General features: G+C 46.2%; 1 protein-coding gene across 2 annotated transcripts; it reads right to left on the bottom strand.

The window, feature by feature from the left end:
• Positions 1 to 15,300: 15,300 nt before the first annotated feature.
• LOC148515363 (RING finger protein B-like) lies at positions 15,301 to 52,472 on the bottom strand. Of its 2 annotated transcripts, none has more exons than XM_088480049.1 (11): positions 52,191 to 52,472; positions 51,624 to 51,809; positions 44,054 to 44,144; positions 42,722 to 42,908; positions 42,430 to 42,552; positions 42,022 to 42,209; positions 41,734 to 41,930; positions 40,767 to 40,858; positions 39,027 to 39,081; positions 38,441 to 38,538; positions 15,301 to 15,552 (listed from the first exon to the last, which is right to left on the bottom strand). In XM_088480049.1, exons 1-11 carry the CDS (start codon positions 52,253 to 52,255, stop codon positions 15,539 to 15,541), a joined length of 1,296 nt encoding a protein of 431 aa, XP_088336175.1. In that variant the 5' UTR covers positions 52,256 to 52,472; the 3' UTR covers positions 15,301 to 15,538. The 2 variants fall into 2 exon arrangements, with proteins under 2 accessions (XP_088336175.1, XP_088336174.1); XM_088480048.1 differs by lacking the exon at positions 15,301 to 15,552 and adding an exon at positions 36,304 to 36,695 and having other exon boundaries at positions 52,191 to 52,471.
• Positions 52,473 to 72,089: the final 19,617 nt, after the last annotated feature.

Below are 72,089 nucleotides of genomic sequence, written 5' to 3'. Positions count from 1 at the left end.
GGCTGTAGCTGTCGATAACGACAGCTAAAGCAGGCCGAACGGTCAGGCGATATGACCGTTCGTACATGGCCCAGGCTATCAGTGCAGCTATCTTGTAGATAGCAGTGCCGATAATGACAGGGGCGCATAGCGCCCAGTCCCCCGATCACTGGGCTTCATACATCTCCCTCCGTCTCAGCAGTCCCTTGTATACACCAGCCCCAATGTATGCCATCCTCATTCCCACAAGCCCCTGTGTGTTTCATCCCATGTACCCCAGCCTCAATCCCAGCAGCCACTGTGTGTCTCAGCAGCCCCTGTATACCCCAGCCCCAATGTCAGCCTCATTTCCACCAGCCCGTGTGTCTCAGCAGCCCCTGTGTACCCCAGTCCCAATGTCAGCCTCATTCCCACCAGCCGCTGTGTCTCAGCAGCCCCTGTATACATCAGCCTCTGTGTCTCAGCAGCCCCTGTATACACCAGCCCCTGTGTCTCAGCAGCCCCTGTGTCTCAGTAGCTCCTGTATACACCAGCCTGTGTCTCTGCAGCCCCTGTATACACCAGCCCCCCCAATGTATGCCAGACTCATTCCCACAGCAAGCCCTTGTGTCTCATCTCTTGTGTACCTCAATCCCACCAGCCACTGTGTGTCTCAACCTTGCACCACTCCTCCCCCCCATCGTGCCGCCACCATCACCACTAACCTGCATCTCCGCTGCTTGTCTCAGCTGCGGCTTCACTGCAGGCTGCTTTCTTGGAAGTAGGGACTGGGAGTTGAGCCGGGCCGCAGAGGGGCTGGACGGAGGCGGAGCCGTCAGTGGTGACTGACTGGCTCCGCAAAGGCTTGTGGGAGGAGCCAGCAGCTCCCCCGTCAGCCTTTATTTTTTTGGACAGCAGCTTGCGCATGCGCAGCTTAACTTGTAGAGATGCCCGATCAGAGCTCAGCTCCGATCGCGGCAGCGGGGGTTTGTAGGTGCAGGGTAGCTGCCAGCCACTGAGGGGATCGGCCCAGCGGGAACCAGCCCGGTGTCCCGGCGGCCCAATCCGCCCCTGGTGCACGCGATGTATCATTAAATCACATCGCACAGACGGCTGAGTCACACATCGTAAAGTGTGTTCCCAGACTCATACGACTGAGCCTGCATAAATTAGTATTTGCCATTCTTCCCTTTAACATGCACATTTTAAGTACTGTACAGTATATGGTCTTTTTTACATTACTATTGTCACTGGTTTTATATAGATTGTTGTATTTGCTAATTGAGTATAGGTCTTAGAACATAGGGTTTACTTGTCACTGCTTTTTATCTCTAATACACAAACCTGTTCTGGCAGTATGCTGCTCTTAGTTCTATAGTTACGACTGCAGGAAACTATAGTACTAAGAGCACTTTCACTGCAGGACACACCCCTGAGTGGCAGTAGATACGCCCATTGGGCGGAGCTGGACGCGGTCCCTTGGTGCCGCACTGCGCGCAGCACATTCTACTGCCATATCATACTTGCCAACTCTCCCTCATTGTCAGGGAGACTCCCTGAAATAGGATCAATCTCCCTATCTCCCTGAAGAGTCCAGCAGTCTCCCTGATTGCACCTTACCCCCAATATATATATGTTATATAAAAAAAACCAGATATATATACATTCAAATGGGATCATTAGTATAATTTTCCTGCATTGGTTACAAGGCACATTGGGGCAGATGTATGAAGCTGTGGAAAGTGATAAAGTGCAGAGTGATAAACGACCAACCAATCAGCTCACAACTGTCATGTTACAGGCTGTGTTTGAAAAATGACAGGTGGGAGCGGATTGGTTGGTCATTTATCACTCTGCACTTTATCACTTTCCACAGCTTCATACATCTGCTCCAATGTTCCCTATGGCTACATTCATGCTCTGAAAAGTTTAAATGTGTTTTCATCAATAAATAGATTTTGCTAACTGCTTTGGGGTTCATTTTAATTTGGATGTAAATCAATTTTATGGCAGATGTAGCAGTACACGCCCACTCTACTGCCACGCTCATAGGTGTTGCTATCACAATCTCCCTGAAACGCTTTTACAAAAGTAGGCAAGTATGTACCATATACTATCTCCCTGAAACTAGTTTTCAAAAGTAGGCAAGTATGCAACACAGGGGTGACGGGAGAAGCCAGAAGCTGTTACAAAAAAATGGGGGAAGTTGAATAAGAAATGGGGTGGTGAAGAGAAGTCATAAACTCGGGGGGAGGGTAGGACTAGAGACAAAAGGGGGAGGGAGCTCTGCTATCAGCAGGGATGAGCAGGGCCGCCATCAGGGGGGGACTGCCGGAACTATAGTCCCGGGCCCGGACAGAAAGGGGGCCCGGGTAGCAGCGGAGTGGACAAGTGCCGGCGGTATTTTCAATCTGGAGCCGGCCGCAAGCTGATCTGAGCTTGTGGACCGGCAGCCAATCAGGAGCGGCCGCAGTTGCGGCTCCTGATTGGTCTGCCGGTCTGCAAGCTCTGATTGGCTGGCGGCCAGTGCTATATTCAAAATGCGTTGCCTGCCCCCCGGGTCCCTCTCTCTGTTCGGGTAAATGTGAGCGCCGAGCAGGAGCAGCAGGGAGAGGCCGTGCAAGGAAGACAACAGCCGGGGATAGAGGGAGCAGCAGCTGCGGGCGGAGAAGCTACTTACAGCCGCCGCGTGTGGTGCAGAGGAAGGACGGCAGGAGCAGGAGAGGCTGGAGACTGATCAGGTACATAGACTCCAGCTCTCACACTCACACCCTCACCCTGCTCTCACACTCACACCCTGCTCTCACACTCACCCTGCTCTCACCCTCACCCTGCTCTCACACTCACCCTGCTCTCTCACTTACACCCTCACCCTGCTCTCTCACTCACACCCTCACCCTGCTCTCTCACTCACACCCTCACCCTGCTCTCACACCCTCACCCTGCTCTCACACCCTCACCCTGCTCTCTCACTCACACCCTCACCCTGCTCTTACACCCTCACCCTGCTCACACTCACACCCTCACCCTGCTCTCACACTCACACCCTCACCCTGCTCTCACACACCCACCCTCACCCTGCTCTCACACTCACACCATTACCCTGCTCTCACACTCACACCATTACCCTGCTCTCACACTCACACCCTCACCCTGCTCTCACACACCCACCCTCACCCTGCTCTCACACTCACACCATTACCCTGCTCTCACACTCACACCATTACCCTGCTCTCACACTCACACCCTCACCCTGCTCTCACACTCACACCATTACCCTGCTCTCACACTCTCACCCTGCTCTCACACTAACACCCACACCCTCACACATTCACCCTCACCCTGCTCTCACACTTTTACCCTCCCACGGCTCACACCCTAACCATCATGCTGTTCACCCACATTATCCACAGAGATGCCCACCTCTGACAAACTGCCCCCCCCTAAGAGGAGGGGCCCTGCCTATTTTGTCAGTCCCGGGCCCCATCATTTCTGATGGCAGCCCTGGGGATGAGGGTAGACACCGGCTGTTGCACACAAGGGATAGATGGGGAGAAAGCCTGTCACACACAGGGAAGGGTGAGGAGAGATACTGTAGGTTTAGCAGAGAGGCTGAGAGTTAGGGGAAATTAGATGTCACACATAAGGGGGAGTGGAGGGGACACGTGGTATGGGACTCAGAAAATATTAAAAGCAGGAGACCATGAAGTGGGGGAGAGGGGCTGTCACACTGGAATGGGAAACAATAGATATAACATGCTGCAAAGCGTAGGGGCACTGAAAGACTATAGTGCACCAGGGTAGATTATAGAATATAAAGGTTGCCATATACAGGGAATGGAGGAGGTTGTCACTTACAGCTCAGAGGGGGACAGTCCATCACACGCAGGGGAGGGAGACAGGCTGTGACTCAATTATAACAGGGGAAATAAGCTAGCACACCAGGAGAGAGAGGGGGAGACAGCCTGTTACTTGCAGGAGAGGTGTGTGTGTGTGGTGGGGGGTGTTTGTCCTGCTGTGATCATCTGCGGGGGGTGCTCTTGTGATCGTGGTGGAGGGGGGGAAGGCGCCTGCGGGGGGGCTGTTGTGAACGCGGGAGGCTGTTTTGATCGCGGGGGGGCAGGGCACCCGCAGGGGGGAGGCACCTGCGGGGGGCTGTTGTGTTCGCGGGGGGGTGTGCACCTGTGATGTGCAGCACCCAGGGAACCAATAGCTCGGGCATCTCCGCACTGCAGTCAAACCGGCCCATCTTGGCATCGGCCCTTCTGACATTTGCCAGATGGCCAGTCCGGCCCAGATCACCAGTTTCACTAAGAGGCATACTGCTGACAACCTTTTAGAAAAACTCAGGGAAGTCATTGCAAAATGGCTTAGCCTGCTTGGACTCTCCTCAGGATTCGTAATTTCTAACAACGCCACCAATATTGTAAGAGAATTACAGGTGGGTGAATTCCAACACATCCCATGTTTTTCTCACGCAATCAACTTGGTGGTGCAAATTTTTTTTTTAAATGACAGGGCCATGCAGGAGATGCTCCCTCTGGCCTGAAAAATTTCTGGACCTTTTCGCCATTCAGTAAGCACATGTAGAAGATTGTAGCACCTGCAGGAAATATAGAGTTTGCCCTGCCACCAACTGAAGCAAACTAAGGGGGTCATTCAGACCCACTCGCGAGCGGCAGTACGCTCGCTAGTGGGTCGATGTTCCCCACTGCGCATGCGCACGACGGAGTGAGCCGGGGAGCGACAGGCTTCCCATCGCTCCGGGTCTCGCAACAAAGGGGGCGTGCTGTCGATGTTGATTGATAGCACGCCCCCTTTGGTGGGCGTGCCGGGGACGTGCCTGCCAGACGGAGGCGTTCCCTACCGTCTGAAGCCGCCCCACTGACATCACTAGTGATGTCAGTGGGAGTGATTTTGGCTCTGATAGAGCCAAAATCACTCCAGGGCTTGCGGCAGGGAGACCCTACCGCAGGGTCTCCGTCGCAAGTCCGATGGTCGCGATGGTCAAATATTACACTGCTGTATCAGTGACCTACAGTGTCACAATATTTTTTCTGAAAAGAATAACACACTGCGCTACCACTTACAGTGTCACAAGATTTTTTTATGAATAAGAATAACACACTGCACTACGACTTATAGTGTCACAATACGTGGATGATAAACTGCAGTCTGGCCGGCAGTGTCACCGAACAATAATAGCGTAGCTAGCACATACAAAACATTTTTTTTTGTGGAACAATCATTTTATTTAACTTTTATTTATTTACTCAGAATGAAGCAGCAGCCCCTTGATGAACAACACACCACCACTTTATGGACAACAAAGCACCCATGCGGAGTGCGGATGGACCACCTGCAGAGCCACCAATACGTGGATGAAAAAACTGCGGTTTGGCCGGCAGTGTCACCGAACAATAATTTTTTTACACTGGGGAAGAGCACCTCTGGACAAGTCAGTAGCCCTTTGATGAACAACACAGCACCCCTTTATGGACAACAAAGCAACGCTGCGGACAGCGTATGGACCACCTGCAGAGTCAAAAATATGTGGATGATAAACTGCGTTCTGACCGAAAGTGTCACCGAACAATAATATCATAGCTAGCACACAAACAAAATAAAACATATTTTTCTTTTTATGGAATGATAATTATTAAATTTAATTAACTGGTTTTTTTTACACTGGGGAAGAGTGGATTGACAGAGCACCCCTGGACGACACAGCACACTGTTATGTACTACAGCCCTAGCCCCTTCATGGACAACACAACACAGCAGCCCCCCTTTATGTACTGCAGCCCCAGGCCCTTTATGGATAACACAGCAGCAGCCATTTATTTACTGTTGCCGCCCGAGCCCCTTGATTGACAGGACAACAGTGACACAGCTGTACCCCCCCTTTATGTACTGCAGCCCCAGCCCGACAACAGTGCACCCTTGAACAGACAGCAGCACAGAGCACATCGGTTCTCTGTACACTGGGCATGATTCAGACCCGCTCGCGAGCGCATAGCGCTTGCAAGCGGGTTGATGGCTGGGCAGTACACACGCATGGCGTGCACGACCCCCGGAGCGAGCGAAAAATCACTCGCTCCGGGGCTCACTACAAGACGGGGCGGCTGTCGATGTTGATCGACAGCTCGCCCTGTTTTGCAGGCGGGTCGGGGGGGTGGCTGAACAAACGGAGGCTTTCCCTTAGGAACGCCTGCCGTTTGTAGGCGGCCCTACTGACATCACACGTGATGTCAGTAGTGAACTTCCTGCTCTATTAGAGCAGGAAGTTCACTGGGGCTTGTGATGGACGAGACCCTACCACAAGGGTCTCGTCACAAGCCCGATAGTCGCCCACAGCTTAGCGAGCGGCCTGGAGGCCGGAGTTAAAAAAAAACGGCCCGCCCTGATTCAGAGCGAGCGCTCGCAAATAGCGAGCGGCGCTGAATCAGGGCCACTATCCACAGCCGGAGTGAAAATGGCGCCGATCACCGGGACCTTTATAGAATCCAAAAACCCGTGAGAATCCGAAAGCGGGATGATGACATTTTGCCTCGTTTTGGATTCCGAGTTAGGCGAGAAAACTTGAGCCGGACTCGGATCCTACTCGCATCCCCTATGTTTTAGTGGGTTCGGTTCTTGGAGAACTGGACGGCTCATCTCTAATATACACGTGTGTCTTGTTGCTATCCTGTAACATGTATAGAAATATATATAATTACATGAGTGTTCCTGGGGCACTGCTGTCTAGGTACAGTTGTAGCAGGCTGTTGTTAATATTAAAAAACGGAGCCAGAATGAACCTGAGATACGTCTTACATGCAGTATACAGACATTCCGCCTCACAACTCTTCGGTCTTGGGCTGCGCTTAGCAGCCTGAAATCTAGAGTAGACAGATCATATCTGATACGCCCTATGTTGGGGCCTATTATTATTAAACACTGCGATAATCTCGCTCTATAAAGCCTATGACAACTCCACACTGAGCTCACTAATCTTGTCTGATCTGGGAGCTTTGCATGGTCAGTACTTGGATGAAGGACCGCCTAGGAATATTAGGGGCTACGATCCATATATCAGGGATGAGCGGGTTCGGATTTCTGAAATCTGAATCCCCCCGATCTGAGCCGGGAACAGAGTCCGGCTCGGATTTTCCCGCCTGACTCAGAACTGAAATCGAGTCAAAACGTCATCATCCTGCCTTCCGGATCTCGCGGGTTTTGGATTCTATAAAAGGTCCCTGCGTCTGCGCCATTTCTCACTCCGGCTGTGGACAGTGAAGGAGAGTGGGAGCTAGGGCTGGCTGGGCTGTGTTGTGCTGCTGTTGTCCATAGGGGCTGTGTCCACTCAGTTCATAGGGCCTGACTGGGCTGTATTGTGTGCTGCTGTTGTCCATAGGGGCTGGCTGGGCTGTGTTGTGCTGCTGTCATAGGGGCTGGCTGGGCTGTGTTGTGCACTCAGTTGTCCATAGGGGCTGTGTCCACTCCAAAGTCTATAAGGGCTGGCTGGACAGTGTTGTGCAGTGTCCCATAAAGGCTGTAGTACTAAAGGGGTGCTGTAGTGTTGTCCAGGGGGTTAAAAGTTACTGTCAAGTTCAGAAACTTTGGCTAAGACCGTAAGCAGTCCAGGGCACCTAAATCCCTTTGTCCTGTTGTATCCAAGCGCCTGCAAACCACACCGTCAACTCCCTCCTCGTCAATTTCCTCCTTAGTCAGGATCAGAAGTAGTCCTGCAGGCCATGTCACTGGCATGACTGACTCTCCTATCCGGGATTCCTCCGGAGGATCCTGAATTGCCACGCCTACTGCTGCCACTGCTGCTGGGAGTCATTCATCATCCCAGAGAGGAAGTAGGAACACCACTACTTTTACTAAACAATTGACCCTCCAACAGTCCTTAGCGAGGAGGATGAAGTACGACAGCAGTCATCCTGAAGCAAAACATATAACTGAGGCTTTGACTGCTATGTTGGTGTTAGACGTGCATCCGGTATCCGCCATTAGTGCAGTAGGATTTACATAATTGATGGAGGTAGTGTGTCCTCGGTTCCAAATCCCGTCTAGATTCCACTTCACTAGGCAGGCAATATCGAGACTGTACAGAAACGTCAGAAAAAAGTGTCAGTGTCCTAAAAAATGCAGTTGTCCCCAAAGTCCACTTGACCACGGACATGTGGACAAGTGGAACAGGGCAGACTAAGGATTATATGACTGTGACAGACAACTGGGTAGATGTATCACCTTACGCAGCAACAACAGCAGCGTCACCAGTAGCAGTATCTCAGAAATGCCAGCTCGTTCCAAGGCAGGCTACGCTGTGTATCACCGGTTTCAGTAAGAGGCACAACGCCGACAACCTCTTAGAGAAACTGAGGGAAATCATCGCCCAGTGGCTTACCCCACTTAGACTCTCCTGGGGATTTGTGATATCTGACAACGCCACCAATATTGTGCGGGCATTACATCTGGGCAAATTCCAGTACGTCCCATGTTTTGCTCACACGATAAATTTGATGGTGCAGAATTTTCTGAAAAATGACAGGGGTGTGCAGGAGATGCTTTGGGTGGGCCAAAAAATTTCTGCCCACTTTCACCATTCAGCGACTGCGTGCAGAAGACTGGAGCGCCAGCAAACACTCTTGAACCTGCACCGCCATCACCAGAAGCAAGAGGTTGTGACGTGGTGGAACTCAACCCTCTATATGCTTCAGAGGATGGAGGAGCAGCAAAAGGCCATTCAAGCCTATACATCCACCTATGACATAGGCAAAGGAGGGGGTATGCACCTGACTCAAGCGCAGTGGAGGATGATTTCAGTGTTGTGCAAGGTTCTCCAGCCCTTCGAACTTGCCACACGTGAAGTCAGTTCAGACACTGCCAGCTTGTGTCAGGTCATTCCCCTCATCAGGCTTTTGCAGAAGCAGCTGGAGAAAGTGAAGGAAGAGCTAAGATGGAGCGATTCCGCTCGGCATGTGGGACTTGTGGATGCAGCCCTACATTCGCTTTGCCAGGATTCCAGGGTGGTCAATCTGTTGAAATCAGACCACTACATTTGTACACCGTGCTCGATCCTAGGTTTAAGCCTATGTGGTGTCTCTCTTTCTGGCCGACACAAGCCTGCAGAGGTGCAAAGACCTGCTGGTGAAAACACTGTCAGCTGAAGCGGAATGTGACATGTCAACAGCTCCTTCTTCAATTTCTCCAGCAACTGGGGCTGCCAGGAAAACACTTAGGTATCCTAAGCAACCCGCTGGCAGTGATGCAGGGCAGGCAGGACCAAGTTTGGACATCAGGTCCGGACTGAAGGACCTGGCAACAATTTCTGACATGTCTACTGTCACTGCATATGATACTGTCACCATTGACAGAATGGTGGAGGATTACATCGGTGACAGCATCCAAGTAGGCATGTCAGACAGTCCGTACCTGTACTGGCAGAAAAAGAGGCAATTTGGAGGCCCCTGTACAAACTGGCTCTATTTTACCTGAGTTGCCCCCCCTCCAGTGTGTACTCCGAAAGAGTGTTTAGTGCAGCCGGGAACCTTGTCAGCGAAAGGCGTAGGAGGTTGCTTCCACAAAATGTGGAGAAAATTATGTTCATAAAAATGAATTATCAACTCTTCCAGGGAGACCAGCCTCCAGAACGTACAGAGGGATGTGCGGTGGTGGATTCCAGCGGGGACAAATTAATAAATACTCTGTGAGGATGAGGATGTACACAACACTGAAGAGGGTGAGGAATCGGTGGATGAGGAAGATGAGGACGACATCTTGCCTCCGTAGAGCCAGTTTGTGCAGGGATAGATTTGCCAGCTTGTTTTGTGGGGGCCCAAACAAAACAATAATTTCAGCCACAGTCATGTGGCAGACCCTGGCGCTGAAATGATTGGTTTGTAAAAGTGTGCATGTCCTGTTTATACAACATAAGGGTGGGTGGGAGAGCCGAAGGACAATTCCATCTTGCACCTCTTTTTTTTCTTTGCATTATGTACTGTTTGGGGCCTAGTTTTTCAAACTGCCATCCTGTCTGCCACTGCAGTGTCACTCTTAGATGGGCCACGTGTTTGTGCCGCTTAGCATAGTCATCCAGCTACCTCGGTGCAACCTTTTGGACTAAAAACAATATTGTGAGGTGTTCAGAATAGACTGGAAATGAGTGGAAATTAATGTTATTGATGTTAATAATAGCATAGGAGCAGAAAACCCACAAATTCTGTGATTTTAGCTGTTTTTATGCTTATTTTCAAAAAAATACAGATCCAAAACACAAAACCCAGAACCCAAAACACGGAAGGGTGGTTTTGGCAAAACCAATCCAGATCCATACACGAAGAAAGATCCAGATCCAAAACACGAAAAGTGGCCAGTGCACACCCCTAATATATATATATATATATATATATATATATTATAAGAAGGTATAGACTTCTTACATAAGAATATATATTTCTAGTTATCTTTTGCCATTCTTCAGTGAGAAAATCTCTAACACTATATAGATACCCTCCTTTGGGTATATTCTGGAGCTCCATAAACTATGTCCCATAGCTTATCTAAAGAAGTCTTTAATACAGTAGCTCCAGGTAGAGTTTCCTATCAAAACATAAAGGTGTCGGGTTCTAATCCATCCTCAGGCTTTTATAGGTTAAATTAGAATAGTTTGCAGTTATAGCTTCTATTTCAACACAATTATATTGTTTGTTTTCTATATCCCTCTCGTTGGTATCCACTGTTTATTGTCATGGGTCACTATCTTGAGATCCAGTGTTATATTTTTGATATTTTAGCTATCTGCCTTCTGTAGCTATTATACAATTCACTATGTTCTTGTGAGTAAAGCCAGTGTGGGAGGTTCCTTAAGGATTGGCCTCTCTATCATCCTTAAGCACTTAGAGTTCAGACAGATCGTATATATTAGTAAAATCTTAGAATTCTTTTTCAGAATGTTTTTAATTTTATGTGCGCAACAATTATATTTAGAGACAAAGATATTTGATTTTTCTGAAACCTCTCTGTTGATTTTCTTTTTACTATTATCCCCTCTACCCACTAAACCTAGTAAATCAGTTCTATTTAATTTCGACACTGAATTAATTGCCTTATGTAGTATCGTTTCAGGATAATTTTTTCCTTTAAACACTTCTACCAAAGTAGCAGCTTGTTCCTCATAAGATTTATTATTAGAACAATTGCGACGAATACGTCACAATTGTCCTGATGGAATATTCTCCAACCATTTCTTATTATGATTACTATGGTAATCTATATAGTTATAAGAATCAACTTCCTTCCGATATGTACATGTGTGTATACAATTCTCTATTATATCTAGCCTAATGTCCAGAAAGGTGATAGTTTGGGAGTGACAAGTGCTGGTGAATTTAAGATTAAAATCATTAGAATTCAAATAACTAATAAACTCAGAAGCAGACTCCTCATCACCCTCCCAAATGAAAAATAAATCATCTATAAATCGTCGATAGAGGACCAGGTTCGCACCGAATCTGCCACCCCATATATATGCATCTTCAAATCGACCCATATAGAGGTTAGCAAAACTCGGTGCGAAGCGGGTCCACATCGCGGTGCCGGTGCTCTGTAAATAAAATAGGTGATTAAACAAAAAATAATTGTGTTTGAGAATAAATGAAATTGATGACAAAATAAAATCACGCTGCTTCTCTGAGACCACATCATCTCTCATCAAATAGAATCCTGTGGCCTCTATACCACCCTCATGTGGGATATTGGTATAGAGGGAACTTACATCACAGGTCAGGAGTAAATAACTAGATTTCCATTTTATATCTGATAGACAATTCAAAAAGTCAGTGGTATCTCTGAGATGTGATCTAAGAGAAGCAGCATGAGGTTGTAGAAAGTGATCAACATAAAATGATAAATTGGCTGTGAGTGACCCAACACCGGAAATTATAGGACGACCCGGTGGACAAGATAAATCTTTGTGTACTTTCGGAAGGTGATAATAAGTGGAAATGATTGGGTGAATGGGAAATAAAAAATCTAATTCCTTTCTGGAAATTATACCATCAGTCAATGCCTCATCCAACAAAATTTTTAATTTATTCTGAAAACAAATGGTTGGATTTTGGGGGAGGGTGTGATAATAGGTCTTATCAGAAAGGAGCCGCACAGCTTCCTTTAGATAATCCCCAACATCTTGTATCACTACCGCTCCCCCCTTGTCCGCTGACTTAATAATAATAGTAGAATCTGAAGAAAGTTCTTTCATTGCTGCTAATTCTTGATGGGAAAGATTCTGTTTGTACTTAAAAATCTCCTCTTCTCTCTCACACATCATCCTAAAGTCCTCCAAAGTCTTCCTATAGAATGTGTCTATACAGGAGTTCTTGTATTGTAAAGGAAAAAACTTAGATTTGTTCACAAATTTGGAAGTATTCCCAAGACAGTTAACATTATAGACAGGAATCTCTTCCAATGTAGAGTCCTGTTCCAACAGTAACTCTTCTCAAATAAAAATAGCCTCCTCATCCTCTTTGTCCAAAATAACTGGATCACATGCCACATCTGACTTTTTAAGTCTTTTATCGGCAAAATATCTTTTGCGACATAAACTTCGTACATATCGATTTAACTCTACAAATAATTCGAAAAAATTAGGTTTTGATGACGGGGCAAATTTGAGACCCCTACTCAATAAATTCATATGTTCCTCAGAAAGTACTTTAGAGGATAAATTAATTACAGCTCTTGAATAGCCTCTGTCTTTGGACCCCTGGAGTCTTTTCTTTCTTTTTGAAACCATTCGTCCTCCTCTGACTCCTCTAACCCTGAATTTCTTCTTCTTTTTGGTGTCGCGGCTTGAAGAGGATAATACCTGTTCCTCATTAATAGGTTGGATGCGGGTTTCTGGCTCTGATAATTCAGATCCCTTTCCTGATGTGGATGAAAAACCGAAGGCCAGTTTCTCTGAGAAAAACTGGTCTTGGGTCTTACTACTCTATTTTCTTCCCATATAGATACTCTGGGTTTGGTACTTTTCCAACCAGACCTAGCCTGAGCTTCTTTAAGAACAAGATTAGGAATACAGATAAGGATAAGAACAAAGTCACTAATAAAACATCCAATAATATTATTCAATTAGACGGTCATAATTTATTTAATTTATCTACTAGAATTATTGGGTGTTATAGGTGCGGTCATACTCGTTGTATTACCTGTAATCATATTAGACATAGGACTATTACCTTTATGGGCAAAGATTCTGATAGGTTTCCAATTAAGTCCTTTATAAATTGTAAGAGCACTTATATTATCTATTTATTAGAATGTTCGTGCAAATTACAATATATTGGCCGCACCATTAGGTCTCTCAAGACAAGGTTCTGTGAGCATAGGAGTAACATTATGAATGGTTATGAGAGACACAGTGTTCCTAGACATTTTAATGTAGTTCATGCTAAGGATCCAGGGTCTTTGACCATTGTTGGTATGGAATCTATAGCACCAAAACCAAGAGGGGGCGATAGATATCGCAGATTGTGTATGAGAGAGGCATTCTGGATACATACACTGCGCACCATGTGTCCAGATGGCCTAAATGAGACAATAGATATGGATTTTTGAACAGATATATAGTCCAGATTATTGGTGTCATACTCTATATATGTTATTCTACATTTGTGGGCTTTATTAATTGTAATTTTTAAATATATTTTTTATGATGTTTTTGTTGTTCATTTAAATGTACATTTATTTATTTTTATATATTTTTTTTGTGCAGGCTTATTTGTTTTGTATATGTACAATGTGTACTTCATATTTATAGTATTTGAAGTATATATTGAACTGAGAATTTATTATTTTATTATTTTTTAGAGCCAGCTATTTGTGTCCTTATAGATCCATCTCTTTTTGTGTCTGTATATAACTTTTAATTAAGGGGTTTCAGCTGTATATCTATGGTATTTAGCTTGAGAATGCTAGCCACACTGATGGACTGAATTATCACTAATTGATTAATTGGATTCCCTTTAAAGGCCCTCAGCTTGGGAGGGATTTTATCTTCTCTGCCTTTTGAAAAAAACCCTGGCAAGGGGGAGAAACGCGTCAAGGATTCAGCTGACTGCAGTCTTCAAACACCTATTGTGTGGTATTTCTGGATTTACACACATCAATTACTGGCGGCAGTTGCCGTATTATACAGCAGTATTTGTGCTTGGATACATCTGCGGCCACACACGTAGAGTCAGCAGTTGTCACTTTGTTTCATCTTTCCGGAGTCTGCATGCTGAGGTGAACTCTCCGCACATTGTTTCATCATCCCTGGTTCCCATAGTCCGGTCGGGAGCCACCGGAGCAGTGCAACACAGCCTTACAGTCCGGTCGGGAGCCACCGGAGCGGCGCGACCCAGCCTCTCAGGTCAGTCGGGAGTCGCCGGAGCGGCGCCACCCTGCCTCATAGTCTGGTCGGGAGCTGCCGCAGTGGCGCGACCTAGCCACACACATTGGCTGCACTACCATTTTGGGAAACCCTTACAGGGTAAGGATTTGTGGAGCTCGTTCCAGCCTACAAACCAGTGGGATTAAGGATTCAATTTGAGGTTGTTAGGAGTATCTCTGGCTCCAGAGTCTGCAACCTTATCAATTTTCATTTTATCATAGGATTTATTCATCCGTTTAAGACATCCCTTCAATGTGCTAGCAGGTTCTGTTTTTGGACACGTTTTTCATCTAGTATCAGAATCACTCACTATGCATTACAGGTGATAACGGATGCTGGGAATATAGATAATTGCCAAATTTCCAGCTTCATTTAATCAGATGTCCTATGTACTGTTACAGTGCAATATTGGTATGTCGATTTGGATGCAACAATATATTTAGTCATTTTTGTTTCTATATTGTACATTGACAGTATTCAGATATATTTGTTTGTTTTTTTCTTTTTATGTGTGTATATCTAATTGTAATATTGAACTGCAGTTCATTTATATATTCTTAATATATGTATAAATACATTTTTATGATATATTTATCCAGACATGTGTTTTATGTATTGACATCAGCGTAGACACCTACTGTGTTGTTTATTTAATTTTTGTGTGAGGTCATTCTGCAGGAATTCCTCTGGTGTCAGCTGCAGGTGTTTATACTAGATAGTATCTGAACAAAAAGCGCGCCATATTTTCTTTTATACACCCCATTCAAGGTCATGTATGTTTTTTTTACATATTTTTCCTGCTCCCTGATTTTGACTAAACCAGCAATCACTTATTTCTGTTCTAATTTAATTGGTTCTATATATATATATATATATATATATATATATGTTTATATGATGAAATAAAAAGATTTTTTTATTGCCTAAATTCAGTTCATTTGGGATATGTTTCATATATATGTACAAAATTGGTGGGCATAGACCCGTAATATCTGTGATTGGATTTTCTTCTTTTTCCACCGGTCTGCGCACCACAAGTTGCTTGCAAGTAGAGGGAGGACCATTAGTAAATGGTATAAAGAAACCTTTTGAAGAGTCACCTCACATTGGAAGCTGTAAGTTGGGGTACGCCCATTCTTCCCTTGTGTTTTGGTCACATCACTGGGTGAGATCTGAGAAATTAGAAGTATTATACTTGTGGGAAAATATAATCAAAAAGAAAAGATTATAGAAATCCTAAACACCATTACCACGTGAGTAGGGTACACCATCATTGCCATCACTGGCCCTACCCCTAGAGGTGTGTTACACTAAAGAAGTGTTTAAGAAACAAAGTACTGAACGTACTACACATATCGTTTTTTCTTTCATTTTCCAAAATGTATCCAATTACCACTGGAGAAATTATACACATCCAGAACGGGTGGTTATATCCTAGAAGGGACATTGACAGGATAAAAGAAAGAAACCTTTATGGGCAGAACTCGCATTTTTAGAGACGTGAGTACAGTACGCTAAATTCTATATCTGGAAGTGGAAATAATTAACAGATAAAAGCTGAACACTGGAAAGAACGTATTACATTATTGCACATTTCTCTTTCAAACTTTTTTTTACATATATACCGGAGAAACGTGCAAGGACTGAAGGCAGTAGGAACTATTTGGGAACGTCAAACACAAAATCAGGACCCCCACCGTGACAAGAAACCATAACAGAGGTTTATTATACTGACTTGAAATTATAGAGGTTTATTATATGGACTTGATATACATTGTTTTTTTGTGAGAGCATGTGAAGATCGTGTTTTTATTTTATTGTCTTATATCTGTCTTATGTAAGGTGGGTAACCTACATATAACACAGTCACATTTGCAGCCCACTGTGTGCGCACTGACATATTCATCTAGATTTTTGAAGTCTACTAATACAAATACAGTACAGTAGATGGCCCTGACTTAATGTAATATATGAGCCAAACTAATTATGTATATACTATCAGTGAGTAGGGTACAGACACAATCATCCAATCAGAACCATCTGTCCATCTTCATCCTCATCAGTGAGTTGAGCACCTGCAAGAGATATACTTCCTGATAGAATATGCTTTCGTGTCCAGGTCCAACTTGGTTACATTATGTGAACATGCTATTACTGTATTCTGCCAATACTTGCTCACCCCTCCCCACCCCCATGCCACTTGCCTGGCGTGGTCACATCAGATGCGACCACTACAGGCTGGGCTTTCCCTGACATGGTTATATCTGATGCGAGCAGTCAGAAACACCCACTGGGCGGTTGGCGCAAGATAAGTTTCCAGCAGCTGCCAATTTCAGAGGGACCTCCCAACCCCTCTACATACCTGCACCCTGTCCCACTATCTGCCATGCAGTCGATCACTGCTGATCAGGCAGCACGGCACAACCCCCCACCCAGCGGCTGCAAAGAGGAGCAGCCGCCAAGGAAATGTAAATCCAGCTGCCCTCAGCCCCCCAGTGTATGTATGTGTATAATATATATATTATATATATATTATATATATATACACACCACCCACGTATCTCTCTCACACATAGATACATTTTTGCAATGTATTGTGTAAGTATAGTTGTATTCCCAATTTGGACTGCCCCCCTCCTCCCCTCCCATACACTCACTTACACTGCACATTACACACAGACATTTACATTGCAGGTTACACACACATACTTACACTGCAGACTACACACAGGCATTTACACTGAACATTACACACACACATACACACAGTGCACATTACACACACATACACACAGTGCACATTACACACAGACACTTACACAGACACCTAGCACTGCACATTACACACAGACACCTAGCACTGCACATTACACACAGACACTTACACTGCACATTACACACAGACACCTAGCACTGGAGATTACACACACTCGGACTACAGACCATCTCCCCCCACACCCATGGTATACACAGAGCTAGCAGGTACCTGTGACGATGTTACTTTGTGGCTGTGCTAATTACATGCTGTGTCCGGACTTGAGCAGATGAGGACTCGGAGGAGAGCAGAAAGTGACATCACTGGCACATGGGAGCTGTGAGGGAGGAGCTGCAGCCGCAGCAGCTCCACTGTACTGCTCTGTCATCTCCGTAGCTACGCGGAAGCTGCCCATTCGGAACTCACAGGCCGGTCTGATGAGACAGAGACAAAGCTCTCTGTCTCACTTAAAAATAAACCAATAAATACTTGTGTGCTGCGGGGATGGATTGGCCTGGCAGGGGGGGGGGGGTTCTAGGTACTCAGAAACCCCCCCTGTGTGCGCTACTGAAACTTATGCATTTTCTGGTGTATCCGCAGTTTGCACCCAACTCAGAATCAGGTCCATTATGAACAGAAATACTACAACCTTGGAAATTAATTTTATCAATGCTTCAGGCACATGTTTGATTTCGGAGCCCCTGTCCCCGCATTTGACACATTCCGGCCTTATCATATACCTCAATGAGATTTTGGGTGACCACATCGTGCCCAGATCGCACTGAAAATGGTATTATTGATAAATGGGCCCCTTAGTACCCTTAATATATTTCTTTTATTTTTTCTGTATTTTTTTTCTATTACAAAGTGACTGAAAATTGTCTTTTGACCATATTATTAATACAAATATTTGGCCTGATGCTGATTGCACAGCTGCAAGGAAGCAATATCGTCCAAACAGGGGCATTTCAAGAGAGGATGGGGCCCCCTCCTCTCTCTCTCTCTCTGGCGGCTGGCTGTGCACTGAGCGCAGCGCAGCACCAGTAGACTCTGGGCTCCAGACAATAAAGACAGCACTGATACCGGCACCGACGTGGGACTCCGGCGGCGGAGTGGTATTAAAAATATGGGTGCAGGGGGTGCGTTGTGGACCCCCCTGAACCCAGGGGCCCGTGTGCCCCACACACCCTGCACCCATTATAGAAATGCCCCTGCGTCCAACTAAAATGCAAATTCAGCAGGAGGCGTCTGTAGGAAATAGACACCTCCTGCGTACATCTGCAATCCGAGTGCGTTGTAGCACCATTGCGACCATCGGCATGTGCAGACCCGCAAACATTGGATATTTACGTAAAACATATCAGGATCAAGACCATTATCAAAGAGGGTAGCTAAGTTAAAAAAAAACTAAATTTATCTCACCAAGGTTTAAGTTGAGAGTGGTAACCATTACATCTTGGAACCACCCTGTCCCCTTCATAACACCATGTTGGTCTACCACTAGCTAGTTTTTTTGTAACAAAAATGCATTTATTTATTTCCATTATATGTTATCTCTTTATAAAATTACTTGTTATAATAACATCTGTTTGGTCTGTAAGCCGGTGTTAGAGAGATAAAGAGTACTTTACTGTAACTAGTCCATAGAATTACACTTGTGCCTACTCGTACAACAAACACTAACAATAGTGGACAAGAAAGAGGTTTATATGTGGAGGGAGAGTAAAGAATATTCTATCTGGCGCAGGCAAGAGCTGACATGAAGATGAGTAAAGCAGGAAAGTGACTGGAGCTCTGAGAACAGTCACATCTCAGCAATATTTTGTTCTCACCTTGCCGATAGGCCTGTCTGTGCCCCCCTTAACACCCTCCTCACTACCTGACTCACCTTTTCAACCTACTTCTGTGATTGCTCAATTCCTAAACCCCCATTCCCTATCTCTGATTGCCTCACCACTTCATCCATTATATTCCTGTGATTGCTTCGCACCTTACCTCCTTATGGGGTATAATTACTAAGCCCTGAATGGAGATAAAGTGAACAGAGATAAACTACCAACCAACCAGCCCCTAACTGTCATGTCACAGGCTGTGTTTGAAATATGACAGGAGCTGGTTGGTTAGTTGGTACTTTATCTCCATCCAAGGCTTAGTAAATAGACTGTTCTTCTTATTGCCTTACCTTCTACCCCTCATCCCTATCTGTGATTGTCTCTCCTCCCCTACACTAATTCCCTTCCTGTGATTGTCTCCCCGCCTAACCACTCCTTCCCTGCCTGTGATTTTTTCCCCCACCACTCCTTCCCTACCTGTGATTGCTCCCCCCACCACTCATTCCGTACCTATGATTGATCCCCCCACCACTCATTCCCTACCTGTGATTGATCCCCCCACCACTCCTTCCCTACCTGTGATTGCTCCCCCCACCACTCATTCCGTACCTATGATTGATTCCCCCACCACTCATTCCCTACCTGTGATTGATCCCCCCACCACTCCTTCCCGACCTGTGATTGCTCCCCCCACCACTCATTCTCTACCTGTGGTTGCCTATTTTCTCATCATCACTTCCCTACCTGTGATGGTCTATTCTTCTCATCGCCACTTCCTTACCTGTGATTTCCCGCCCCCCCCCCCACCACTGATCCTTACCTATCTGTGGATGCCTGTTCTTCTTATCACTTTTCTACCTGTGATTGCTCCCCTCCCTCACCACTAAGTCCCTACCTATGATTGACTCCTCCCCCACCACTCCTTCCCTACCTCTGATTGTCTCCCTCTCCTTGTCAATCCATCCCCTCTTGTGATTGCTACCCCCCACCACTCATTATCTACCCATAATTGCTCCCCATCACACCTTCTCTTGTGATTATCTCCCCACCACTCATTCCCTAAACATGATTCCTCCCCCTCACCACTCCTTCCCTACCTGTGATTGCTCTCCCATCACTCATTCCCTACCTGTGATTGTCTCCTTCCCCTCGCCAATCCTTCCCCTCTTGTGATTGCTCCCCCACCACTCATTCCCTTCCCATAATTGCTCCCCCCACCACTCATTCCCTACTCACAATTGCACCTCCTCACCACTCCTTCCCTACCTGTGATTGTACCCCTTTAGGTGCTGATGTAGTGGCAACTCAAGGCACTATTCGGAAATACGGGCATTGCATAACAAAAAAAAATATATATATTTATAATCCACGGCACTCACCATTCCTAGTTTTGGGGTGCAACATGGTATATGACCACATATATATATAGCAGATTATGCTGGAGTAGTGTGGATTAACAGATAGACAGTAAAAAAGGTAGACAGTGTCTAAGATAGACACCAGATGTTAGACAGTCAATAGGTCGACTTGGACAAAATGCCGACACACTAAAGACTAAAGACCGAATCTTCACCCTAACCCTCCCTCCTGGTGCCTAACCCAGGGTAAATGCCTAACCTTAACTGTCGGGGAAGTGCCTAACCCTCCAGTATGTGCCTAACTTTAAACTTAACCCTAAAAAAAAAAAAAAAAAATATCATGTGTCACCATCTTTTTGGCGACCTTTTGAATATGACGACCATTTGTACCTGTTGACTTCCTTACATATCTACCTTTAGTGTGTCAATCTTTTGTCCCTGTCGACCCCTTTGTCTCAATTGACCTATTGACTGTCTAATTTCTGGTGTCTATCTAGGCATTGTCGACCTTTATACGATCTATCTATAGTCTGGAACCCATGCTGGAGGTGGGGTAGTTGAGGTGAAATGCACAGCAGCTGCCTGGCAACCAGTAGTATCCCAATTTTAATTATGTGCTTCATCGCACTGCAGCAGGATAAGCAGGGTTTAAAATGGATTTTGTTGGATTAAGAAAGGAAAATGGAATGTATTATTATATACAGTACACTAAAGAAAATATAGAGACAAATTACTTACTTATAATAACGGCTTAATATTTATTAAAATAAACTAAAAGGTAGCACAGATTATGTTTATTTACATACTAAAGGGGACATTATATTTTTTATTATAATAAAGGTTCCACGTATCATTATACTAAAGGTGGCACAATATTATCATTATGCTCAAGAGGGCACATATTAGATGTATTATACTTAAGGGGACACATTCACTTTTTTTCCTGGTACTCACACCCATTCCCGAGGACCAGGACAAATGCTAAGTAGCACAGCTCAGAATTAAAGGGGATGGAGGTTTTTTATTCTATTATATTTATTTTAACACGCTGTCTGGCAAGATGGCTGTGCTTTGAGCAATATTGCCTCTCACACCCACCTGTGTTTTTGTCATGGCATATTTTACAGCTGTATACAGTATGTAAAGGAGAGGGTGCCTACTATTGTGGTATTTATGGTCACATATATTAACCAATACCCAGTGTAAATATTATATGTATACCAACATTTGTGATAAAGTAAATCTGATGAATCTTTTGGTCTTTTTTTTTTAAATTATTTCTCCTCTCAATGTTTTTTTTGTTTATTTTCCCTGATGAATTTCTCAACCGCATTATTTTTGGACCCCGTTCTCTAACCTCTTATTAATTATGAACTTTAATGGTCCTAACTTTTCCTGACTATATAAAGGATCAAAGAGATAGCTATTTGGCAGAAGTTCCTTACATTCTATATGTCATGTCTTTAATAGCTACTAATCCCCACTGATGGATTCTCACTTTCCACCAGTCAACATGCTGAGCCATAATACACCTTGCCTTTTTATTCCTTGTGGTCATCATCCGCACCACTTTGACTCCTACTCTCCTCTGATCATCAGCACTGGCAACAGTGGGCCCCCCTGTCATCAGCGACTGAATAGGGGGTGGTAGTTGGAGTTAGATCTCATCTGAGGGGCCTCCAGACCAGCTGTACTTCCTTCCACCCCGTATGACCCCACCCCTAGCTCTCCTACTCCCACCGCTTCCATTGGCCAGACTTTGATTGTGCACTGTAAACCCCCAAGGACATAGTGTCTCTAGGCCCCTCTTACCAGCAGTGCTTCTGCCCCTTCCCCAGGTGTTCCTCTGCCCTTCCCCAGCTGTTCCTTTGCTCCTCTCCCTGGCTGTCACTTTGCCCTCTTCCACAGCTCTCCCTCTGCCATCCTCTTCAGCTGTCCCTCTGTTTGCCTACCCCTGCTGACCCTCTTCCCCCTTTGATGGCTATCCCTCTGCCCTCTTTCCCAGCTTTCCCTCTGCCTCCTTTCCAGACTATCCCGCTGCCCCCTTTCCCGACTATCCCGCTGCCCTTTCCCGACTGTCCCGCTGCCCCCTTTCCTAGCTGTCCCTCTGCCCCCTTTCCTAGCTGTCCCTCTGCCCCCTTTCCTGACTATCCCGCTGCCCCCTTTCTTAGCTGCCCCTCTGCCCCCTTTCCTAGCTGTCCCTATGCCTCCTTTCCTGGCTGTGCTTCTGCCACTTTCTTTTTTTTAAATTATCTTATTGCACAGCATGACACAAACAAGTAATGCCATTACAGAATTGAGAAAAATCAATAATGAACAGCCATAGTCAAACCTTTATCACAGTTCCAAAATAAAGATTATTCTACAAAAAATCAGCTGTATTTTAATATTTTTCTAGAAGTTTGAAAAAAATGTGGTCTCAGCTCACCCCATCTCAAATAGCGAATAATAACACTATTTAACGGAATCTAATTTTAATTCTACGGCTGTCCCTCTGTCACCTTCCCCCGTCTCTCTGCCACTTTCCCCACCTGTTCCACTGCACCTTACCCAGGTGACCATGTCCCTCTGCACCTTACCCAGCTGTCCATCTGCCCACTGTCATTTGTGCTTTTGCCCACTTTTCCATCTGCACCTTCTCCCCATGGCAAGTGGCTGCCAATCAGAGGTGGTGCAGATGAACAGATACACAATGATGTTCAACGTCACACCTAAGGATGGCAGGTATGCACAATTATTTTGAATAAAGCCATTGTGTGTTGTGTGAGTGTGTGTGTGAGTCAATTGGCAAGGTTTGATGGCATGTGGGTTAAGACCTGGTTAAAGCGCAACCCCTAAGGACTAGGAGGCAATGTGATTATGATGTGAGTAGCCTCAACTGCAGTGCACAGTATTATCATTAGACTAAAGGTGGCACAGATTATTATTATTATTCTACTAATAGTGCAACTGATTATTATTATTATTATACTAAAGGGGGCACAGATAAAATTTATTAGACTAAAGGGGGCACAGTGCTGTCTGAGAATGCATAATATTATACAGTTTCCTTTGATGGACGGTCGCACCCCTCCCGTTAATGATCACACTTACCCAATGGTTGGTGACACTCCTTCAGCAAGCCCCTGCCTCTGCATTTCCGTAGTAGGCCCTTCATGCCCCAGTCTGACACTGCCAGTGGGTGAGGTTCTTAGTTCAATATTGCAACAAGTAATGACTAACAAAGGTGAGGTAGGTCAGGTAAGAAAAATTATATACAACAGGACTGAGGGCCTGATTCAGAGCCGGACGCTCTGACAGAGCGCTCGCTCTGAATCAGGGCCGTCCTTCTTGTTTTTCAGAGCGGCCTCCTGGCAGCTCGCATAGCTGTAGGTGACCAGCTATAGCGAGCGGCCAGGAAGATGGTCACGATGGTCAAGACCATCGGGGCTTGTGACGAGACCCTTGTGGTAGGGTCTCGTTGCCGCAAGCCCCAGAGTGCTTTCGGTTCTAACAGAGCCGAAAGCACTCCCACTGACATCACTTGTGATGTCAGTGGGGCCGGCCCCAGACGGTAGGTGTTCCCATGGGAACGCCTCCATCTGGGCAGCCACTCCCCAGCCCGCCCACCAAAGGGGGCGTGCGGTCACTCAACATGACACCCCCTTTGGTACGAGACCTGGAGCGACGGATTGCCCGTCGCTATCCGGGTCTCGCGCATGCGCACGACGGAGCCGGCTCTGTCGTGCACATGCGCACTGGGCCACCATCGACCCGCTTGCGAGCGCATAGTGCTCGCGAGCGGGTCTGAATCAGGCCCATAGTCAGCAACAAAGAATCAAGGTTAAAAAAGGCACTAAAGTCAGGGCAGGCTGAAAGGAATAATGGTCGGGAACAAAGTGATGGTCAGCAAAAATTATTTAATAATTTCCCTTTCAGACCGATGACCCAGTAAATACGCAGGTTTATCAACCCATGAATTTCCCGGGTCTCAGTCCCCGACCCCCAGGTACAGAGCAGGGTCGTGGACCCGGACTTCGACCCAGGTCATTTGCATTCACACACCAAAAACCCGGATCCACGACCCAGGTGTGAAAGGGGTATAATACAACAGCAAACAGGTCAGGAAGCAAAAGTTACAAGTTACATCCAAGTGATGCCACACGTAGACTTATGTAGGTAGTGACACTTAGGCACAATACTTGATGCAGCCTGTAATAAATGTATAACAGTTTGCGAATGCTATTAAGAAGATGCCGGACTGATGTATATTGCAGTAAACTAACAGTGCCGATATATGCAACGATTCTGCCAAGCAAATTAGGTTATTGTGGACCTGAGCAGCTATCCCCAGCATGTATGGACCCTAGGTCACCAGTTCAGATTAACATCTAAATTAGATCGGTCAGACGTTAATTAGGACAGCTGAAAAATCAGGTTGAATGACGGCCACACCTACCCTCATTAACTGTGCCCCAGTGAAATCCAGTTGTTCAAGCTGGGCACCTGCCTGGCTGTGCGCACCTAAAGTTATCTCAATTGAATAAACCAAATGAGCTATATCACCAAGTGACAAGTTACTGCTTGGCAAGGCTCTTATTGAGAAGGAGTAGACATGCACACAATGATACGGTACCATGTCCATTAACTTTGCAATACTGGTTGCAGACCACTGACCTGTAGAACAGGGTATGAGTCTGTCTGGCTTAGGACAGTATGAAAGTGGTTGCGTACAGAGACGCTGAACCACTCACATAGAATGCCATAGTCAGACGGAGAAACTGCACCAAGCGGTGCACGTTGATATTGAGCATCTGAATGCTCATTCGGATGCATGGATGTATTCCAGGGAAGTGATTTATAGTTGCATGACTGCGGCAGAACATGCAGCTGCATCCGGCTCTGAACCAGGCCCAATGTGCCATCCTTTTGAAGGTTAGAGAGCCGCTAATTCTCAAGTGTGTCAGGCTGCCTATCACGTTTACACATTGGGATAATGTACTATAAATTGTTAAGAATTGAATGAACAATTTCAAATGGTTACACAAAGCTCACGTAACAAGGCCAGAGCAAACAGCACCACCTTCTGGTAAAATTATGTGCTGCACTGATAGCACAGGTCTTTCAGTCTATATTTTTAAAACATTAACAAACTTGCTATAATATCAATTACAGCGCAGTACTTAAAACTTCTACTGAAAATTGCAAAACTGAGCTAGGTGCAAATTCAGATGCGTAATTATCGGTGGGATAATTACGCATCTGAATCTGCACCTGCTTCCACAGACAGAAATCCCCAAAACATGACCTGTTGGGCATACTTGAGGGTATTGTTTGAGAACGACTGATTTAAATCTCAAAATGTAGCAGAAAAAACCCTTGCATGTATTTTCTTTCACACAGTCTGTATTTGCTGAGGTCAAAACACCTAACTTGATGTTTTTATGCAATTTATCCTAAGGGCTTGATCAGATAAGCAGTTTCTGAGAACTGATTCATGTTACATGAGAAGAGTACACTAATAATCTACTATTTAGATCAGTCGTTCTCAAACACTACCCTCAAGTATGGTTATGGATTGATAGATCTACAATAAAAAGGTAGACAATGTCTAGGTAGACACCAGATGTTAGACAAGCAATAGGTCGACAGGGAGAAAAGGTCAACAGGGACAACAGGTCAACACACTAAAGCTAAACATGTAAGAAGGTTGACATGAACAAATGGTTGACAGGGTCAAAAGGTCGACATGCATATTGTCGACATGAAAATGGTTGACATGTTTTTTTTCTAACCCTAATCTTCACCCTAACCCTCCCCTTGGCGCCTAACCCTATACAAAACAAAAAAAAAAAATCAAGTGTCGACCAATTTTATGTTGACAATGACCATGTCGACCTTCTTACATGTCTACCTTTAGTGAGACAACCTATTGTCCCTGTCGACCTATTGCCTGTCTAACATCTGGTGTCTATTTAGACATTGTCTACCTTTTTACTGTAGATCTATAGACCGGATACCGTACGTTCAACTAAAAAACAAACAGTAGAATTCCCACAGCTATTAAATGTGTTTTAGAAATTCAAACACAATTAAAAATGAAGGCATATTTAATAAATGGTTTTTTTTCTGTGAGTACTTTGTTACATATTGACTATTGTGACATTTGTTTCATATGTTATACAAATATTAATAAAATGGTAATATTTATATTTGTCAGATCACACTGCAGAGTGCAGCTAATTGATAACTCAAGCCAGTAGGTGGGACCTGCAGAAACTGACATACAGGGCTGTTCAACATGTAGCTCTCCAGCTGCTGCAAACCTACAAGTCCTAGCATGCTTTACCAGCTGATCGGTGGCAGGGTATGCTGGAACTTGAAGTTTCACAACAGCTAGAGAGACACAGGTTGCATAAGCCTGGTGTAGTAGATTCCTACCCTCAGGCTCGGACTGGGGTGCCGGGGATTCAGGTAATTCCCCGGTAGGCCCCAGTACATTGTGGCCACGTCCCTTTCAGTAAGGGAGCGGGGCTTAGCGGGCCACAAACGGGGGGTACGGTGCCATGAGAGCCTAACAATGGACAAGTGAAACTTCAGACCCTTGCCTATGCAGCCCCCGGCCGTTCGAAGCCCCTCCCACGGCCAATGAAGCTCCGCCTACCCACAGTGGCCAAAGCTCTGCCCACTTTGCAGGTAAACTAGGTACCGACAATTTACCCCCGTGATGTCACGCACAGCCAGTGGGGGGAGGACCCGAGGCTGCTGCAGGCGCTCAGCAGTCACTGCATACAAACAAAGAGCAGAGGAGCCAGGTCCATCCAATAGTGAGATATATAGGGGTAAATTTACTAAGATTCGTGTTGGTCCCGATTTGCATTTTCGGGTGATATCATCACTTTTTTGCAAATCAGGAATTTACTATCATTAAAGTCGTGTGATTTCTTCATTTTTTCAGGTTGAAATTGGGAGGTTTAATGCCGCAAATTCGTCCATTTTGAACAATAGAAATGATATCACCATTGGCTCAAATTGGAAGTACTTTTCACTGTTTTAATACAAATCGGGAATTTACCATTCGTTTTGCTAAAGTCGTCTGTTTTACACTGAAATTGGGGACTCAATAGTAGTTTTAAATGCACCACCTCCTGAGCTGCGAGTTGCCATCGAACATACACAAATCAGTGTGATTTGTATGTTTCTGAATGGCGAGGGTGTTCTAAGGGCTACTTTAAAAAAAAATTACGTGAGGTTTCCCCCCTCCCAAAAGGCTAACCAGCCCCGGACTTGCCAGCCAGTCCTGGTACCTAAAATTACAGGAACAAAACGTGTAGGGTTCCACCGTAAATTAGGTACCAGCACCAGGCTGCAGGGCCAGTCCTGGTTTTAATTATAGGGGGAAAAAATTGCGTAGGGGTCCCCCTATGATTAAAACCAGCACTGGACCCTTTCTAGCGGGGGTCTGATGCCACAGCCAGTGGAGCCCTTTCACCGGGCTCCCCAGCTGCAGCATCAGCACTGACCGCTAGTCAGCCCAGGCCAGTATTATATGCTGTATTATATGGTGGTCACTGTGACACTACATTATTTGGTGGGCACTGCAACATTCTCTTCATTTTATAGTGAGCAATACGACACTCTGCATTATATGGTGGGCACTGTGACACTCTCCATTATATGGAGGGCACTACGATACTCTCCATTATATGGGGGGCACTGTGACACTCTGTATTACATATATGGTGGGCACTGCGACAGTCTGCATTAATTAGTACACTGTGAAACTCATGGCGGGCACTGCGACACTTCATATTACATATATGGCGGGCACTGCGACATTCTGCATTATATGCTGGGCACTGCAGCACTCTGCATTATATAGTGAGCAATGTAACAACTCTTTGCACTATATGGTGGGCACTGAGGCATTCTCTGTATTATATGGCAGTCAGTGCGATTTTCTGTATTACATGGTGAACACTGACACTCTGCATTACGTATATAACGATGGGCACTGCGACACTGCATTACATATATAATGATGGGCATTGCGACACTCTGCATTATATGGTGGGCACTGTGACACTCTATATTACGTATATGGCGGGCACTGCAACACTCTGCATTATATAGTGAGTAATGCCACAACTCTCGGCATTATATAATGGGCACCCTAATGTAATGGGACTAACAATGGGTATTTCCCTCACCGTACATACATTTCAGACTTTACAATGCTGATAGCTGTATCCAAGCTAGCCCAAGGTGCCTGGAGCTACAGCTTCTAAACCCTATTCCTTCTGGAGACTGGACATAAAAATTATTACTTGCCTGGTTTTAAACTATAACTAGAATACCAGATTCAGCATTATTGTTATTTCTTTTTTTATTTGGCTCTGGAGTTGTGCATGTTTTAAAATTTTACTTATGCTCCTCTGCTAGCTGGCCCCACCCCTTTAGCTTTGCACCATCTCCCTTCAGTGGGCCCCTACCATTGCATTCCCCCTGTGGGCCCTTCATGTCCCAGTCCGACACTGCCTACCCTAAAGAGAAAGGGAGCAAGTGTGAAATAAGAAGCGTGATTCAGCATTAGGAGCAGGTAAAAAACAGAGCAATGTGCACCTTGACAAGACCATGTTGCACTGCAGGTGAGGCAGATTTAACATGCAGAAAGATTTATAGTGTGTTCTACTGTAGCTGTATTCTAAATTTCAATGTAAAAACAAGCTGCCCAGCATATGTTCTCCACATGCAAAAGCAGTCATTATTTTCCCTGCATGCAAATACATTAATGTATATACACCCTTTGCATTGCAACGTGCAGCTATAACGCTTCCTGTTTGCCTCTTTACCAATCAGATGTAAGAACATCTCATCGGCTGGAGAGGAGGAGCGTTAACGCCCCCCCTCCAGCGCTACCCGCTAGAGACTGCAGCGCATCAGCCTAGTGCGGATGCCCTGTGTCTCTGTCCCGGCCGGGTCCACTGAGCATGCGCGGGATCTCACAAGTATCACGAGATCCCCGCGTGGAGCCCTGGAGCCGGCAGCAGGGACAGCACTATCCCTGCTATGGAATGACAGCTACAGCCTGGCGCTGTCCTAACGACAGCTACAGCGGGCCGAACGGTCAGCCGATCTGACCGTTCATACATGGCCCAGGCTATCTTGTAGATAGTAGTGCCGATAATGACATACATCGGGGAGAAGCGGTATCAGCGCACCTAACGTGCGCTTATACCGCTTCTGGGCTTCATACATCTCCCCCAAGGTACTTTACAGATACCATAAGTATAATACAGAGTTTAGGTTTTCATAAAGTACAGACATTATAAACATACTACAGAAGTTTATATTTTCATAAAAGTACAGAAACCATGAATATAATGCAAGAATGAGGTAGCAAATTTGGGCATCACTTCCAAAGAGTATTCATCCTACCCACGAAGGATACAGGTAAGGCAGCCATTTTAGGCGCACTACCTAGGATGACAAGTGGCAGAATAGGCAATGTCTAGAAGTGGTGACACATAACAATGGATATAAAAACACTAGGAGAGATCAGCAATCGTCAGAACCATGCGTTATTTATTCTACACAAAACAGCGTGGAAGCCATCTGGGGCGCACTACGCAGGTTACAATGTGTGAGATAAGCAATACAAGGTTTAAAATTAACAGGATACACACTATAAATAGTTCCATGTGTGCTCATCCTGCCCTTGAAGGTACCAGGCAAAGCGGAGACTTAGGGAGCAGTACGTAGGCTACAACAGACAGGATGAGTAATTCATAGAAGTATAACATTCAGTGGGGAATGACAGAGTAAAATGGACTTGGTTATTCATTTGGCAAATGTCATCGAAAGTGGCTATTGGATATTATAGTATGGGGTAATGACTCTGATGGAAGATGATGATATGAGGGGTTGTGAAAATGAAGAAAAGACTTTATGATGTTAATGTATGAAAATGATAGATGGCAGTAAGTACGCCCCCTGGACAGCACTAGGCATGCCCACTCCGGTTTCTATAGGGCCCACAAACGCACCTGTTCCCAGGGATTAGAAGAAATGTCTACAGAAAAGGGACAGAGGGAACAAGGCTACATACACAACACTGCTCAGTGGCTGCTATACACTAAGTTAGAGCGGTGCTCAGCCATTTGCTTAGAGCAGTAGTTAAAAAAATAAAAAAAAAGGGCTATTTGTCATACTGAGAGGGACCCATACACCTTTTGAAGCATTTTATGTGGTTGTCTCGTTAGTGTTAAGTGCCTACCCCCTACACGACATGAAAGTCTGAATGGCCAGCGTTGAACGGCGTTAACTGAACGTCATACCGTGAAGAAGCCCAACCTCCTATCCCTCAACATGCTTGACGAGTGTCATGTTCAATAGACAGTCAGGGACGGCAAGGACCCAGCGCGCACGCGCATCGCTGGTCCTTGCTGGCTATCCATTACCCGACTTTGTGAACAATGCGACCAAAAACCTCCTGGATGTTAATGAGATAGAGAGCCAGTGCCTAAATTATGTTGGGATTATATAAATATAATAAATACCTATAGTGGGGCTGATTCTGCTCAGTTGGACGGACCTCAGTGCATGGGGGCAAATGTCGACCTTTAGCATACAGCACATTCACAGATGCAAATTTACATATTTTTGCATACATCCGCCCTATTCTGAGTCGGACAGAACTTGGCTGGACGTCTTTCCATGAAATTGAGCTATTTGGGGCGGGAACTGGGTAGTGACTATGTGAGCGCACGCAACTGTCCTGCTTGTGGGAGTGTCATTAGCATGTATTTAAAGCTTTGTGCAAGTCTAAGTTGTGTGTACAGGGAAGGGAAGCCGGTGTCTGACATCTCTTGCACCAAGCATGGTGCTGGCGCAAGTGTTGATTCTAGTGATGGAGGTTGGAGTAAATCATTAGCTGTACAGAATCTGTATTAGCATAAGGTAGGAAATCAGGCTTCCACAGCTGCCCACAAATACAGCCACTTTGTATGAGACTCAGAATCAGCCTCAGTGTCTGCAGACATTCTGCATATTATTTCTGAGATAAATAGTACCATCTGCATCGTTATCAATTCTGAGGGAGGTAAGTAGGTATAATACTATAAGTTGCAGCCTGTACAAAACTAACCATCTTCCTCTACTGGTGATGATTAAGCAAAAATGGAATGTATTACTGGCGCATACTTATAGAGAAATAAGCAAGGTAGAGGGAAATAACAATGAGGAAAAAAAAAAAAAAGGTAATAAGGAAAAGTAATAAGGAGAAATGGAAAGAAAGTAATCCACTTGGTGTAGTACAATATATTTAATATGTATATTAGTGGGGGCGTTCCTGGGTAGTAACAGTGGGGTGGCTAAGCGAATCGGGCATGTGGCTATAAGCAGTTGTATCCAAAGACGCACAGCCGCCCCCACACAAGCCATGGTCATAGGGCTGGTGCGTCTGATAGTGAATCTGCGCAGTGAGACGGAAAAGCATCGGCTCAAGATGCCACAAGTAGGCGTTTCAGTATTATGACCATGTCCAACTCAGAATCACCTCACACCGTCTCTTTTATCCCTGGACAAAACAAATGATAAAAACAAATCTGCACCCATGACGAGTCTTATCTGAACAACAAACTGCTAAATAAAATATAATTTCTTCAGTATAAACCAGGTAGCAGCAAACCACTGTTAACATATATTTGGCATTCTATGGATGTCATATAGCAGTGTGAGACCTTTTAAAAAAAAAAAAAAAACTGACATGTATGGGATTTGTAAAATGTGAGTTGCTGAATACGCAGATACAAAGAACCAACATCACTGTCAGGTTTTACAAGCAGTCTTATCCTTGTGGTGCTTCCTCCAATCCCTTCTTTCTCTGGCTCCTGGCACTGCATCCTTCCTCGCATAGGGTTCAGCCGACGTCCGCAAGCACGGCTGCCATAGCAAACCCCGACTTTACTGGATATGCAATCTTAGGATCTGTGCAGTGCAGGCTTTAACTAAAACGGTGTAAAAATTATTAAAAAAAAGAAGAAGGGGAAGGCATGGGATTCCCAAAGACTGATAAACAGCCCTAGGCACTCTACAGGTCCTAAGCTAGCTCTGTCACGCCAAATTTTAAGGGCTGCTAGAGTATGTTTGTACTTGAAGAACCACAAGTGCCAGCTTGCCCTGGCAGACAGTGCCCACTGGCACCTGTAACAAAAATACAAGAATGGAGAGTCTCACACTAAATGAGGTAATACTTTATTTTGTTTTAATAAGCAGTACCAGTCAAAAGTTTGGCCACACCTTCTCATTCAATTGTTTAATTTAAATAATTTTCAACAAAGATTAATACTGAAGACATCAAAACTATGAAAGAGCACATATGAAATTATGTTGTAAACAAAAGTGTTAAACAAATCAAAATATGTTTTATATTTTAGATTCCTCAAAGTAGCCCCCTTTTGCTTGGATGACAGCTTTGCACACTCTTGGCATTCTCTCAATCAGCTTCATGAGGTAGTCTCCTGGAATGGTTTTCCAACAGTCTTGAAGGAGTTTCCAGAGGTGCTGAGCACTTGTGGGCTGCTTTTCCTTCACTCTGCGGTCCAACTCATCCCAAACCAGCTCAATTGGGATTAGGCCGGGTGAGTGTGGAGGCCAGGTCTCTGACGCAGCACTCCATTTTCCTTCATGGTCAAGTAGCCCTTACATAGCCTGGAGGTGTGTTTGGGGTCATTGTCTTGTTGAAAAACAAAATGATGGTCCCAGTAAGCACAAACCAGATGGGATGGCATGACACTGCAGAACGCTCTGGTAGCCATGCTGGTTAAGTGCGGCTTGAATTTTGAATAAATCAACAGTATCACCAGCAAAGCACCATCACACCACCTCCTCCATGCTTCACAGTGGGAGCCACACATGCAGAAACCATTCGCTCACCTTCTCTGCGTCTCACAAAAACACTGCGGTTGGAACCAAAAATCTCAAATTTGGGCTCATCTGAACAAAGTACAGATTTCCACTGGTCTAATGTCCATTCCTTGTGTTTCTTGGCCCAAACAATTCTCCTCTTGTTGTTCATCCTCAGTAGTGGCTTCTTCACAGTAATACAACCACGAAGGCCTGATTCACAGTCTCTTCTGAACAGTTGATATTGTTATTTGTCTGCTACTTGAACTCTGTGAAGACTTTATGTGGTCTCTAATCTGAGGTGTGGTTAAGTAGCGGTTTCTGAGGCTAGTAACTCTAATGAACTTATCCTCTGCAGCAGAAGTAACGGTCTCCCTTTCCTGGGGCGGTCCTCATGAGAACCAGTTTCATCATAGCGTTTGATGGTTTTTTGCAACTGCACTTCAGGATACATTCAAAGTTCTTGAAATTTTCCTTATCAACTGACCATGTCTTAATGATGTACTGTCATTTCTCTTTACAGAGTTGAGTTGTTTGTGCCATAATATGGATTACAACAGTAGTCAAATAGTGGTGTCCACTGTGTACTAACCTGATGGTCTCAAACACATTAAGAAGGCAAGTAATTCCAGATTGACTCTTGACCAGGCACACCTGTTAATTCAAAACCATTCCAGAAGACATGACTTCATGAAGCTGATTGAGAGAATGCCAAGCAAAAAGGGGCTACTTTGAGGAATCTAAAATACGAGGGTTGTTCAAAAAGTAATGCCTAAATGCTCATAACTCTGAAATAATACGCAACATTCATTTGAAACTTTGTCGTCAGTTTGTACTTTAATATGTCTGCTAACTAAATATGAAGTTTTGTTTAAGTAGTCCAAGAAATGCCATGGAATCCAAGATGACACAAAGAACTGTCATTGAATTTCTGGAAAAGAAGTCTGCAGTGCTACAGAAATCCACAGAAGACTGAAAAAGTGTATGGTGAGCGTACAATTGACTATAGCAATGTCAGAAGGTGGATGAAGCGTTTTCAATCGGGAGAATCATCCGTGTGCGACAAACCTCGTGGTGGCAGACCATCAACTGCAGTGACAGCAGAGAACCGACACAAAGTCGATGCCATGATTCAGAAAGACCATTTGTGACCATCAGAGATATCAGTGATGAACTGGAATGTAGCCATGGCACTGTAAAAACACTAATCAATGATTTGGGATATCGTAAAGTGTGTGCTAAATGGGTTCCAAAGCAATTAACCAGGGATCATAAGGCCCAGAGGGTGGAAGTGTGCAATGACCTATTCACCAACTTTGAAGCCAAGCCCGAGATGTTTTTGGAAAATGTCATTACAGGAGATGAGACCTGGGTATTCCTTTATGACCCAGAAACAAAGGCCCAATCAAAGCAATGGAAACACCCAAGTTCACCTAGGCTAAGAGAGTTTAAATCACAGCGATCCGTAAACAACGTCATGGCCACATTCTTCTGGGATTGCCGAGGTGTTATTCTCATCGATTACTTGGTACAAAACCAAGAAACAGTGATCGATACACTTTAGAAGCCATCCGCAAAAAAAAGGTCAACAATTCCACTGTCAAATGTCATCTTACACCACGACAATGTCAGACCTCACACTTCGATGGCAACATCTGCAGCCATTGCCAAAATGGGGTGGGCAATAATGCCACAACCACCATACAGTCCTGATTTGGCCCCTTCTGACTTTCATCTGTTTGGCCCTCTCAAATACTGTCTCCGTGGTCACCATTATGAAGACATAAAAGTTGTTAAAAAACGCCATATGTTCCTGGGTCAAACACCAACCACTGGAATTTTTCCAAAGTGGATTCACAGCTTGGGTTGAGAGGTGGAGAAAAATGTTTGAGGGCAGATGGTGAATTTTTTGAGTAGAGTCATTCTGTTACTAAGACTTCAAAATATTTTACTGCAAATTTTCAAATCTGTATCTATAATAAAATTTGAGTGGTGAGTATTTAGGCATTACTTTTTGAACAACCCTCGTATAAAACATTTTGATTTAACTCTCTTTTGTGTTCTTTCCTAGTTTTGAGGTCTTCAGTATTAATCTACTATATTGAAAATAATTTAAATAAAACAAAAACCATTGAATGAGAAGGTTTGTCCAAACTTTTGATTGGTACAACTCTCTGTAAGAGCTAGCATGAATAATGCAACAAGAGTCATATAGGTTTTTAAGCAATATGTCTACAGCACAGTCTCAAACTGACGCAGGTAGGTTTGCAATCCTTGCAGCATTGAAAATTCGGTGGGAACATTGGCCAGCTAAGGTGACCCATGGGGTCACGCAAGCTGGCCGCCGCAGATGAGAGGAAGAGGCCAGGTAATCTCCATCAGCTGACTGAGAGCCTGGTCTCTTCCCTCCCCCACCTTCAACGGCAGCGACACGCCTCTGTTTTGGGAAACATAGGCCATCGCCTCCCCCAAACTACAGCAGACTGTCAATCACTGCCAGTCTGCATGCGGGATCGCAGAACAGGTCAGAAATCTGCGTTCAGCAGAAGGCCCTGTGTGGAATTCCTGAGGACAGAGTTGGAGAACCACTGGTCTACAGTGAGGTTGGGAAAGTGGTGCAGTCACTGGGTCAAACCAGTCTGGAGTTTGACACCTAAATTATTACATAAGAACAGATAACGACAAGAAATTGCCCCATACAATCGGTGGAGGATCAGAGAAACCTGTATCCAGAGTATTATCCCAACCATTGTCAGAAAAATTACAGTAACCCTTTTACACCAGATCAAACACCCAGGTTATAAAATAAATAAAAATAACCCGGGTCAGTCAACCCGGTAATCGAGCAGTGTTTGACACAGGTAGTTCCCGGGTAATGAGGCAGTGGGGAAACAATCATGATCTGGGTAATGCCAAAAGACTGATTGGTTTTCTGGGGCACTGGACGATGATTGTATCTGTCAGTTCCCCACAGAAAAGTACATGCAGCCATTGCAGCAGCAGACTGAGCACAGAGAGCCCTCACCAGCCAATGCTGCAGCCACTTATAGTACAAGAGCCCTGCAGAGTACAGACAGCCCAGAGAAAGAGGTGTTAAAATCCAAGTTGATTTAATTATTACCATAACAAATGTAGAGATCTGTGTATCACAAAATAAGGAGAAAATTCTGAATTTATTAAAACTATATACAAATTACCATATAGACCTTATATACAAAAAGTTAAAACAGAAATATGAAAGGTGCGTCATCACAAGATAAAAATCACACGTAACCCAAGCTACGGCTCAAGAATCTCTGAAATCTGCAGTCTGACTGTATCACAGTAGAAGTGCCCCTCATTATTCCCACCCCCAAAGATCATCAGTTCACGGGGAATGTCAGCCTCACTATCCTCTTTTACCCCAGGAAGGGGCAGCATGGAAAATCCAGCACGGGGAGAATGGGGCAATGAATTGTGAACTAAGGAAGTCCAAATCTTTGCCGCTGTCAAAATAAAAGGAACAAGAAAAAAAATAAATAAATAACCACCAAAATATATGTATACACACACAGATATGCAAGTTATATATGGCTAATATACAATTAGATTTCATATAAATATCCATGCCCTTCAGTAAGAATAAAGGCTTCCATGTAAAAATATTTGGTACTGTGTGGACATGTGCTTTAAAGTTACTGACCTCTTAATATTTATTTTAGGATCTCATTAATCCCATAGAATAGAACAACAAAACAATTAAGATTTTTTGCGAAAGCTTATCTAAATAAAAAGGGAGAAAGTTTTGGTTCTAGCTCCGCAAAATTTGGCATGGTGGTGTCATTTGACCAGGATTAGGTTTTTGCATAGGTGTAAACTTCGTCAGGGCCACACACTAACAGAATCCCTAAAGATGGTGACTCTTAAATTACACAAAAACCTGTAAGATAACGACAAAAGTATCATTTTAACCCCAGTCTGCAACTTTGTAGGCCCCCAGAGGTAAAAAAAACACCCCACACAAAGCCTATTCATGTTATGCCACAGAGCTCAGTTTATGTCACAATTGTACACATCATGCCACGCAGTAGTGCCCCTTACACATTTTGCCCCCCACCCCCCCTTCCCCAGCAACTCACCTCTCCATGTCCCTCCAGCAGCCTCTTGCCTCCCCTTGTGCCATCAGCAGGTGTGGATTTGGGGCCGGGCCGTCAGCCAATTACAGCTGGTGCACACAGCACAGACCAACAGCACTGGCACAATGATGGCCATGACTGAACCGGCCCACCTTGCATGCGTGACTGGGTGCAGGGGGAGCAACAGGCCACATAGGCAGCTTGGGGACCATAGCAGCCACAGTAGTTACGCCACAGTTTGCATTCATGTTTGCAAAGAGTGGGGTCCTTTTCAGGGTCAATGGAATGGGGTTATAGGAGAGAACTATGTAAACAAAGGCTGTAGGTGTACTTCAGGGTACAGTCTTCAACCCGGGCAACGCCGGGTATCCCAGCTAGTAATAAATAGGTTTTAAATGCATGGATGTCTTGGACTCTGTTTGTGTGAATGCAGCTTGAATTCACAGATCCCCAATTCCTGCGTGACTAGGTACAACAGTCAAATCCCAATGGAGAGGGATTGAGCAAGCATTAGGCACAATTCTTCTGTAATTAGCCCATTTCTTGTGAAAGGTTTTCATGGCATCAGGCACGATTTCTCATTGCTTGAAGTAGAAGCATTTGGACATCTCAACTTCAGTATTGCATAAATGTTTAAAGTGAAGAATGTAAACAGGCAGAATGTTAAAGATTCTGGGGCACATGAGCATCCACACTGCCTACATATTATACACACACACATATATATATATCTATCTCAGGGGAGACTGCCGTGAAGCAGTCTCTACACTCTTCCTGCCCTAATGTGTCGCACACAAAAACTCTGCTGCTAAAGCAGACAGCAGGCGGGAGGTGTTGCAGGGATAGTTATTGCTCAGATTGCACATTTCCCCCTGCCTCCCGTATCAGACCTGGATACGGTCACTAGAACTCCTACAACTCTGTCTCCCAGTCACAAAGTTGTTAGCAACTATAGAAGCAGCAGACGCTTAAATATAGTTTAGTGTGCACTAAAGTGATACGTAAAATTAGTCACAGTATGCATCATTTTATGAGGTAGCAGTAAAGAAGCATAAAGGGAGTAAGTTTATTCTAGTGCATGTAGAAGAAGCTCTCCAAATACCTAATTTCATTACCTGTGTTGAATATGTAAGTGTCACTGAGGGCCTGATTCCCATCGTATCCTCCATGCATTAAGAAACGAGAATCGGAGAGACAGGCAGCAGAGTGCCAGCTAAAGATAAGAGTGAAGTAGCAGTTATTGCATGGAATAGGTCATACACAAGTACTTTGTTAGTATTAATGGATAACCTCGCTACAGCTAAAATGTATATTTAGTGTGTGTTTGGGCAGCTATGAAAAGGTGGGCGAGGAGGAAGTTCTTGCATCCAGCAAAATGCTCTACTCCATAGTGAGCCTGTAACGGATTGCAGATTCAGCGATTGTTACATAGTCACAGCTACGTATATCCTAACAAATCAAACTTGTGACTGCTTCAAGCCTAAACAAGTGGAATGTCAGGGCAAGCTGGACTTTTGACTGGTTACTCTGCAGACACATGTCAGCCATGACAGGTTCACTTGAAGAGTAGAGAAGCCAAAAGTAAAAAGTTTAATTTAACACAGCTGCCCCCACACATGAAGCATTAAAAACAAAAGTTGAGTGGCTAATTGATTCAAGAGCTAATACAATAGATCCCAGTGACATTTACAGATCACTTACCAGCGAGGGCTGGGAGAGCTTCCAATAACTTCAACTGGGGAGAACTCCATGAGACCTGGCAGCATAGAGTAGTAGAAGAGCACAGAAGTAGGCAAAAACAAGAAATCAAATATATAGCAGATCGAAAACGCAATACAGAAATAAATGAGAGCAGTTACAATGGAAAATAAAAACAAATACAAAAGAAAAAATAAATAGACAAAACAACATGTATGACATTAGAAAAGCAGATCTACTGGACAAAATAAAAAGCAATTATTGCAGTTTGATGCAAGTGGTTCTAATTTAAAGATATAGCAAACATATCAATTAAATTACACAGGGGTTCAGCTAAGTGCACTGCCCAAAGCTGTATTTAACAACGAGACTGATTAAGTCTTATTGGCTTGGTCAGTGATAACTGAAGCTTTCCATGGAGACTTGATTGTCTATTTATTCCAACTATTTACTGGTCGGCACTACTAAAAATAGCTGCTGGACTGATGGGTTTTCCAAGCGATATGAAAATAAACTTTCATATTTGTCCTATTAGATTTGATTTGGATGCATTAGCTGCTTATTATAGCCACTCGTGTGTTATAGATATAGGATAAAGAAGTTTTAGTCCAGAGAATAACCCTATTACCATGCCAAAAGCGCTATGGAGACCTGAAAGACAGAGCCCTTTGCCCCGATATGGTCCTCTTACAAATAGCCAAGATTAAAGCTTCTTCCATGTAAGAAATTAAAAACTCCATAGAAACCCTGTGTTTGAAGCTGTAAAGGTGCGTACACACTGGGCGATAAAGTGGACGACTGAACGATAACAATATCGTTATCGTTCACTATATAGACCATTATTTTTTTTTATTTTTTTTTTAGCACCAAAACGATGAGCGTTCCCGCAGGTCATTCGTCTTTATCGTTCATCTGGCAAACATGCAGGCCAATCTGACGATATCGTCAGGTTGCTGCATTTTGGGGAATGGGGAGAGAGCCAGTCTCTGAACGTTATCGTTAATGATATCGTTCAGCAGGTGTGCTCAATGTCACGAACGACATTGAGCACACCCTGTCGGGGACACACTAGACAATATCGCTCATTGAGCATATCGTCTAGTGTGTAAGCACCTTAAGACTAGTCCCACATGCATCACACCCTACCCTTCTGGTAAAAGTGCTATCTTCTTCTGAAAGATCAAGAGAGCAGCGATCTGAACTTTTAAAGAGCCAAGTCTCAAACCACTGTCTAGGTTTTCCAGCTAAAACAGAAGTAGGCAAAAAAAAAAGTGAACATTTTGTTCTTGCACAAATCAAAATATTCCACACCCTAAAGAAAAATCGTGACTGCAATCAGTTTTCTGACTGAGACTGTCAGAGAAGAACTTTGTCTTGAAATCATGGCTTCAATAGACGAACCGTTAAAGCCAGCCACGCTAAACCCCAAATGAAGAAACACTAAAAGGAATACACCATAACGAGCCTGCTGACAAAAGGAGAATGTACATGTATCACAATCTTTGTGGTCAGTCTGGGGCCACTACACTCACATGGAAATCATTTCTTAACAGGTAAATTAGCTTAAAATTCCATGGAGAAGACACAGGGCAGACTAATAGCCTGTGATTTATGGGAACGGCGTAATTCCAGGCAAGAGAGTCACTAAATTTAAAGAGGAAAACGCATTCAGTTTAAAAGGCAACATGCGATTGCTTTTGCTTATAGAACAAATTGCCGTTTAGAAAGTCCCCAAGTACTCACCAAGATCCAGAAGGTAGAGATCATTATAACACACAGGTGTGTCCCATCCTCCAAATATGTAGAGGTCTCTGTTTAACAAGCATGCGGAGTGCCTGAATAAAAGACAAAAAGGTCAAAGGTCATAAGTCCATATATATTATTATATACAGTAATTTTAAATTCCTACTTTTTATCAGACAGAATTAAAACTCTGACACTAGAAAAATTCTGGAAGGCTTGCAATCGAAAGAGGAAGATTTTAACTGTAACATGTTGGTAGATGTTAACTGCTGGGACCTTCAGTTACACCTCAGTATGCAAAGGAGCAAAAAGACCTTTTAAAAATGTAAGGATCAAAGGATTATCACGGGAGTGGTGTAATGAATGGGACACCTGCCTGGATTATTCAGTTTCTGTCCAATAAGTTTCCGCATTCAGTAATCACCAAGGGGCCAATTCAGAGTTTATAGTAAAAGCAAAACAAGAAGTAACTTGGCACCTGAACAAACCATGTTGCATTGTATGGGGTGCAAATACATTTATTCTTTTTGTTTGCACGTAGGGTAAATCCTGGCTGCTTTTGCATGTAGCCCACAAATGCTGGGCAGCATTATTTTTACACTGCAATTTAGAGCTCAGCTAAGACACGCCCCTCCCATATCTATATCGCTCTGGACATTTAAATTTTGCCCACCTGCCGTGCTACATGGTTTGCCAAGGTGGAGCGTTATTCGTCCATTACACTAAGTCAGAAGTTCTCAAACTTGGTCCTCAGGACTCCACACAGTTCATGTTTTCCATGTCACCTAGCAGGTTCACAGGTGTATTCATTACTCACTAAAACACATTTTAAAAGTTCCACAGGTAGAGTTAATTATTTCATTTGTGATTCTGTGAGGAGACCTGAAAAACAGGCACTGTTTGAGGACAGAGTTTGAGAACCTGTGCACTAAGTGTTTAGGACTATACTCAACTTCTAAATTCTCACCCTGACCGAGCAGAGGGTTTATTCCCCAAGACAATAGGTTGGTACCAGATCTCATACTGTGGATCAAATATGTATAGAGTGTCACTGCAACCATCTGGTTCAGGATTGGGACGTGGGAAAACTCCCCCTAAGACAAACAGCTCTCCTCGAAACAGAGAACAAGTGTGGTAGGAAAGAGGAGGAACTTTTCCCTTGGCCTGGAAGAGAAAAAACAGAAGATCTGGAAGTAGTAAGGAAACAAGTTAGGGAAACAGGACTAAAGCAAGATTATAAGTAATGACAACTAACCTCTACACTCCTCCATCTCCATGCCACAGTATCCAAGATATGAACATCATTAAACCACTTCCTGTTCTTGAAACCTCCAAACACGTAAATCCGATGGCTGTCTGGGTCAAAGACGGCAGTGTGTCCTGTGCGCGCTTCTGGAGTGGAACCATCTGCCACTGCCTCCACAGGAGACCATGTAGTGTTCTCTACAGTGAGTAATAATGTATAAGCTACATTCTTTAGATGTGTAAAGGGTATAATTTTCTTCATAGGGCTCAACATATGTTTTGCTGAGATTTCAACTTTTAGTTCTGTGTGGGGCAATATGCCTTTACCATATACTGTGAAGCTTCAATGGAATTTTGTGTCTATTAACACCCTAAGAATTATACACCCAGATAAAGATTCAAAGTAAAAATTCTTCACCTGTATAAAACTTCCACATGGAGTCCTTACAGAACTGCATTCTTGCACCTTGCCCACCAATCAGTATCACGGTGTCCTGGTCTACAGGACATAAGGCATGCCCCCAGCGTCCTGTCGGGACACCTAGAGGAGGAAACACAGATGGAGTGGAGCTTTGAAAGTCATTTATTAACAAACAATGCTTTGAAAGCTCTACTAAGAAATAAATGCTTAAGAAATCCAAAAACAAGGAAATATATAAATCATAGTACTCATTGGTTTACATGTATCCATCAGGAAAATAGAAGCTCACCAGAGATGGTCTCTGCTTTCTTGCCCAGTGGGGACTGTTTGATCAGTGCATGGTCTTTACTACTCTTGCTTTTCTGCAGAGTTGCATTCCCTCCGACAGACCACTTGTTGGGGGAAATGTTCTCTTTATCGGTCAGTTTCTTTCTCTTCCTACGTTCATGGTTTGTGCCGTTGGGTTTAGCAGAGACCTGAAAAGAGTAAGCCAGTTTAAACACCAACGATACAGCAACTTCCTACACCATTAAAGTCTGTGTGGGTTAAATAATAAAACTATCGCCAGTCAGTAACTAGGCCACCTGTCACTATAGGTCTGCAGGCAACCTTTTACACATCCACTGCAATTTCATTTACTCTGACGCTCAATTACAGAGACGACAAAGTTTCCCAAGGGTCACAATGTTAAGTGTGTATTGCTCCTTATATGTTTGATACAAAATGTGAAAGCTGAGGGGGAAATTAAAAAAACAACTCCTTTTTTCCTTCTGCCCTATCCGATCTACAACAGCCTGTTGTCTGGGGTACCATAACTTCCACCATCCCTGATCCGGGCTCCAGTTCTAGATCTGCGTCATTATAATGGGGAAGGGAAGGTATCCCAATAATTAAATAGCTACCATGTAAGTTTTAGAACAGAAGCAATATATTACTGTTAGGGTATAGGTGGATAATGGAAAAATAAAATAAAAAATAAACCCTGTGATGTGTTTTTTTTTATATTATGGTTTAACACCTGAAAAGAAAAAAAAAAAAAAAAAAACCACCACACAAAAAGCAATTTCTCCCCAACTCACTCCCAGCACCAGAAGGCTGTAAGCTGCTCTGAATGACACTGGCATATTTTGTATGTGTCATACAGCACACTCAAATCATGGTCTCATGGACCAGACCAACAGAATTAAATTTTCCCTATCCTTTTAATACGCACCAATCCTCCAGATTTTACACAACGATCACTGGCCCCAACACCCCTTACCTCTACCATAATAGATTTCTATTTTTCCCCAAGGAATGCCCATGAAAGAAATTTTTGCTTCACTCTTTCAGTCAGTCTCAAACAATGAAAACACACTGTTAAATTCAGAGTAGACTCAAAAAAAAGTTATTTCTGATAAAACTGAATTATTGTGCAAACTGCAAATTGTATCTTAACATTTAATGGTAGATTTACGAAGCACTGGAAAGTAATAAACAACCAATCAGCTCCTATCATATTTCAAACACTGCCTGTAACATTACAGTTAGGAGCCTAGTGGCTGGTAGTTTATCACTTTTCAATGCTTATTACATCTCCCCCTTAGGCATAAAAGTCATGGTCATTTAGGTGCAATTACACCTGTCCTTGAAAAACCATCCTGATCCACAGCTTTTCATCCTCAGACATGCAGGCTGTCTCGTCAGCAGGGCCACACTCCCACAAGAAGCATCTGTAAAACCAAATTACAGCTAACTACAACATATAAACCCAAAACACCAATTATAACCAACAAGAATATAACAATAAAGTGGTACAAAATCCTAACTGGTCAGTAGATGATTACAAAGAGTAAATCATGTCTTATGCATATGTAAAAAAATGAGTTTAAGAGAGGTATTGCTGTATTACATGTCAGTATAACACGTTGGTAATTATTGGACAGTGACATCCCAGTTCCAGAGCATTTATATGAGCTCTAGAGTAGGTGAGAACTATAAGGCGGCAGGGGGGGGGGGGGGGGGGGGGGGTCAATTTAGCACAAATGCTAATTTTACTGCTCACCTCTATGGTGAGTAACAAAGTTAGCAATGTTATTGGTCACAAATTGACTTTATCCAACCGTTTGAGTCACTTCACAGCCATCATACTGAGCTGATTTTACCACTTACAGGGGTATTCAATATGAAACGTTAACTTCACTGCCGAAGTTAACGTTTCATAATTGGAGTTTTTACCTGCGTTAAAGTATCGGGCGCGCTCCCGCTTATCCCCGTATTCAATATAAAATTAACGAAAACGGGAAACTCCAAAGTTGGATTTGCGTAAAGTTACGAATTTTTCCTTAAAATAATTGCAAGACCCCCCTAAAGTTGTAAAGACATGGAACACTATGGGTAACCCCGTTTTAGCCTTTAATTGAAAGTCGGGGATTTAAATAGCTGCAGCAGGTGTTTTTTTTTTTTTTTTTAAGTGGTCCCATCAAATTTGGGGTACATGAAAATGGGTAGTAGCATATTTTTAAGTCCCTAAAGTAAGTTTAAAATTCTGCATTTGTGCACCTGCCGCTATAAATCTATTCTTCAAAACACCTGCCGCATACATGCAGAATTAGCCCTGAACCTATTTCCCTATTGTTAAACAATTTTTTTCCCTTTTTTTTTTTCACCCCAATTTTTAAATTAATTTTTTGGGGTGTCCCTATTTTTTTTTTTAAAACTTTTTTTGACAATTTTTTTAAATGTCATTCCCAGGGGTGCAGGCTATTTTTTTTAAGCCTGCACCCCTAAACCCCAATTCTGCACTTTTTTCGACACCTATTCAATGGTGAAAACTTATCCCAGTTTTTTTATCTTCAACTTTTCAAAACTGCGATAAGTCTTTGATATTGAATAAGGTGTAAAAGTAAAACCTCCGATAATGACGTCATAGCTGCGATATTAACGCAAAAAATATGAGATATGGTAAGAACTTACCCTTGTTATCTCTATTTCTACGAAGTCCATAGGGTTCCACAGGATACCTTGGGGTATAGGTGTGACGTCAGTCGCAGGGCACCAAAGAGTTAAGCTTTCAGCCTCCCAGGATGCACTAGGTCCCCCTCCTATACCCCGCCCCCGGGCCAAGGCACCTCAGTTAGTTACCAAGCCATAGGCCGGAGGAGGAGAAGGAAGAGAGAGAACAAAGATCTGGACACATACAAGAATCACATTCTCACCAGAGGGAGACGGAAAACCGGTGACCAGAGCAAAGCCCATCTGCAGCACAGGTGCGACAGGGCGGGAGTCCTGTGTAACCCTATGGACTTCGTAGAAATAGAGATAACAAGGGTAAGTTCTTACCATATCTCATATTTTCTACTTCAGGGTCCATAGGGTATCCACAGGATACCTTGGGGATGTCCCAAAGCAGTATCCTTTAAGGGTGGGGACGCTCCTGTGCAGAAAGGAGAATCCGCCGCCCGAAGGAAGCATCCTGAGAGGCGAAGGTGTCAAACCTGTAATACCTCACGAAGGTATGGACAGAAGACCACGTAGCACCCTTGCAGATCTGAACTGCCGAGGCACCACGTCGAGCTGCCCACGAAGGACCCACAGACCTAGTGGAATGAGCCTTCAGAGAAGGAGGAACCAGTAGGCCTTCATGAAGATAAGCTTCAGAAATAGCCATACGGATCCAGGCTGCCAAAGTTTGCTTTGAAGCAGGCCAACCCTTTTTACAGAAGCCATAGAGGACAACAAAGCGTCCGACTTCCTAAACGAAGTGCGGTCAACATAAGTCCTTAAGGCCCGCACAACATCCAAAGAGGCCTCACCCACGGAAAGACCCGGTGAGTTAAAGGCCGGAACAACTATTTCCTCGTTAACATGAAACTGGGAAACAACTTTGGGAAGAAACTCGGGCCGAGTGCGGAGCACTGCCCTGTTCCCATGAAAAACCAAGAAAGGGGGTCTACAAGAAAGAGCCCCTAACTCAGAAACACGTCTGGCCGAAGCTATGGCTAGAAGGAAAACAGTCTTAGCTGTTAGCCATTTAATATCCACTGAGCCCAGTGGTTCAAACGGCGGTCCTTGGAGAGCCCTCAGGACCACAGCCAAATCCCAAGGCGCCACAGGTGGAACAAAGGGCGGCTGAATACGGAGAACACCTTACATAAAGGTGCGCACATCCGGGATTGTAGCAATCCTACGGTGAAACCAGACAGATAGGGCCGAAACCTGTACCTTCAAAGAAGCAAGGCGAAGCCCATGATCTAGTCCCGCTTGCAGGAAGGCGAGAATCCGAGACAGACGAAACTCCCGCGGTGCATAACCTCTCGGTCGACACCACTGGAAGAACGTATGCCACACGCGATGGTATATCCTCGCGGAAGACGGTTTCCGAGCTCGTAACATGGTACGCACCACAGAGCTGGAAAACCCCCGGGACCTCAGCATGGTCGTCTCAACAGCCACGCCGTCAAAGACAGCCGAGTCAGGTCCGGGTGAAGGCAAGGACCCTGAGACAGAAGGTCCGGTCGTAGCGGCAACCGCAGAGGACTGTCCACGGACAGACCCTGAAGGTCTGAGAACCAGTGCCGTCTGGGCCACGCGGGAGCTATCAACAGGAGCGTCCCTCCTTCCTGTTTGAATTTCCGGATTACCCGTGGAAGAAGGGAGACCGGAGGGAACAGGTATGCGAACCGGAACGTCCACCGGACGGACAGAGCATCCACCAGAGACGCCCCTTCATCTCTTGTGCGAGACCCGTACACCGGCAACTTGTTGTTGTGCCGGGACGCCATGAGGTCGATTTCTGGAAGACCCCACCTGTCCACCAGTAGTTGAAAAACGTCCGGGTGCAGGGACCATTCCCCCGGATGAACGTCCTGGCGACTTAGAAAGTCCGCCTCCCAATTTAGCACTCCCGGGATGAAGACCGCTGATATGGCCGGAAGATTGCGCTCCGCCCAAACCAGGATCCGAGAGACCTCTACGAGAGCCGCCCGACTGCGAGTTCCTCCTTGCCTGTTTATGTAGGCCACGGTGGTAGCGTTGTCCGACTGGACCTGCACCGGGCGACCCTGGAGAAACCGCTGTGCCTGCTGGAGAGCATTGAAGACCGCACGGAGTTCCAAGATATTTATTGGAAGCTCCGCTTCTGTCGGCGTCCACCTGCCCTGGAACAAGTGTGGACCCGAAACTGCTCCCCAGCCCCGAAGACTGGCGTCCGTTGTCAACAGGACCCAATTTGGAACCCAGAACGGACGTCCCTTGTTGAGGTGGGTCGTCTGTAACCACCACGCAAGGGACAGGCGAACCTCCTGGGTGAGCACAATCGTCTGGGACTTCAGAGACTGAGGCAGCCCGTTCCACTTGGACAGGATCAGGTGCTGCAGAGGTCTGGAGTGAAACTGGGCGTATTCCACCATGTCGAACACCGACACCATGGAGCCCAGTAACCTCATTGCCGAGTGTAAGGACACCCGGCGGCTGTGCAGGCAACTGCGCACCCTTGACTGTAAAGCAGAGATCTTGTCCTCCGTCACGAAGATCCTTTGCTGTCCCGAGTCCAATAAGGCTCCAAGATGCAGAATCCTCCGAGACGGGATTAGAGTGGACTTCTGCCAGTTGATTAGCCAGCCGTGCCGTTGCAGCAGTGCAATGGTCAGGTCCAAGTGGCGTAACAGGAGCTCTGGAGATCCTGCCACCAATAACAGGTCGTCCAAATACGGCAACATGCGGACTCCCTGCAGCCGCAGAAAAAGCCGCCATGACCGCCATCACCTTGGTGAAAACACGTGGTGCTGTTGCCAGGCCAAAAGGTAACGCCCGAAACTGGAAGTGGTCGCTGCGGATTGCAAATCTGAGGAACTGTTGATGGCGCAAAAGAATAAGGACATGCAGGTAAGCGTCCTGTATGTCCAATGACACCAAGTAGTCCCCAGGTTCCAGCGCCAGAATGATGGACCGTAGGGTCTCCATCCGAAACTTCGGGACCCGCAAAGACTTGTTGAGTGCTTTGAGGTTGAGAATCGGACGATATGACCCATTGGGTTTCTGTACCAAAAATAGATTTGAATAGAAACCCTGGCCCCTCTGGGAGAATGGAACAGCCACTATAACTCCAGCCTGGAGCATAGTGTGCAGTACCTTCCGCAGCTCCGTAGCCTTGTTCCGGTCTGATGGGAGACCCGTGGTGAAGAAGCGAGCCGGGGGTCTGTGCCGGAAGGAGAGGGCGTATCCGTGGGAAACCACCTCCAGAACCCAAGTGTCTGTCGTAGTGGTCGACCAACACTGGGCGAACTGTAGCAGGCGGCCTCCCACCCTGGGATACCCCAAAGGGAGGCCCGGACCGTCAGGCCGCAGGCTTGTCATCTGGCTTGGGGGCCGGACGTCTGGTACTCCATGCCTGCTTCCGGGGCTTGACCGATTTCTTAGGGCCAGCCTGTCGAGGAAACGACTGTGGTTTGGGCCTGTCCTGGGCCCTAGATGACCGAAAGGACGATGGTCCCGAACCAGAAGGAGCAGCGGCCGACGGGAGACAAGCAGATTTGGCTGCCGCCAGCGCGGCCACAATCTTATCCAGATCCGGACCGAAGAGAACTTCTCCGGTAAACGGCAACGCTTCCAGACCTTTCTTGGAATCTGCGTCCGCCTTCCAGGATCGCAGCCACAAGGTGCGACGAGCAGCTACCGCTGCTGAAAAAATTCTAGACACCAGAGTACTAATGTCTAGAGCCGCCTCGTTGATGTAGGTGGCCGAATCACGGAGATTGCCAATCAACTCCGCCTGTTCGGCCGGACAGTCGGATTCAAAAGAAGCCTCTAATGAATCCGCCCAGCGCTCCATCGCTCTGGCAACCCAGCAAATGGCCATAGCCGGCCGTGCTGCCCCCCCTGCAAGGGAATAAGCGGACTTCGGGCAGATTTCTACCTTGCGGTCCGTAGCATCCTTAAGGGAGGACATGGATGGCATCGGCAATGTGGCACTACGGACAAGACGGGTCACGTGAGAATCCACCTGTGGAGGGGATTCCCACTTAGCAAAATAATTATCCGCGAACGGATAAGCCACCGCCAGGCGTCTCTGCGGCTGGTATCTTTTGCCAGGTTGTTTCCACGCCTCCTCTAAATGGTCCACCAACTGACCCGAAAGAGGAAAGACTGTGGCATCGCCCTTCACATCTTTGAAAAAGGCATACTTAGATTTAGCCGCTGGGGGAACTTCGTCCTCAATCACCAAGGCTGTGCGGACCGCCCGAATAAGTCCAGGAATATATACTTTGGACTTAGCATCAGCGTCCTTAGTATGGAGAGGTTCCTGATCGTAAGGATCCAGAATCTCCCCATCATCAGACGTCCCTTCGTCATCCTCATAAGGAGCGGACAGAGACGCCACCGGCCTTTTATGAGGCCGCATCACAGACTCCCCTTGCAACACATCCGACAAGTGCTGTACAGAACTCGTCAGGGAGTTAACCCACGCTGGCTCCTGAGAACCCGGGAGCGGGGAAATAGGGAGACTGTGGGGTACCACCAATTGTCGTGGGAACCCCTGCATGGGTGACGACACCACAGACTGCTGGGACAAACCCATCGGAGTAAACGCGGGCTGCGGAGCTAACTGGCCCACTAAAGCTGTTAACGCCTGAGCGAAACAAGCCCAGGGCGGCTCCTGTACCGGTGCTGTAACCGTAATAGGCCGCGCCATGGACAAACACTGCCGGCAAAGGCCCTCCGCGCTACCCTCCCCCTCCGCTAACGGTACTTTGCACGTGGTACACTGTAGCCGGAGGGGAAAATCACTTTCAGACATGATGGCACCACGTATGTGACCTCTCTCACCAATTAAGTATTAAATAGGCGAGAGACCACCCTGCAGCACCGCACCGCAAGGGCTTTAGCAGAAGAACAGGGACAGTAATAAAGCTGACAGTTTAGAGAAGAAAAGTTACAGGCAGTGCTAGCACAGTCACATACAATGCAGAGAATAACAATTCCTGCACTAACAGCGCTGATCACTCAACTACACAGACACAGGGCCTGGTAGGACACAGCGCTGCATACACAGACCTGAGCCACAGCGGAGGAGAGGTATGCGGAGGGACCCAGACCACGATGCTTCCGTCCAGCGCTTCCAGCAGCGTTCACCATGCGTTCTGGAGAAGATGGCCGCCGAGGAGCAGAGAGGAGGCTGGCCTGGGGGAGGAGCGCTGCCACAGGACCAGTCGGCAGCATGCAGAGAGGGCTGTGTGCAGCGGGGGAGGCGCCGGCTGTGAGACAGGGAAGGCGCGCTCCCCTGGCATGCATTTAACCCCTGGGACGCCGCAGCGCTACCGCTCTGCTGCGGTCCGCTGTCCCAGGGGGTAGTGGAAGCGCAGGTTGGTCGCCTGGCTCCACGCTGCAGCCAGTCCCCAGGGAGCCCCCTGCCTGGGGACTTAGGACCATGTGATCAGCGGGGACCCACCGCGGGACCCCGCTGCTTACCTCTGTCCCCCTTGAATCCGGCCATGGTCCGGAGCATCTGGGGTCACCGCTAGCTGTGACCCCAGACGCCCACCAGCATCCCCGGATCAGTACCGGCGTTCTGGTACCGGCGGGGTGTAGGGAAGACAGCATGGACGTCAGGACTGACTGTCCATGCTGTTCATCCAGATGTGCAGCCACAGCTGCATGAAGAAAAAGCTTCAGGGGCTCTTCTAGCCCCCACTCCAACAGGTGCACCCGACTCCGGCCGGGCACCAAACTAAACTGAGGTGCCTTGGCCCGGGGGCGGGGTATAGGAGGGGGACCTAGTGCATCCTGGGAGGCTGAAAGCTTAACTCTTTGGTGCCCTGCGACTGACGTCACACCTATACCCCAAGGTATCCTGTGGATACCCTATGGACCCTGAAGTAGAAATTTACTTATCGCTCCCATATTGAATACCCCTGTAAATGTGTATAATGCTTGTTATGATTAAACATAAGCCTGTAGATGGTATGCATGCACAGCAACCATGGTGAGGAAGCCCTGACACAGAGCAGTGATAAAGTCTGACGCAGAAGGCCATGATGTTCTATGCACTGATTAATGACATTACATCAGTGATTTAGCAAGTTCTGTCACATCTCACAAATGCTAATGTTATATACACACACTGAGGTTTAATAATGCATGTCTGATGATTAAGGGTTCAACCATCATATTAAGCAAAGTAATAAAAATGAGTTATTTGAACAAACCCTTACCTGGTGTCACATGTCAGTGTCCCCAGTCTGACCCCTTTCAGTCCCTTCGCTTCCAGCTGGACATCCACTCTACTACCAGGGGACAACCCAGACCAGTCTCCTACACTAAATACCAACAACTGAGAAGGGAGAGGTGAGGACAGTAAGGCAGAAAAGCACAGAGGACCCAAGGAACCAGATGTCAATCTGAAAAAAAAAACAAAAAAGAAAAAAACTGAGCAATGTATAAAAGGTAGATGTATTTCTTATGGGTAAATGAATGGTCTGTGACAGTTCTGCATAATTACCAGTCAAGCAGCAGGTACAAGACTGCCCACTAGCACAGCACTCATGTACTGCAGACATTATGACAAGAACAATAAACACAGTATAAGGTGCTATTTTCTTTAATCCTCTGGAAGCAATTATGCTATTAAGCCCCTGTCCCATATATGTCTCAGCAGCCACTAGCCTTTGCCAGGACAGAACGCCTGGCTGACGTCATGCAAACAAGTGACAAGCACAAACACACTGGCACAGGTGACATATTCTCCCCCCCCACCTTCCCGAATATTGTGAGTACATTACCGGCTCAGTCTCACAGGGGGCTCCCGTGTATCACACAGAACATATAACTCCGGGATGCGCTCCATTTTGTGCCGGTAAGTCCGAGTCTGCCACAGCTTCTATCCAGCAATCTATCAGCTTCCCGCCAGATTATTAACCACTACGTTCTAAGGCGCTCCGAAACACCCGCCATCCGAGACCACGACCACTCACAACAAGCTGCACTCTTTGCCCCCGCCCACCTGCGCTGGAGACAAGTCAGTTTACACTGTACACAACATGCCGCTGTTGTGTACACGACAAGGCTAGCTGCACTAATACGTCAGGGCACCGTCTCACACTATCATTGGTTATAGTAGGTTTATCTAAATGAGTGATTTTAGAGACAGGAATGTACATCTTTCGCAACAAACCCACACACATATACCGTGTTTCCCCGATAATAAGACACTTTCTTTTTTTTGGTCAAAAAAACACCATAGGGCTTATTTTCGGGGTAGGGCTTATTTCCAGCCCCCCCTGTTGTTGAATGCAGCCTGTGCCTCTCTCTCCCCCCTGTTGTTGAATACAGCCTGTGCCTCTCCAGCACCCCCCACCCACCCTGGTGTTGAATGCAGCCTGTTCCTCTCCAGCCCCCCCAGTTGTTGAATGCAGCCTGTGCCTCTCCAGCCTCCCCCCCTGTTGTTGAATGCAGCCTGTGCCTCTCCAGCCTTCCCCCCCTGTTGTTGAATACAGCCTGTGCCTCTCCAGCCCCCCCCCCTGTTGTTGAATGCAGCCTGTGCCTCTCTCCAGCCCCCCCCTGTTGTTAAATACAGCCTGTGCCTCTCCAGCCCCCCCCCCCCACCCCGATGTTGAATGCAGCCTGTCCCTCTCCCAATTGAATGCAGCCATTTACCCACTTACCTTTACAATAAGAAGAATCCGGAGGCGGCTCCTTCCTCCACGATCCGCGGCTCCTCCGATGTCCACCTCGCCCTTCAGTCGCGCCGTGACGTCATGACGTCACACGCGCTGACTCCAAAACAAGCTTTATTGAAAGCTTGTTTTGGAGTCTGACTACGGTATTGTAACATACCTCCCAACTGTCCCGCAAGTCCCGTTTTTCTGGGACTATCCCGATGTCTCGCCCGTGGGCCGCAGTGTCCCACGGTGGGGGGGAAGTTGGGGGGAAGCATACACGCAGCTCTGCTATGCAGAGCAGCGTGTATGCAGAACTAGAATAGACGCACAGCATCTATTCAGAGTACAGGGGGGAAGCCCGGGGGCTGCCCAGCATCTCGGAGATGATGGGCACGCCCCATTAGTGATGTAAATGGGGGTGTGTCATCAGACCACGCCCCCTTTACGGTTAGGCCACGCGAAGGCGTGCGCAAGTCCCGACTCCCTCCCAACAGATGTTGGGAGGTATGCTGTAAGCTGGTGGAGGAGCGTCCCGAGCTCGGGCCGGGCAGCCTCCTCCAGCTCTATCATTTAGTTTCTACATCTGGGTCCATAGGGTATCCACAGGATACCTTGGGGTATAGGCAGGGCCAGTTCTCCCGTTACGCATGGTACGCAGCTGCGTAAGGCGCCACATAGTGAAGGGCGCCTCAGCTGCGTACCATGCGGGCCGCGGTGCAGACTGTGTCTCTGTGATACAGCTGCACCGCGTGTGTAGCGCTGACCGGACGGAGTTCGGTCAGCGCTACACAGCACAAACACACAGCCGCCGCCGGCAGCTGTGTTTGCTTTAGCAGCTGATGAGAGTCAGACAGACTCTCATCGGCTGCTGCTGCCGGAGCCGGACATCTTCCGGCCCCCGCAGTGGGTAATGGGAGTGATGTCATGACGTGACGTCACTCCCATAATGCAAAGCGGCGGACGGAGGAGCTGGTATCGGCGGCGGGACCAGGAGCGGGTTTCAGGTAAGTGTTTTTTATTTAATTTTCATTACGTCTCTACTGCGGGGGCACTACAAGGGGGGATTACTATGGGGGGAATACTACTTATGACACTACAGGGGGTAATACTACTGGGGGGCGCTACAAGGGGGGATTACTAGGGGGGGAATACTACTTATGACACTACAGGGGGTAATACTACTGGGGGGCGCTACAAGGGGGGATTGCTAGGGGGGGAATACTACTTATGACACTACAGGGGGTAATACTACTGGGGGGCGCTACAAGGAGGGATTACTAGGGGGGGAATACTACTGGGGGGCACTACAGGGGGGGAATACTACTGGGGACACTACAGGGGGTAATTCTACTGGGGGCACTACAAGGGGGGATTACTAGGGGGGGGAATACTACTTATGACACTACAGGGGGTAATACTACTGGGGGGCACTACAAGGGAGGATTACTAGGGGGGGAATACTACTTATGACACTACAGGGGGTAATACTACTGGGGTGCGCTACAAGGGGGGATTACTAGGGGGGTAATACTACTGGGGACACTACAGGGGTAATACTACTGGGGGCACTACAGGGGGTAATACTACTGGGGGAACTACAGGGGGGAATACTACTGGGGGCACTACAAGGGGGGGGATTACTACTGGGGGCACTACAAGGGGAGGATTACTACTGGGGGCACTACAAGGGGGGGACTACTAATGGAGGCACTACAAAGGGGGCTACTACTGGGAGCACTACAAGGGGAGATTACTACTGGGGGCACTACAAGGGGGGAGGAATACTACTGGGGGCACTACAAGGGGGGGGACCACTACTGGGGACACTATATAAAGGGCACTGCATAGTGGGTACCACTACTGGGGGCACTGCATAGGGGAGGAGTACTACTGGGGCACTATATAAGGGGAATACTACTGGGGGCACAAGGGGCACGGCACAGGGGGGACCACTACCGGGGGCACTGTAAAAGGGGCACTGCATAGGGGGTACCACTACTGGGGGCACTGCATAGGGGGACTACTACTGGGGGCACTATATAAGGGGAATATTACTGGGGGCACAAGGGGAACCACTACCGGTGGCACCGTAAAAGGGGCACTGCATGGGGGGGGCGCCAAAAATGATACTTGCTTACCAAAAAAATTGGGCTACGGCCGGCCCTGGGTATAGGTGATGCCGTCAGGCATCGGGCACCATAGAGTTAAAGTTTTCAGCCTCCCAGGATGCACTAGGGTCCCCCTCCTATACCACGCCCCCGAGCCAAGGCATCTCAGTTTCGTTGGTGCCCGGCTCGGAGTCGGATGCACCTGTTTAGAGGGGGGCTAAGATTAGCCCCTGAAGTTTCTTCGTAAGCAGCTGTGGCTGCTCATCTGGAAGTGGAAGTACAGCATGGACAGTCAAGGCTGACGTCCATGCTGTCTTCCCTACACCCCCGCCGGTACCAGAACGCCGGTACTGATCCGGGGATGCAGGTAAGCATCTGGGGTCACAGCTAACGGTGACCCCAGATGTTTGGGACCATGGCCGGATTCAAGGGGGCAGCAGGTAAGCAGCGGGGTCCCGTGGTGGGTCCCTGCTGAGTACATGGTCCAGAGTCCCCAGGCAGGGGGCTCCCTGGGGACTGGCTGCAGCGTGGAGCCAGGTAACTAACCTGCGCTTCCACTACCCCCCTGGGACAGCGGACCGCGGCTGAGGGGTAGCGCTGCGGCGTCCCAGGGGTTAATTGCATGCCAGTGGAGCGCGCCTTCCCTGTACACAGCCGGCGCCTCCCCCGCTGCACACAGCCCTCTGTGCATCTGCTGACTGGCCCTGTGGCAGCGCTCCTCCCCCAGGCCGGCCTCCTCTCTGCTCCTCGGTGGCCATCTTTTGCTGGAAGCATGGTGAGCGCTGCTGGACGCTGATGATCGGTGGCATCGCGGTCTGGGTCCCCCGGCATACCTCTCCTCCGTTGGTTACAGGTCTGTGTATGCAGCGCTGTGTCCTACCAGGCTCTGTGTCTGCGTAGTTGAGGATCAGCGCTGATAGTGCACGAATTTATTTCTTTGCATTGTATGTGACTTCTGCTAGCGTCTGCTGCCTGTACTTTCACTTTCTACTGTCAGACATTTCACTGTCCCTGCTCTTCTTCTGCTAAAGCCCTTGCGGTGCGGTGATTGCAGGGTGGTTCTCCCACTATACTAACAAGTATCAGTGAGAGGGGTTACATACTTACCATCATGTCTGAGAGTGACTTTCCTCTCCAGCTTATTTGTACTACATGCAAGGTACCAATAGCGGAGGGGGAGGGTAACACGGAGGGACTATGTCGACAGTGTTATTTATTGGCGCAGACAATTACTGTCACGGCTCCGGTACAGGAACCGCCCTGGGCTTGTTTCGCCAAAGCGCTTACAACCCTCGTGGGCCAGTTAGCTCCGCAGCCTGCGTTCCCACAGATGGGATTGTCCCAGCAGTCAGTGGTGTCGTCACCCATGCAGGGTTTCCCGAGACAATTGATGGTACCCCACAGTCTCCCTATTTCCCCTCCTCAGGTCTCTCAGGAGCCTGCGTGGGTTAATTCACTGACAAGTTCTGTACAGCATTTGTCGGATGTGTTACAAGGGGAGTCCGTGTTGAGGACACATAAGCGGCTGGTGACGTCTCTGTCCGCTCCTTATGAGGATGGCGACGTGACGACCGATGATGAGGAGATTCTGGATCTTTCTGACCAAGAACCTCTCCGTTCTAAAGAGTCGGACGCTAAGTCCAAGCTTTATATTCCTGGACTTATTCGGGCAGTCCGCACGGCTTTAGTGATTGAGGATGAAGATCCTCCGGTGTCCAAGTCAAAATATGCCTTTTTTTAGGATATTAAGGGTGACGCCACAGTGTTTCCTCTTTCGGGTCAGTTAGTAGACCATTTAGAGGAGGCATGGAAACACCCTGGCAAACGGTATCAGCCTCAGAGACGCTTGGCGGTGGCTTATCCGTTTGCGGACAATTATTTTTCTAAGTGGGAATCCCCTCCACAGGTGGATTCTCATGTGACATGCCTAGTCCGAAGTGCCACATTGCCCATGCCCTCCATGTCCTCCTTGAAGGATGCTATGGACCGTAAGGTGGAGATCTGCCTAAAGTCCGTTTATTCCCTTGCGGGGGGGCAGCCAGGCCGGCTATGGCCATTTGTTGGGTAGCCAGAGCTATGGAGCGCTGGGCTGATAGTTTGGAGGCGTCTTTGGATTCCGACTGTTCGGCTGAACAGACCGAGTTGATAGGCAATCTCCGAGATTCGGCCACTTATATCAATGAAGCGGCCTTGGATATCAGTACCCTGACTTCTTGGATTTCTTCGGCAGCTGTAGCTGCTCGTCGCACCTTATGGTTGCGATCTTGGCAGGCGGATGCTGATTCCAAGAAGGGCTTGGAAGCTTTGCCTTTTAATGGAGAAGTCCTATTTGGTCAGGATCTGGACAAATTTGTAGCCACGTTGGCGGCAGCCAAATCGGCATGTCTCCCGTCTGCTGTGGTTCCTACCAGTTCAGGTACGTCGTCCTTTCGGCCTTACAGGGCCCAGGGTAGGCCTAAGGCACAGTCTTTTCCCCGACAGGCTGGCCCCAAAAAATCAGCCAAGCCCCGGAAACAGGCCTGGAGTACCAGACGTCTGGCCCCTAAGCCAGATGACAAGCCTGCGGCCTGATGGTCCGGGCCTCCCTTTGGGGGATCCCAAAGTGGGAGGCCGCCTGCTGCAGTTCGCCCAGTGTTGGTCGGTTACCACGACAGACACTTGGGTTCACGAGGTGGTTTCTCACGGGTATGCCCTCTCCTTCCGGCACAGGCCCCCGTCCCGATTCTTCACCACGGGTCTTCCATCAGACCGGAACAATGCCATGGAACTGCGGAAGGTTTTGCACACTATGCTCCAGGCTGGAGTTATAGTACCTGTTCCATTTTCCCAGAGGGGCCAGGGTTTCTATTCCAATCTGTTTTTGGTGCAGAAACCCAATGGGTCGTACCGTCCGATCCTCAACCTCAAAGCACTGAACAAGTCAATGCGGGTGCCGAGGTTTCGGATGGAGACCCTACGGTCCATCATTCTGGCGCTGGAACCTGGGGATTACATGGTGTCGTTGGACATACAGGACACTTACTTGCATGTCCCTATTCTTTTACGCCATAAAGAGTTCCTCAGGTTTGCAATCTGCAACGATCACTTCCAGTTACGGGCGTTACCTTTTGGGCTGGCGACAGCACCACGTGTGTTCACCAAGGTTATGGCGGTCATGGCGGCTTCCCTGCGGCTGCAGGGAGTCCGCATGTTGCCGTACCTGGACGACCTTCTGTTGGTAGCAGGATCTCCAGAGCTCCTTCTACGCCACTTGGACCTGACGATTGTGGTACTGCACCGGCACGGCTGGTTAATAAACTGGCAGAAGTCCACCCTGATCCCATCTCAGAGGATTCTGCACCTCGGAGCCTTATTGAACTCTGGACAGCAAAGGATCTTTGTGACGGAGGAAAAGATCTCTGCCTTACAGTTGAGGGTGCGCAGTTGTCTGCAGAGTCGCCGGATGTCTCTGCATTCGGCGATGAGATTACTGGGCTCCATGGTGTCAGTATTTGACATGGTGGAATATGCCCAGTTTCACTCCAGACCTCTGCAGCAATTGATCCTGTCCAAATGGAATGGACTGCCTCAGAGTCTAAGGTCCCAGACAATGGTGCTCACTAAGGAGGTTCGCCTGTCCCTAGCCTGGTGGTTGCAGACGACCCATCTCAACAAGGGTCGTCCATTCTGGGTGGCGAATTGGGTCCTGTTGACAACGGACGCCAGCCTTCGGGGCTGGGGAGCTGTCACGGGTCCACACTTGTTCCAAGGCAGATGGACTCAGGCGGAAAAGGAGCTTCCGATAAACATCTTGGAACTCTGCGCTGTTTTCATTGCTCTCCAGCAGGCACAGCGGGTTCTCCAAGGTCACCCTGTGCAGGTCCAGTCGGACAACGCCACCACCGTGGCCAACATAAATCGGCAAGGAGGAACCCGAAGTCGGGCGGTACTCGTAGAGGTGTCCCGCATCCTGGTCTGGGCGGAGCGCAATCTCCCGGCCATATCAGCAGTATTCATCCCGGGAGTTCTCAACTGGGAGGCGGACTTTCTCAGTCGCCAGGATGTTCATCAGGGGGAATGGTCTTTGCACCAGGACGTCTTTCAACTTCTGGTGGACAGGTGGGGTCTTCCAGAGATCGACCTCATGGCGTCACGGCACAACAACAAGTTGCCGGTGTACGGGTCTTGCACAAGAGACGAAAAGGCGTCTCTGGTGGATGCTCTATCCGTCCAGTGGACGTTCCGGTTTGCTTATCTCTTTCCTCCGTTTTCCCTTCTTCCACGGGTAATCCGGAAATTCAAACAGGAAGGAGGGACGCTCCTGTTGATAGCTCCCGCGTGGCCCAGACGGTACTGGTTCTCAGACCTTCAGGGTCTGTCCGTGGACAGTCCTCTGTGGTTGCCGCTACGACCGGACCTTCTGTCACAGGTTCCTTGTCTTCACCTGGACCTGACTCGGCTGTCTTTGACGGCGTGGCTGTTGAGATGGCCATGTTAAGGTCCAGGGGGTTTTCCAACTCTGTAGTACGGACTATGCTAAGAGCTCGGAAGCCGTCTTCTGCAAGAATATACCATCGTGTGTGGCATACGTTCTTCCAGTGGTGTCGGCCGAGAGGTTATGCACCTCAGGAGTTCCGTCTGTCTAGAGTGTTGGCTTTTCTACAGGCGGGACTAGACCATGGGCTTCGCCTTGCTTCTCTGAAGGTACAGGTGTCTGCCCTGTCCGTCTGGTTCCATCGTAGGATTGCTGCAATCCCTGATGTGCGCACCTTTATGCCAGGTGTTCTCCTGTGGTCCTGAGGGCTCTCCAGGGACCTCCGTTTGAACCACTGGGCTCAGTGGACCTTAAATGGCTGACAGCTAAAACAATTTTCCTTCTGGCCATTGCTTCGGCCAGACATGTTTCTGACTTAGGGGCTCTCTCTTGTAGACCCCCTTTTCTGATTTTTCATAGGAACAGGGCGGTGCTGCGCACTCGTCCTGGTTTCCTTCCCAAAGTTGTTTCGAGTTTCCACATCAAAGAGGAAATCATTGTGCCGGCTTTTAACTCACCTGACCTTTCCGTGGGCGAGGCCACTTTGGATGTTGTGCGGGCCTTAAGGATTTATGTTGACCGCACTTCTTCGTTTAGGAAGTTGGACGCCTTGTTTGTCCTCTATGGCTTCCGTAAAAAGGGTTGGCCTGCTTCAAAGCAGACTTTGGCAGGCTGGATTCGTATGGCTATTTCAGAAGCATATCTTCATGAAGGCCTTCCAGTTCCTTCTTCTGTGAGGGCTCATTCCACTAGGTCTGTGGGTCCTTCGTGGGCAGCTCGACGTGGTGCCTCTGCAGTCCAGATCTGCAAGGCTGTCACGTGGTCCTCTGTCCATACCTTTGTGAGGTATTATGCGTTTGACACCTTTGCCTCTCAGGATGCTTCCTTCGGGCGGCGGATTCTCCTTTTAGCACAGGAGCGTCCCCACCCTTAAAAGATACTGCTTTGGGACATCCCCAAGGTATCCTGTGGATACCCTATGGACCCTGATGTAGAAAATATGAGATTTTGTAAGAACTTACCTTTGTTATCTATATTTCTACAAAGTCCATAGGGTTCCACAGGACTCCCACCCTGTCGCACCTGTGCTGCAGATGGGCTTTACTCTGGTCACCGGGTTTTCCGTCTCCCTCTGGTGAGAATGTGATTCTTGTGTGTGTCCAGATCTTTTTTCTCTCACTTCCTTCTCCTCCTCCAGCCTATGGCTTGGTACGTAACTGAGATGCCTTGGCTCGGGGGCAGGGTATAGGAGGGGGACCCTAGTGCATCCTGGGAGGCTAAAAACTTTAACTCTATGGTGCCCGATGCCTGACGTCATCACCTATACCCCAAGGTATCCTGTGGAACCCAATGGACTTCATAGAAATAGAGATAACAAAGGTAAGTACTTACCATATCTCATATTATTTCATGCGGGGGCGGAGCTGGGGGCATTTTAGTGTAGTGCAGGGAGCGAGAAAAATTTGGATTTTATTAGGTCTTATTTTCGGGGTAGGGCTTATTTTGGACCATTCTTCAAAAGTACGGATAGGTCTTATTTTCGGGGTAGGTCTAATTATCGGAGAAACACAGTAGAAAGAATGGCGTCACTCAGCATCTTGGTAGAAAAAAGTGAAGCTTTAATCCAACGACGTTTCGGGACACAAGCCCTTTATCAAGTATACAAAGTGAGGCACAACACAACCCCCTTAATATGTATTAATAAAGAGTGGTATTTGTTATTGCGTTTCAATAGGAACGAATAGCCTACCTTCCAACATGACCCCTCCCATTAGGTACAAAATGCTCTGCTCCTGGACTTCTCACCTAATTACTGATTGTAGTCACCTGTGTTGAGCTAGGTAGTTCATAAGAAGGGTGTTTCAGCACAGGTGGCTTCAATCATAAATTAAGAAGGAAGTCCAGGAGCTGAGCATTTTGTACCTAATGGAATGGGTCATGTTGGAGGGTCTTGAATAGTGATCATGCACCCGGGTGCGGCGCGTCGTGTGATGACACACCCGCTGTGACTCCGTTTCTTTGGAGCGTATCAGAGGAGGGATGCAGACGGCAGCGACGCACAAGTGAGTACAATTTTGGATCATGTACATTAATGTTGTGGGGTATATTAAAGGCAGTGGCGTATCTATAATGGGTGCAGTGTGTGGGGGGCACACGGGCCCCCGTGTCCAGGGGGTCCCCGCACCGCACACCCTGCACCTATGTTAGTTTAAACTTACCTGTATGTGGTCCCGCGTCAGGTGTCAGCACTGCTCAGAACACCAGTACAACTCAAGGTCCCTACTTCAATTTAGGAGCAGCATCCAATATGACCACAGGAGCTCCAGTAAGAGGAGAACCAGGAGGGGGAAACAGAATAAGAGGGAAAATAATAACAAAAAGACCTCCAAAGAGGAAATAAACATAGTTTTTAACTTGTCCAGTACTCCGGTAACAGCTTTGGAAAACCAAGTCTTATGTAAAGGACTTTAGTTCATACCTTCAATAAAGCCAGACCCCTTTCAATGAACAGTTGACACCTTTAAGTTGAACAGGACATTACGATTAAAAGACTATTTTGGCACATATCAATACCCGAACCACTCTTGAAATGTAAACAACGGTCAAAATTTTACCCTACTACTATCAATTCATCTATTAAGACGTTCTCCAGGATGTTGGAACAGGAAGTAAAACAACTGTCTGACCAGTCACCCCATTCCAATAATCTGACGAAGGATGAACATTATACCTTACGAATGTTGGAAAAAAGATCTGACATTATAATAAGAAAAGCTGATAAGGGTAGTTCAGTGGTTATACAGGACCTTACTGCATACGATAGGGAATGCCTTAGACAGTTGTCTGATGATGTATATGAGAAATTATCAAGAGACCCCACTCCCACCTTTAAAAATTAATTAGATCTCATTTTGAAATCATCCGTTGAGAACGGTGACATCACAGTTGGGAGCGGTAAATTGTTAGCGGTTGATTATCTGGTAGTACCAATTTTTTATATGGTACCGAAGGTATATAAAAGACTGGTTGAGCCTCCTGGCTGACCTATAATATCGGCCAGGGGATCACTATATCAGCCAATCTCGGTATACCTAGATGTCCTTCTAAATCCCTGCGTGCAAGGCACTCCTACATACCTGAGAGATATTACACATTTGCTGGTGAGACTTGATGAATTGGGTGTTATCCAGTCTGATACCCTTCTCTGTAGTGTAGATGTCACAAGTCTATACACTTACATCCTGCACAGAGAGGGTATCAGGGAGTAGAGTACCTCATCAGGGATAACCCAGTTTATCAGGGTCCTCCTGTCCCACTATTTTTGAAATTGTTAGAACTAATTCTTGAGAGGAACTATTTCCTGTATGACAATGTGTTCTACTTACTGTACAGAGAGCGGGATATGTGATGGGGTCCAATGTGCCCCCATCATTCGCCAACGCATTTATGCATATGGTAGAACAGCAGAAATGTTTACTAATTCCGGGAGTTTCTCAACATCTCCTCCTTTATTGCAGGTTTATTGATGACCTATTGATTTTTTGGACAGGGACAAAACAGGAGCTACAGAAGACATTAGAGGACCATAATAGAACTGGTCATGAGGTGGTCCAATCGACCTCTAGTATTTCAGAGAAACAAGTAAATTTTTTGGATATTCAGATTTCTTTAAATAATGGAGAACTAGACACATCCATTTTTGACAAGAAAACTGACAGGAATACTATTTTACACAGAACCATTGCCATCCACAATCCCTGCGACAGGGTCTCCCCCACTCGCAGCTACTGCGGGTTCGTAGAATTACAACAAACCCACAAGTACTGGAGGAACAAATGCATGCCATGGTAACCAAGTTTGAACAACGAGGGTACTGTAGAAGGGACTTACTACAGATCAAGGAGAGAGTGATGAATCTACCAAGGGAAACCCTTTAGCACCTAAAAATAAAAGGGTAGAAAATACTAAGATAGTACCTTGGGTAAATAGGTTTACAACTAGAAGCAAGATCACTACTAAGATAGCAAAAAATCTATGGGCAATAGTAAATTCAGATACTAAGTTGCCTATTCTTCTACATAACACGCCATTACCTACCGTAGTTACACCAGGGGTGCAACCTTAAAGACCATCTAGTTAAACTAGATGTAACTAAGTTAAAATCATTAAACAAACCAAAACATTTCCCAGAAGAATGGTTACCACCGATCCCTAGGGTGCATTACATGTAGGTCAGCAGTATTAGGTGAATAATTGAATCACCCATACACAGGACACAGGTTTACCATCAGGTACCCTGTTACTTGCAGTACCACACATGTTGTTTTCTTGCTGTCTTGCCCAAGAAAGGCAATTCAAGGAACAGATGACACTCTACCGCTCCGCCATTCGAGCAGCATTAAATAACACCAGTAGTGAGCAGCCAGTAGCCAAACATTTTTTGGCTGCAAAACATAGTGTTGCTAATTTAAGGTCTAGAATCATTGACCATATTCCATATAATATACGAGGAGGCAATAGAGGCAAGCTACTGCTCCAGTACAGATGGACCATGCTTGTGGCCACCAAATCTTGAGGCTTGGTGCAATTTTGCTCAACTCATTCTCTTTTCCTCTTAAATTTAAACTAACCTTTCCTTAGATGCTATATTACTGTGACGCTTGTATCCAGCCCATCTGTGTCACCCCGGTCTGTCTGCCCAGTTCCCTTTAGAATGTAAGCTCTCACGAGCAGGGTCCTCTTCCCTCATGTGCTTCTCCTTCACTTAATTATACTTTAATTTACAACAGCACCCAACTCTTGGTTGCTGACACCATGCTGCTTATTTCAAGTGTTATGCAGCAATGTATTAATCATGTATCTGTCCTGCATTGTTTGTACTGTTAATAACTGTTTTTTTGTGTGCTCATTTGTTTATGTACATTGTAAGGCGCTGCAGAACCCTTGTGGTGCCATATAAATAAAGGATAATAATAATAATAATAATAATAATAATAATAATACTAATATATAAATTGGGAACGTTGGCCCCTAAGGGACTCAATTAAACATTAGGACTGCATAGTTTTTTGTAAATATCTGTAAAAATATTTAGCCATTTATTATCTGTGCATCTTTGGCTATTTTTTCTTTATTTTCTTTATATTCTTTTCTATGTGTATTTGAAAACTTATACTTCATCCCTATGGTCCTTAGAGATAGTACCTTATAGTATTTGACGTGTGTCCATTGTTATGTATTAATAAAGAGTGATGTTTGTTATTGCGCTTCCATAGAAACAAATAGTGATCATGCACATGGGTGCAGCGCGTTGTGTGATGTCACACCCACTGTGACTCCGTTTCTTTGGAGCGTAGCGTGGGAGGGATGCAGACGGCAGCACCGCACACGTGAGTGCAATTTTGGATCAGATACATTAATGTTGTGGGGTATATTAAGGGGGTTGTGTTATTCTGTCTTATTCTGTTTCCCCCTCCTGGTTCTCCTCTTACTGGAGCTCCTGTGGTCATATTGGATGCTGCTCCTAAATTGAAGTAGGGACCTTGAGTTGTACTGGTGTTCTGAGCAGTGCTGACACCTGACGCGGGACCACATACAGGTAAGTTTAAACTAACATGGGTGCAGGGTGTGCGGTGCGGGGACCCCCTGGACACGGGGGCCCGTGTGCCCCACACACACTGCACCCATTATAGATACGCCACTGCCTTTAATATACCCCACAACATTAATGTACATGATCCAAAATTGTACTCACTTGTGCGTCGCTGCCGTCTGCATCCCTCCTCTGATACGCTCCAAAGAAACGGAGTCACAGCGGGTGTGTCATCACACGACGCGCCGCACCCGGGTGCATGATCACTATTCAAGACCCTCCAACATGACCCATTCCATTAGGTACAAAATGCTCAGCTCCTGGACTTCCTTCTTAATTTATGATTGAAGCCACCTGTGCTGAAACACCCTTCTTATGAACTACCTAGCTCAACACAGGTGACTACAATCAGTAATTAGGTGAGAAGTCCAGGAGCAGAGCATTTTGTACCTAATGGGAGGGGTCATGTTGGAAGGTAGGCTATTCGTTCCTATTGAAACGCAATAACAAATACCACTCTTTATTAATACATATTAAGGGGGTTGTGTTGTGCTTCACTTTGTATACTTGATAAAGGGCTTGTGTCCCGAAACGTCGTTGGATTAAAGCTTCACTTTTTTCTACCAAGACGCTGAGTGCCGCCATTCTTTCTTTATTTATGCATTGGAGCTCGCTTGCTCCTAGGAAGGCACCAGCGCAAGTAAGACTCTTTCACACAGGAGTGTCAGGAAACAGTGCAATGATTTATATATATTTTACAATACAGGAGAAGGAGCTTTCACTTCCCTACATGGGATAAGGCACTGACTGCATATTGTATATGTATATACATCTTTTTTTTATCAAAGGTGGAGCATTTTTCTCACGGGTAGTTTGTTACCATATTTCTACCATTTTTCTATCATCACCATTTTTTGCTCTTTCTTGTACCTTTCACGGAAATTAAGCATGGATTCTACTACTGCGGGACACGAGGCTACAGTGACATGCGTTCCTCGATAGGGGACCTATTCAGCTTTTCTGAAGATAATGTGGACAGGGTCTTATTCAAAGAGAAACTAACAGTCTCGGATAAAATCAGTGACATGGAGGACATTTATAACCAGCTATTAAAATTAAAACGCTGTGAAGTCGATTTTCTCCTACATGGTATCTCCCTATCTGATTATTTCAGGGAGAGGATTATACCTAGGGGTTTTAGGGTACGGAATGTACCCACTATCGGCAGATTCAATCCGGAGTTTTGTAAGAAATGGGTAGGCATTTTGAATAAATGTAGTATGGACTTAATCCTACTAGTCACGGAGGAAGCTGGTAGGGAACTTAAAGTCACCCGAGATAAAATCAGCAATTTGGAAGCAGAGTGCAAGTCTATTATACAACAAGAGTCCAGCACAGAGTGGATGCATAAGTTACAGGTGCAATGTGAAAAATACAGAAGAGATCTCATTATATTCAAACGTAATAAACATAGAATAGTGCTTGAAGATTATAAAACTAACAGAGTCTACAGGTGGTTGAACGGAGGGGAACCTGGTAATCACAGACCTTATAATGCAAGGTCTAAACATCACTGGCACAAACGCAGGGAAGTACAAACTAAAGAAGCAGTGACCTCTAACAGTGACAGTGAGTTTGCTTACCCTGACTCTGAAGGCTCCACAGATCAAGCCAGTATCCCTTTAGGGGTAACCCCGGACGTTCCCAGAGCTTTAAGGCCAAGAGGATGCCCACCCACAGTTGGGGTCAAAATGCTAGGATCAAGGGACACTCCGGTAAGAAAGAGACATTAATCTTCAACTTGTCACAGCGTAACATCAGCGAAACTGAGATAAAGGTGTTAGAAAAGGGCCTTTCATTTGTTCCTGCAAATTCTTTTAAACAACAAACTTGGCAAATTGATCTACACAGATTTGCCCGTAAATTAAGACTTCAAGAGTACTTCCAAACTCAAGAGCCTAATCTGATGCCGTCTCCCTATCAGGATTTTCTTAATTCCAGACAAACATCCACCTTTGATCCGCTTTCTACAAACCCTTCCATTAAATTATTTTTACCGTTTACTAGACGATTCAGTGATTAAATACTCCTCTGCCGCTACCAACAGAAATTACAACTTGACAAGAGCCGAAAGGAGTGCACTTAAAACACTGGGGTCATACAGGGACATTGTCATCCACCCGGCGGACAAGGGGGGAAGAGTTGTGATTTTGAACCTGACTGACTATAAAAATGAAATTTATCAACAACTATCTGACGAGAACACATAAGAAATTTTAACTACTGATCCCTCAGAAGGTTACAAAATTTAACTGGATTCCATTCTCGACACAGCCTCCCAGGAAGGTTTGATCCCTAAGAAATTATGTCAGGCTCTGAAACAGGATTTTCCTGTAGTGCCAGTGCTTTTTACTGTACCCAAGATCCACAAGGATGCTGTGAGACCACCAGACAGACCTATAATTTCTGCACCTAACTCTATCTCCCAGCCCATCTCAGTGTTCCTTCACAGTATTTTACAACCCTTGATTATGAACAAAAAGGGTTTATCAAGGACACCACAGGCTTCTTAAAAGGCTTAATGAACATCGAGGCAGTACCGGCTGGATCCATGATTTGCACACTGGACATATGTAGTTTATACACTAGCACAAGGTATAGAGGCCATGAGAGAATTCCTGTTGAAAGAGAACATGGACATAGTGGACCTCAAGTTGTTCCTCAAACTATTGGAACTTACTTTAACCAGAAACTTCTTTCTTTTTGATGGTAAGTTTTACCATCAAACCAGCAGTTGTGCCATGGGGAGCAATGTCTCCCCCTCATTCGCTAATGTATTTATGTTTCGTGAGGAAAAAGACATGTTTTTTTCGGATACAGAAATTTCTAGGTATATCCACACGTATTTCAGATACATAGACGATGTCTTTATTTTGTGGACTGGAGGGGCAAATATTTTTGAAACCCTGGTAAATTATATTAACAACAGAATTTCCCCTATTAAAGTTACACATCAGACCAATACAAGGTCATTAAACTACCTGGACGTATTGGTCACGATACAGGACCATAAGTTGCATACGGAGGTGTATACAAAGCCAACTGATAAGAACATGCTTCTTAGAGCCAATAGTCACCATCCTAGGGCTCTCAAGAGAGGTCTACCATGGTCTCAAATGATTCGAGTGGCTAGGATTACCAGAGACCAATCTAAATTAGAGTCAGCACTTGATGAGGTAATTACCAAATTCCTCGATAGAGGCTATGAACCAGGACTTCTGGCCAAACATAAAGAGGAAATACTACACATGTCTAGATCCAGCCTTCTTGTTAATAAAGACAAGAAACCTCTTTGGTCTCGATGATGGAACAGCTAATCAAAAAATATTTTTAAGCAAACCCCCAGGATGCTACAAATGCCTCAGATGTACTACTTGCAGTAGCATGGGTACGGGAGCATCCTTCCAGCACCCTACTTCAGGAAAGTCATACAAGCTCAAACACGTACTGACTTGCACGTCTAAGCATATAGTTTATTTGATTACCTGTCCATGTGGTCTATCATACATCGGCAAATCCGTTAGAACGATAGTTATTACTTCCCAAATTAATCACTCAGACGCGGCTTCCTCCTTTGAAGGTCCGTATCTGAGCGTTCATTGGCTGAGAGAGGTCAGCCCCCGCCTCTCAGCCAATGAACGGCTCCCTCCATTGAACTCAATGATGGGAACCGCAGTATAAACTTTAGTTACCCTGCGGTAAACTACAGGTCCCAGTGGGCCCTTAATACCCCGCATGCTGGTACTTGTGGTTCTCCAAGTACCAGCATGCGGGGGAGGCTTGCTGGGACCTGCAGTTATACTGTAAAGACAATGTTTAACATATTCTATTTTTACACTACATTTACACAATCAACCCGCCACTCACCGCCCAGGGATGGCGGGGATAGCTGCGGGCTATTAACCTAGGCTATGGGTGCCCTGGAGAGGGGGACCCCTTTATTGGAGGGGTCCCCAACTCCCCAGGGATCCCTGGCCTGGGCTGACTAGCGGTCAGGTCTGACGCTGCAGCTGGGGGGCCCGGTGATAGGACTCCCCTGGCTGTGGCATCAGTCCCCCGCTAGAAAGGGTGCAGTGCTGGTTCTGCAAATTACAGGGAGACCCTACGCAATTTTTTCCCTGTACTTAGTCATCCAGTAGTGGCTTTCAAAAGTCCGAGGCTGGTTGTGTTTTGGGGGGGAGCTCATGTAAATTTTTTATAACATTTAACTATTTGTTTGCTTGTTACAGTCAGATACATGCAGGCATCTCACTGATGTCTGCATGTATCTGTGTGAGAATGAACTGCTCATGCGAAGTGAAAGCATGAAGCAGTTCTATGCTGTCGGGGATTTGCAGTTCGTTTTGAAGTGGGATTTGCCGTACGATTTGTACATGAACATGTCAAATCGAATAGAAAATCACTGTTCAAAACCGAATCAAATCGAATTTGTTTTGCAAATCGCACTACAAATTGGCCATTAGTAAATCTGCTAAAAAAACAGTTTTCAAAATTCGATTTGAGTCGGTTTGAGGTGAGCTAAATCGCACTTCAAAACGAAAGTCAGATCGACCTTTGATAAATTTACCCCTAGGTATCACACAGATTTAAATACACATTATGCTTTTCCAATAGGTTTAGGTTTTGGCTCACTGGCTTAAAGGGACAGAACCACACCCAAGCATACTAACTAATGACACCTGTGGTATATGCTGACAAAATTTTACTTACATATAAGAACATGGGGTGCAAGAGCAAGTGTGACCACAAAAATTCAAAATAAACAATTGGCTTTGACCCACGGCACTTAAACATCTGTGGTGCCAGTGGTATGTGACCACACCATTTAAATAAAAAAATCATACAAACTCAGCACTCACCATTATATTCCAAACTACGGTCAGCGTGGGGATTGACCAGAATGGGAAGACAGTGATGTGGTTGGTCATCTTGACAAATTATTGCAGTACTTTGGAACTAACAATCCCTGGAATTATAAGTACAGTTTGGAATATAATGGTGAGTGCTGAGTTTGTATGATCTTTTTATTTAAATGGTGTAGTCACATACCACTGGCACCGCAGATGTTTGAGTGCCGTGGGTCAAAGCCAATTGTTTATATATATATATATATATATATATATATATATAAAAAAAACCTTCACAGTGGACTCATGCTTTAGTACAATATACACAACAGAAAGTATAGACACAGGCAGATCTTTATGTGTATATATATATATATATATATATATATACAGTACTGTGAAAAAGTTTTAGACAGGTGTGGAATAGTTTGTTTTTATCAATTAATAAAATGCAAAGTGAATGAACAGAAGAGAAATCTGAATCAAACCAATATTTGGTGTGACCACCCTTTGCCTTCAAAACAGCATCAATTCTTCTAGGTACACTTGCACACAGTTTTTGAAGGAACTCGGCAGGTAGGTTGTTCCAAACATCTTGGAGAACTGACCACAGATCTTCTGTGGATGTATGCTTGCTCAAATCCTTCTGTCTCTTCATGTAATCCCAGACAGACTCGATGATGTTGAGATCAGGGCTCTGTGGGGACCATATCATCACTTCCAGGACTCCTTGTTCTTTTTTACGCTGAAGATCGTTCTTAATGACAATGGCTGTATGTTTGGGGTCGTTGTCCTGCTGCAGAATACATTTAGAGCCAATCAGACTCCTCCCTAATGGTATTACATGATGGAGTAGTAGCTCCCCCCACATGCATAGGAGACTGCTGTGGCTGCTTCTTAGCAGCCGCAAGCAGTCTCCCTGTGCAGCCCAGCACACAGCAGTGTGTGCTGGGCTGCTATGATGTAAGGGGGGGGGGAGCGGTGCCGGACCCATGCCCCTCCAGCAAGCCCAGGCCCGGGTAATTTGTACCCGCTCACGCTCCCTCTCGGCGCCTCTGATAATGGGTGCAGGGTGTGCAGTGCACATAGGCCCCTGTGTGAAGGGGGTCCCACACTGCAGACCCTGCACCCATTTATTAAATACTTACCTCTCCAGAGTCCCGTGTTGGCAGTAGCATCACTGTACAAATGCAGAGTAGAGAAATCACCAGGAAAATGGCTGCCGTGCCATTTCCGAGGTGACCTGCGCATGCACAATAGACTCTGGCACAGACTAGTGCCCAAAGTCTACTGCTGCGCTCAGTGTACTGCCAGCCACCAGGTAGAGAGGGGTGGGCCACAGATGGAGACCGCACACGCATGCAGGAGGTGTCTATTTCCTACAGACACCTCTTGCTGCATTTTGCATTTAGTTGGACGGTATTACACAGCCGCTTCCTTGCAGCGGGAGAGTATGAGAGCGATGTCAGGAGGGCATTGTTCAGACCAAAAGAAAATGGCCACTGCTCTCTCACAGTACCTACACAGCCAGGAACATATTGCTGCAGGACTGAAATACAGAAAAATGGCCACTGCCCTCTTGCACTATGGACATGTATGGTGTATATGTTTCATACTTGCTGACTCTGGCCGGGAGGCTCACGAAAATCGGGTGGCTCTCCCGGCCCCAAGCAAGAGAGGTCCAGTTTTCCGATCTGGCCACCCCCTCCACTGCCCTATACTTTCTTGCTGGGTGCCACTCAGGGAACACTGGGCCACTGGGAGTCTGCCACTAGGCTGGATTGCAGCATTAGATATGGATCAGATGTAGCTGCATATGTGCGGCTCTGTCACCAGTGCCTCTGCCTCCTCCCCACCTGGTGCCTCTACCCCCTCTCACCAGTGCCCCTGCCCCTTTCC

Source organism: Taudactylus pleione, unplaced genomic scaffold (assembly GCF_031769625.1).
Source record: "Taudactylus pleione unplaced genomic scaffold, aTauple2 ptg000250l, whole genome shotgun sequence".
Lineage (NCBI taxonomy): Eukaryota > Metazoa > Chordata > Amphibia > Anura > Myobatrachidae > Taudactylus > Taudactylus pleione.
This window is presented reverse-complemented; position numbering and strand designations above follow the sequence as displayed.

Coding starts and splice junctions, on each gene's coding strand:
- LOC148515363 (XM_088480048.1), bottom strand. CDS start 52,255: ATGGAGCGCATCCCGGAGTTATATGTTCTGTGTGATACACGGGAGCCC. Junction 42,909..44,053: donor GGATGGTTTTTCAAGGACAG/GTGTAATTGCAC, acceptor TACTCTTTTCAG/GTCTCTGCTAAACCCAACGG. Junction 38,539..39,026: donor AGCTCTCCCAGCCCTCGCTG/GTAAGTGATCTG, acceptor TCTTATCTTTAG/CTGGCACTCTGCTGCCTGTC.